General features: G+C 33.8%; 9 protein-coding genes, 1 non-coding gene and 3 pseudogenes across 11 annotated transcripts; 8 read left to right on the forward strand and 5 right to left on the reverse strand.

Annotated features, from left to right (window-relative positions):
* Nucleotides 1-3,930: 3,930 nt before the first annotated feature.
* On the forward strand, nt 3,931-4,125 carry LOC120131904. The gene has a single exon (XR_005516957.1). It is a non-coding gene; the product is annotated as a U2 spliceosomal RNA (small nuclear RNA).
* A 2,871-nt stretch (nt 4,126-6,996) lies between these two features.
* Nucleotides 6,997-9,801, forward strand: LOC120131354 (probable serine/threonine-protein kinase PBL9). Its single transcript, XM_039148360.1, has 7 exons — nt 6,997-7,229; nt 7,414-7,473; nt 8,199-8,515; nt 8,643-8,778; nt 8,864-9,006; nt 9,120-9,243; nt 9,323-9,801. The coding sequence occupies exons 2-7, from the start codon at nt 7,425-7,427 to the stop codon at nt 9,757-9,759; spliced, it is 1,206 nt and encodes a 401-aa protein (XP_039004291.1). The 5' UTR covers nt 6,997-7,229; nt 7,414-7,424; the 3' UTR covers nt 9,760-9,801.
* A 2,814-nt stretch (nt 9,802-12,615) lies between these two features.
* On the forward strand, nt 12,616-14,983 carry LOC120131552 (factor of DNA methylation 4-like). Its single transcript, XM_039148519.1, has 6 exons — nt 12,616-13,264; nt 13,345-13,526; nt 13,726-13,794; nt 13,885-14,166; nt 14,321-14,539; nt 14,753-14,983. Exons 1-6 carry the CDS (start codon nt 12,616-12,618, stop codon nt 14,981-14,983), a joined length of 1,632 nt encoding a protein of 543 aa, XP_039004450.1.
* Nucleotides 14,984-16,805: 1,822 nt separating this feature from the next.
* LOC120131482 (expansin-A4-like) lies at nt 16,806-18,333 on the reverse strand. Its single transcript, XM_039148469.1, has 3 exons — nt 18,183-18,333; nt 17,733-18,051; nt 16,806-17,146 (listed from the first exon to the last, which is right to left on the reverse strand). Exons 1-3 carry the CDS (start codon nt 18,331-18,333, stop codon nt 16,837-16,839), a joined length of 780 nt encoding a protein of 259 aa, XP_039004400.1. The 3' UTR covers nt 16,806-16,836.
* Nucleotides 18,334-22,433: 4,100 nt separating this feature from the next.
* LOC120131553 (RHOMBOID-like protein 1) lies at nt 22,434-27,426 on the reverse strand. Its single transcript, XM_039148520.1, has 7 exons — nt 27,244-27,426; nt 25,095-25,537; nt 24,439-24,602; nt 23,601-23,764; nt 23,261-23,520; nt 23,055-23,184; nt 22,434-22,607 (listed from the first exon to the last, which is right to left on the reverse strand). Exons 1-7 carry the CDS (start codon nt 27,424-27,426, stop codon nt 22,485-22,487), a joined length of 1,467 nt encoding a protein of 488 aa, XP_039004451.1. The 3' UTR covers nt 22,434-22,484.
* Nucleotides 27,427-29,660: 2,234 nt separating this feature from the next.
* Nucleotides 29,661-31,275, forward strand: LOC120131554 (annotated as a pseudogene).
* Nucleotides 31,276-32,558: 1,283 nt separating this feature from the next.
* LOC120131324 (pumilio homolog 2-like) lies at nt 32,559-38,096 on the forward strand. Its single transcript, XM_039148335.1, has 9 exons — nt 32,559-33,636; nt 34,072-35,543; nt 35,622-35,763; nt 35,841-35,948; nt 36,341-36,553; nt 36,660-36,770; nt 37,011-37,205; nt 37,503-37,677; nt 37,849-38,096. The coding sequence occupies exons 1-9, from the start codon at nt 32,974-32,976 to the stop codon at nt 37,884-37,886; spliced, it is 3,117 nt and encodes a 1,038-aa protein (XP_039004266.1). The 5' UTR covers nt 32,559-32,973; the 3' UTR covers nt 37,887-38,096.
* A 2,638-nt stretch (nt 38,097-40,734) lies between these two features.
* LOC120131319 (transcription initiation factor IIA large subunit-like) lies at nt 40,735-44,689 on the reverse strand. Of its 2 annotated transcripts, none has more exons than XM_039148330.1 (11): nt 44,316-44,689; nt 43,935-44,108; nt 43,677-43,841; nt 43,490-43,547; nt 43,357-43,415; nt 43,087-43,215; nt 41,784-42,034; nt 41,639-41,730; nt 41,356-41,513; nt 41,138-41,221; nt 40,735-41,042 (listed from the first exon to the last, which is right to left on the reverse strand). In XM_039148330.1, exons 1-11 carry the CDS (start codon nt 44,436-44,438, stop codon nt 41,019-41,021), a joined length of 1,317 nt encoding a protein of 438 aa, XP_039004261.1. In that variant the 5' UTR covers nt 44,439-44,689; the 3' UTR covers nt 40,735-41,018. The 2 variants fall into 2 exon arrangements, with proteins under 2 accessions (XP_039004261.1, XP_039004262.1); XM_039148331.1 differs by having other exon boundaries at nt 41,019-41,042; nt 41,639-41,702; nt 41,882-42,034; nt 44,316-44,438.
* Nucleotides 44,690-46,447: 1,758 nt separating this feature from the next.
* Nucleotides 46,448-48,321, forward strand: LOC120131555 (annotated as a pseudogene).
* Nucleotides 48,322-48,590: 269 nt separating this feature from the next.
* On the forward strand, nt 48,591-49,027 carry LOC120131323 (probable protein phosphatase 2C 78). The gene is made up of 2 exons (XM_039148334.1): nt 48,591-48,637; nt 48,720-49,027. The coding sequence occupies exons 1-2, from the start codon at nt 48,622-48,624 to the stop codon at nt 49,013-49,015; spliced, it is 312 nt and encodes a 103-aa protein (XP_039004265.1). The 5' UTR covers nt 48,591-48,621; the 3' UTR covers nt 49,016-49,027.
* A 3,295-nt stretch (nt 49,028-52,322) lies between these two features.
* Nucleotides 52,323-55,478, reverse strand: LOC120131320 (serine/threonine-protein phosphatase PP1-like). The gene is made up of 4 exons (XM_039148332.1): nt 55,057-55,478; nt 53,278-53,837; nt 52,982-53,197; nt 52,323-52,697 (listed from the first exon to the last, which is right to left on the reverse strand). Exons 1-3 carry the CDS (start codon nt 55,244-55,246, stop codon nt 53,024-53,026), a joined length of 924 nt encoding a protein of 307 aa, XP_039004263.1. The 5' UTR covers nt 55,247-55,478; the 3' UTR covers nt 52,323-52,697; nt 52,982-53,023.
* Nucleotides 55,479-59,583: 4,105 nt separating this feature from the next.
* LOC120131321 (17.3 kDa class I heat shock protein-like) lies at nt 59,584-60,200 on the forward strand. Its single transcript, XM_039148333.1, has one exon. It carries the CDS (start codon nt 59,691-59,693, stop codon nt 60,159-60,161), a length of 471 nt encoding a protein of 156 aa, XP_039004264.1. The 5' UTR covers nt 59,584-59,690; the 3' UTR covers nt 60,162-60,200.
* Nucleotides 60,201-64,264: 4,064 nt separating this feature from the next.
* Nucleotides 64,265-65,085, reverse strand: LOC120131469 (annotated as a pseudogene).
* Nucleotides 65,086-69,772: the final 4,687 nt, after the last annotated feature.

The raw sequence follows: 69,772 nt of genomic DNA on the forward strand, positions 1-69,772 counted from the left end.
TGAAAGAAAGCGGAGAAGAAAAAATCACACTTCTTTTGTTCCATTTTTTACTTTATATTTTTTAGGTGAGTGGTGGCGCGAGCGTTGACTAAGAAGCTTCACATAGTTCATATTGGCGGTGTTTTAGTTTATATTTTTAAAGGAGGTCAATACAGTCTACATCGCTTCGAAATGTCAAAGTGCTACTACTTTCACCGTGCCACATTAAAAACACTCGTTAAATAGTCATCGAAAACCGTGCCACCTTCACCGTTGGATCAAGCATAGAGGATTGGTAGAAGCAACTGTCTACCGAAATCTGGCAACTCATTATTGACAGTCGTAACCCCTTCTTGACAACGCCCATCCCCGAGTACAATGCGCGTCTCAGCTTTTGACTTTTTTTTCCGCATTTATTTATAAACAAATTTATTTCACGTTTAAAATCAATACATAAACCATCAATCAGTTAATACAAATGGTAAATAATTTGATATCATTTAAGTAAAATTTTAAGTTTGAGTTCGTGTGTATAAAAAAAATTCGCTAAGAGACTCACTTATAAAAAATGTGTGCGACTCAAGTCAGTACATATTAATTAAGTCGATGTATTTAAATAGGAGGGGAAAAATCAATACATAAACTGAACTACCTACTATACTATGAATTGCCGATTACATATAATTATATGTATCTTTGAAATCTAAAATTCATTAATCTATTAACATTAAATTATTTTATTCGTATCCTATTGACATTTTTATAATGATAATAAATTAAAATATTTTCATCTTACTTGTAGTTTTATTTTATATAAATTGTACTATTTAGAGGGCATAAAATAGATGAATGGAATAAATCTATTAATTTGACTGTAATTATCCTTATAATATTTAGCTAGTATATATATATATATATTATGTTGGATCATTGTCAATTGTCAATGAATTAATTAAATATATTAAAGATAAACAATGGAAGAAACTTGATTTCCACCTCCATCACCATTAATATTATAACATTCAACACCCAAACAATTCAAAGTCACCACTCATTATTATTCAATATTTGAAAGTGGGACAAAACTTGCTGAATACGCAACCATCTTGCTTGACCCACCACACCTATTCTTTGTATCTTATTTTACTACAATACAAATATATTATTCACACGTATCAAAGATATTTTAACCTTGTGCTCGAAATCGATTACTTCTGACGAGTAAAATTTATACAGCAAATTATATTCAAATTCAATAAATAATAAGTGCCAATAAATTAAAGGTCGATGTTAATGGGCCAACAAAAAGGTCCATTACTCCCAAATTTGAATGTTGACATTGGCCCATTGTGTACCATTTATCCTATCAGTATACATGCAGGGATGACTTAGGCAGGACAGATGGAGTCGTTCCCCCAAAAATATTTAAATTATCATATATTTTATATTTATCTATGTATTTTTTTTACTAAATTTTTTTTTCTTAAAACTTTATAAGTTCAAGTTCGTCCCCTAAAATTTTTTAAATTCAAATTCACCCCCAACATAAAATCCTACATCCATCCCTTTATACACGTGTTATCAAATATATGTATTCAATCTTAGTAATAAAAAGAATATGATTTTCATTAGAAGTTTTAGTTTAAACAATTGTATGATATAAATTTATTATTGATAATTATAAAAAAAATTAAATATATATATTTTATAATCACATCATACCATTAAAAACATATGCATTCAATTTATATTATTTAATGGTGTGACCAGCCAGTGGTTGTTTAGTCGATGAAAACGTCTTGTGTGGATCATGAGAAGTTCTACAGTGTGGCACTCTTAATATACGGCTAAAGAAAAACGTTAACGGTTTTGTTATTATTATTTTTAAATAAAACCAGTAAAAAATTACCTAAAACATTATTATTTCTACCTAAAACATTAATAATTTTTAACAATTCCGTTAAAGTGTTTAATAATAACAAAATCGGTATAAAAATAACAAAACCAGTAGTGTTTTATCGGATTTATTAATAAAACCGATAAAACACCCAATAATAACAAAACAAGTAAAAATAATAATGTTTTCAGTAATTTTTTACTAATTTTATTAAAAAATAATAACAAAACTTAATCACCTATTAAGGCCGCCGCACGCTTCCCAAATAACATGCTTCAAGGTTCCAAATAATAAAGATGGTCACATGGATGTCCAAATAGGAAAAGGCGCAAAGTTTGTTGAGTTAATTGCACCAAAAGTCTCCAAAATATATTATTTATTTTAAATTGATCCTCAAAATTTTGAATATCTTAATTTCATCCTAAAATTATGACTTACATTTTAAATTAGTCCTTAAACTTTTTAACATTCTAATATTATCCCTAAACTATGAACCTCTTTATAAATTAGTTCCCAAACTTTTGAATATTCCAATTTCATCCCTAAATTCATCTAAATATATAATTAGCTTCAACCATAATTTAACTTTAATTTTGTCTTTTCAAACATATAATAATATAATTTGTCCTAAATATTTTATTAACAAGGGGTGTGATTACATATAGTTTGGGATGCAATTGGAATGTTCAAAAAGTTTGGGACCAATTTAGAATGAAGGTAACAGTTTGGGATGAAATTGTACTATTAGAAAGTTTGAGTACTAATTTAGAATGATAGTCATAACTTAGGGATAAATTTAGAACAATTAAAAGTTTAGGGACCAATTAAAATGAACATCATAGTTTAGGGACATATGATACACTTAAGTTTGTTTAATTTTTATTTTTGAGACAGTAAAGTTTGTTTAATGGGTAAACATTTCGGTAAAGAAAAATATTTTTAATTTAACTGATGTTAATATTTAATCACTCAAACTTAATTTATTTACAGATATTCATTTAAGGCTCAGCTATATATTTTTTTTCAATTAATTTACTAAAAATGTTCATAACCTATTTAAATAAGTCTTTGTAGTTTCTTTTATACCTAAATAGATGTCTTTGATTTTAATTTCTAATTAGTTGACAAATTTAAAAGAATATTTTGAAACACATTACAAATTTATTGGTTATAAACAAATTATATAAATATCTATTCATGCAATCGAGTGTTTAAACAAAAACAAAGGTACTCTTAATTTGTCTATTTTCATGTGTTTATAATTAAACACAATAAGAAAGATTTATCTCCAATGATTGGTATGTAAAATCAAAGTGTTCATCCTCTCTGGGGATGGGCATTGGACCCGAATCTAATGGGTTTCGACCCGATCCGACTTAATCGAGTCATATTTTTTTTAAATTCGGGTCCATGTCGGGTCGGATCAGGTTTTTTTAATGTGATGTTTGGGTCAGGTCGGGTTCCGTTTTAGGGTGAAAAATACTCGACCCGACCCGACTAAAAAAAATATAATTTTACTTTATATATTTAGGAATAATTACAATAATACCCCTCTATATTGTTTTCCAATTAAGTCATTGTTTTTACTGAATAATAATAATTTTATTATTATTTCGGGTCGGGTTTCGGGTGGAGTACTCCTTGTTCTCGGGTCGGGTCGGGTGGACCAAAAACCCGACCCATACCCATCCCTAATCCTCTCTGAATACGTTGTCTAATCCCACACAGTGACGGAGCCACGTATTAGTTAGAACTCTGAAATTCAAATATTTTCGATTAATTACTTTTTTTACTAATGATATTCACCTTGAAAATTTTCGTGTTTATCCTGAAATTTGAGTTTTTTTCCGATTAGTTACTTATTTTATAGACGGTGTCCACCCTGAAATTTCATTTGTACTCATCACATTTAAAAATTTTATGTTATTAACATATGTGTACTCATTCTAAAAATTATTTCTAGATCCGCTGCTACTGATCTTATACCAAATGGTTATAAAACAACGAGGCTGGGAAGGAGCCTTTAAAAGAAGCCGAATTGGAGTGGACAACTCGTACTTTTCTCGGCCTTTTGGCTAAGATCAGTGTAGTATTTATTCTTATCAATTTAATATATTATATGTGGGTCAATGGCCTATACGATATTAAATTTATTTTTTGAGGGTAGGACTTATCACAGCAGGTTGCTTACTGGGGTTCTCGAGCGTCGCCTAAGCGTTACACTAAAGCTTGGGCCTGGCGCACCCCACCCCATTGAAGTGAAATTCTATGCGAGCTCTAGTTTTGATGATTCATTAAGCCGTCCTTGAAACAAATTGGTATAGCTTGTTAAATTTACGAATTGTTGTTTATATGATTCATTATAATGCACTTGCTAGTATGCCATTATGCTCACGAGTTGATTCATTCTCCAGTAAAGATTGATCAGTCTGACGCCACGCGATTTTCAATCGGATAGAGCAGCACATTGCTTCTTCATCTACCGAATAGACCTTAATTCACAAATTATACTGATTGACTAGGCATGCCCCACTTATATAAAAATTGAATCTTGGTACTTGTTACTTCCTAATTGCGTATTGACTGACCATGTTCTGTTTGATAATTAATTATTAGTTCATCTAATACAATGAGCAACACAATTATATTTTTCATACAAATAGAAGCCGTAGTTTTATTTAAAAAATTAAAAATTAAAATTGCAATGATAATTTATAATCATAAGTGTAAGCTATACATATAATTAGGTCATTTCCTACAATCATCAACACAAAACTAGTCACCTAAAATCATAAAAGGATCATACAAGTAAAATGTTAAAAACTCGTAAAAAGATTCCAACAAAATAAGAATACAAATAGATCGGATTGCATTGACAAACGGAACCACAGGAAATCATGCAACTGAAAAAACACCGATAATCACGAATCGAAGTCGAGTGTGTTGAAAAAACTGTCTTCGAAAATAAACATCATATCCAAATTTATTCGATGGTCCAAATCAGGACAATATAATAAATAAACATTATATTGATCAGTTGACGTGATGTCAAACCAACCTGAAAAAGTAACAAAAATAATTGTTAAACGATCGATACAGAATATCGAAAACGTACCAAAAGACATAGAAAAACGTGTCATAAAGACAAATAAAATCATGTTAGGAAGATAGAGTTATTAAAAATTTAAAAATAAAATAAAAATAAGGATGCAATATAAAAAAATAGAGAAAAACAAAAAATGTCGATAGTCGATAATCAACACTAAAATTAGTGTTGTCGAGTAAATAAAATCTAAAGGAAAACACCATAATCTAATTTTTTAAATATTGCTACCATAATCTAATTTTTGGGTAAACTTCATGTTTAGTAGTTTAATTATTATTTTTGTTCTATTTTGGTCACTTAACTATTTTTATCTTTAAACTATATCTAATGTTATTTTTTGGCCATCCACTATTAAAAAATTAACGAAGACACTGATGTATCACCATAAGATAATATCACATCATCATTGATTTTTCTTTTTAAAATTCCAATGTCGGTAGTTTTGTAAATTATTTAACAGTAAGTGACCAAAATAAAATCAAAACGTAATATTAAGTATAATTTTTAAAAAATAATTGAATGATTAAAATATAACAAATTAAAATACCAACGTATAATTTAGTCTTATTTTTTATATTATTATATCAACTAATATGACGAGATGTTTGATCCTTTAATTGATATTTATGTTTTAAATTTTGAAGCCGTGATTAAAACAAACAAAATCAAAAGAATCAATTTTATAATGAATCTTTATAATACTAAATTTAAATTGATAATTGAAAAACCAAGCATCGATAATTATACTAAAATACAAAAATTCAGACGAGTCCTAGGGTTCTTTAAGCTTGACCTTGGAAAATTTGGGTGCCCTTGGGATCTTATGACACTTCCAGAAGGCGTGACACACTCCCTTCCTAGAGTCAAAATTTGAAACCTCGATTGAACCACTCCAATTCTCAAAACTACCATACTTAAGCAGTTGGTTAATCAGCATATCTGCTGCTTTAAAATTTTTGTTATTTTTCGTAATACGACTTGTCGTCAAACATTGATCTAGAACTACCATATTTAAGCAATGCTAAGCTAGAACATGAATGATCCATTTGCACTTGATAATCTACTTTTGCTGACTGACTCTTCAAATTTAAATAATCCTCATATTGTATATTTCACCCCTTGAAGTTTGAACCAGACATGCACTGATAATATCACCTTATTTTTTCTTGGCATCTTCAAAGATAAATTCATGGAATATCGATAAAAACATTTCAAAGTTAAAACAAAATACTGCCGTAATAGTTTATGGAAAGTTGGAAACCAGCTCTATATATATATATATAATTCATTTTTCTCAAGATATTATGTTTTAAATTACGATTAACCTCAATACCCTAACCTATAATCTCAGTCCAAGGATGGATGTACTAAGTTCCCTTAGGTCAAGTGCATCTCTGTTATTTAAGGAAAAATATAAAATTTAAATTAATATGTTAAGAAAAATAACAAAAATAATTTTTTTGCATATCCATTAAATGAAGGTTTGGAATTCAACTTTAACATCCTTCTCAAAGCTCTCATCACTGACTTGTATTTATATTTTTATTAAAATGAATAATTTCTTCTTCGAGTGCAATTATTTGAAAAATTCAAAAAATGACATAAAAGGAAAATAGAATACTAATGAGGCACATGATAATAATCTCTTTCTTCATCAGAAAGGAAAATACTGCTTTGTCCTTTCCATGAGGAGAAGGGGAGATATGAAGATTAGTAGCCAATAGAATCGATTAGGGTAATTACAGATTGACCCATCCAATGTCCAACCAAAGTAATATTATCCATTAAAAAAAGGGTTTTCATTTTTAAATAGTTTATGTTCATGGAATTTGAGTATTCTTTTTTTTATTATTAAGATTTTGAGTATTCAACACAATCAATACGTTGAAAGCTACAATGACGCCTTCTCTTTATGTGGCTTGACTGTAAATTCAAAGCTTTACTGATAGATAGAAAGTATAAAACGTCAACGCTTAGAAAAGAGGGACCGGGCCGCCATTAATACAATTCGTCTCCCCTTCCTCAAAAAGACAAAAACTCTCTTTTCGTTCGCGACCCATCATCATATTCATTGTTCACCTCCTACTTGGCCAGTTGCCATTATTCATCCAAGAAAAATTCAAGCTTTTGCTGCAACATTGACAATACCCTCTCTCGTTTGATCTCATTCTAAGTTGGGTTGGGTTGGGTTACACAGAAGAAGCTGTGCTACTTTTTTCTCGGGTGACTTGGCTTCTCGTTTTATAGGTATTTTTATCTTATGTTCGATGTTGTAATGAAAAGTGTCGTGCTTAGGGTGCTTTGTTTGGTAGGAGGGATAGAGTTATGGTTATTAAAACGTAGATCTGCTTCATTTCTTTGTTGAATTCTGGTTTCTATGTGTTTTAAGATATTCAGAAGGAGAGTCGAAAAGCGTGGTTTTTGTTTCCAGGACTTGATTTGATGGGGATTTGCTTCAGTGCCAGAATTAATGAGAGCCCAAGTAACACAGGTAGTTTTGAGTTTCTAAAAACAACCTTTTCCTTTCCCATTTTACGAGCATCATTATCATATTATGCTGATTTTGTTTTTAGTTGATTTGGACTATCGATTGGCCTAATTAAGTACGTTGATATTTTCCTTCCGGTTTTTTTTTGTCTTTCCTTTCATGTTGTTTCCTCTTTCGGGGTTCTGGTTGTTTGATGTTTGAACTTTTAAGCTGCAATTTCCGTCAGTTTTCTTGGCAACCAACCAAACAATTTCTTTCCATCTGGCTTGCTCTTGGACCCTGCGACTGAGAATGTCACCATTGTCACATTGCGGTTCGTTGCTAATATATAGTTAATGCGCCTTAGAACAATTTTCTCTGGTCTTCTAAACTGCTCATTGAAATTCTATCCCGCTTTACATTAATTTGGTTAACATTTTTGTTTGCTCTGAAATATTAGAAGATTGAGTTATGACAGGGCAGTCGGTGTTAGAATACTTAAGATGGTTGAGCAAACTGAATCTGTTTGTAATTAGTTGGTCAGCTGTTCATAGTCCGTTAGTTTGTTGAATTGGTTGTTAGTTTTCTCGTTTTCTCTAATCCTTGCTGCCGTCCATCACTCCTCTTACACCGTTTCCACCGTCTCTGATCACCATCCGGCCACTATGTCGCCCTTCTCACAGTAGGAACTCTACTTGTAAAATTGGATTGTCTCGATTAACTAATGCCTGCGTTAAATCTTTGAGCAGGATGGCTGAGTTCAAAGTATGGGAAAGATACGAGTGGTACAAGCAGCAAAGTCTCGTCATTTTCGACACCTCTGACACCCAGGAGTGAGGGTGAGATTTTACAGTCCCCCAATTTGAAGGGTTTCAGTTTTGCTGATCTGAAAATGGCCACTAGGGATTTTCGTCCCGATAGTGTGCTTGGAGAAGGTGGTTTTGGCTCGGTGTTTAAGGGGTGGATTGATGAGAATTCATTAACTGCTGCCAAGCCTGGAACCGGGACTGTCATTGCTGTGAAAAGGCTTAACCAGGCAGGATTCCAAGGTCATAGGGAGTGGTTGGTGAGTCCGCCTTCACCTCACCTTATCCTTCTTTTGGTGTATGGTGGTAGCCAATTTTGTGCACATTTTAACTGATGTTTCGAGATGGAGGTGCAGAGATTCACTGCCTTTTTTTTCAATCTTATAGGCAGAGGTGAATTATCTGGGACAGCTTCATCATCCTCATCTTGTGAAATTGATTGGATATTGCTTAGAGGATGAGCATCGTCTTTTGGTGTACGAATTCATGCCCCGTGGCAGCTTGGAGAATCATTTATTCAGAAGTAAGTTCTCTTTTTCTACCTTTTTCTCCTGATATTGTTTTGAACAATGTAGTTTTTGTCCTCAAATTGAAATTCTTTTTACCAGGAGGTTCTTACTTCCAACCTCTTTCATGGAGCCTTAGAATGAAGGCTGCTCTTGGTGCAGCAAAAGGGCTTTCCTTTCTTCACAATGCCGAAACAAAAGTGATATATCGAGACTTCAAGACTTCAAACATCTTGCTCGATTCAGTATGTGACTTGTTGAGCCAACGATATTGTTTCATTTGATAATTTTCTGGATTAAAAAACAAAACATCATTCATCGATGCCTCGGTGAACCTTTTATTCTGATGTCATCGCAGGATTATAATGCAAAGCTCTCTGATTTCGGGTTAGCAAAAGATGGACCCACAGGTGATAAGAGCCATGTTTCTACCAGAGTCATGGGGACCTACGGATATGCTGCTCCAGAGTATCTGGCCACAGGTACTTTGATATCATTTTGGAGTGCTTATATATCTAGGCAACACAATAGTGTAACTTTCCACATTTTCTCAATCCATAGGTCATTTGACAGCCAGGAGTGATGTATACAGTTTTGGAGTGGTGCTGCTAGAGATGTTATCTGGCCGAAGAGCAGTTGACAAGAATCGACCGTCCGGAGAACATAATCTTGTGGAATGGGCCAGACCTTACCTGGCCAACAAACGTAAAATATTCCGTGTCCTAGATAACCGCCTTGAAGGCCAGTATACATTGGAAGCTGCCTTCAAGGCTGCTACCCTTGCTTTACGATGCCTGTCTGCAGAAGCCAAATTCAGACCGCGCATGAATGAGGTTGTAACAGCATTAGAGCAGCTCCAGGGCTCGGTTGAATCTGGAAGTAATCAGAACGATGCTAGAAAGCCACCCCGTATTCACAGGCGGAGTACGGGTGATACTAACAATGGGAGGAGTGTTGCCGCATACCCTCGGCCTTCTGCTTCCCCTCTTCATGCCTGATAACTATGGGTGAGCGTTCGATCGAGTTGAGTCAAGTAAAAAAATTTCGAGTCATTCGAGTTGACAAATCCTATTTTACAACTCGTAGTTAACTTGAAATTTTTATGAGTCGAATCGATTTTTCGACTTTCTATTTAAATTTAGTTGTAAATATTTATAATATTATAATATTATTTAATTCCAATTTAAGTGACTTTCTATAACTATATATACAATACAAATATATTTATTCATATGTGATATACATATATCATACAAAGTCCAAGGACTCGGCTCAAATTTAAAAATAAACCCACTAATTACTAAAAATTTTGAGTTATTCGAGTTGCATTTCACAACTCGATTTGAACTTGAATTTTTTTCGAGTTGAGTTGAGTTTATAAAATTATAACTTGAAGTCAATTCAAGTCGAATCGAATCGAAAATTTTAATTTTCGAGTTGAGACGAGTCTTGTTCACCCCAACTAATAACACACACAATGAAATCGTGTTCCTTTGAGGCATATTTCAGGTGTTTCATGACAATCTTCCCACCTCATCTGTCTAAATTTTTTAAGCCTCTGGTGACTGTACAATTATCGTTTGAGCTGGGAAATCAACGACAATTGCAAAATTGCTTTTGTATTACCATAATCAGGTTTAGTGAGATATAGTTTTTTTTAATTTTTGAAATGAATATGCCAAATCTTGCTTTACATGCAGGTTATTGATTTAGAGACTGTTTGTTTACTTCATAATGATTTAATGTTGAATGATTCAAATGTTGAATGATTCAGAGGCTCTCTATGAATTAGCTCTGAATGTGATATGATTTTTGATAATGGCTCTGAATAATTCAGAATTTAATTCTGTGCTGAATCATTCAGCACTGTTTTACTGAATCAATCAGCACTAAATGATTCTATTAAGAGACAGACAAACAGTCACTTACACCATATAATCAAAGTTTTGATAACGTATAACCCTAAACCCAATCCCTATGCTATTTTGGTGCAGGCCCTCTCAAACATTAGACCACTAGACCCATTGACTTAGTTCATTGGATACATCTCTTGGGCTCTCATTATAGCAACAAATGCAATCTAATTTTATTTCTTAAATATAATTTTGATTTTTGAGTACATATTTTTTTATAAAATGAGACAACACAATTTTAAAGGTACGAATGTTTAAACGTTATATGAGTTCTTTAATTGTTTTATGCATAACTAACCTTCGAATTCTATTTTTTTTAATCTAATTTGAACATATAATTCTAAAATTATTTTAAAAAAAATGAAACCTTCAAAATCGTTTTTATAAAAGGGTGATTTAAAATGAAAGATGACAATTTTATCTTCTAAATAAATGCATTTTTATATTAAAAAACATTATTCCAATCTGAAAACTGTTAGGTATGGCTCATAAATATACCAGTAAAGAGGACAGGAGATGGAGCGGAGTGAGCGAAGCGAACATCAACTGTCATTACAAAGAAAGTCTCGTTGTGGGGTTACGAATTATGTGGGTTGGGGGTGCGGGGGCGCAACCCCCGCGGTACGGTACAGGGTTAATTTTGTAATTATGTACCAGGGTTTTCTATTATAAATAGAGATGTAACCTAGACCTAAAATATCATTGAATAAAAACTTCTAGCGCCGCCTAGGCACCGAGGACGTAAGCACATTGCCGAACCTCGTAAAATTCTCGTGTTCTTTTGTTTTCTTTACCCGTTTTCGTCAACAAAAACAGTTTCAGCAATGATTATTGACTATTTAATTTTTAAAAAATTAATATATTTATATTTTGTAAACTGAATTTAATTTGATTAATACTGTCAGTAGTACAATGTGCAAGAAAATATGAGACTAAACATATTTAATCCGTTAATATTTATGAGTAGGAAATAAACTACATATGATAGACATTATATTAAAAAATTTACGTTTAAATTTTTAAACAACGTGCAATTAATTACGAATTTTGAATAAATAAATAGATTTTAAAAGTGAAAATAAATTAAAACAAAATTTACACGTAGCATTATTTTGAGGATGGGGCACCTGTTGGGGAAATGATGTGGGCGCAGGGGATTGCTATCGGTGTTGGTACTCATTGAAAATGTGAAACGACAAAATATTCACGTCGAGAGACAAAGCAGAGCGCCTCATTTGCAGAATACGTAATAACATCAGAGCTCTCTCATACAAATTCAGTTGCGTTCTTTTCCTTTCCTAGAAACCCTATATTTCAAGCTTTCCTCTTACTCACGGTGTTGCTTCGACGCCGCCGCTGATCGGCCTCTTTACCGCCATATTCCGGCGCAAGTACTTTTCGTCTTTTACAAGGCAATGCCATTCTTTTTTGTTGCTTTTCACTTCGAGGTTTGTGTTTTTCATGTTTTGCTTTGACGATATAGTGAATGAAGAAGCAGACGATATTAAAAGATACATTTTTTCGTTTGTAAAAAAAAATTAAATTATTTAATGATTTTCCATTTTGTTAATGTCTTAGCTCTCTGTTGTCTCCGGTCTACACCGTTTCCTTCCTTTTCTATGTTTTTCGAAACCAAAAGAGAGAGTTTCTATTTTGTTTCTCTATTTGGTTTGTTCATGTTTGATTCATATAACTCTTAATACTCAGAAGTCATCTGGGATTTAAGTTTGTAGTACTGTTTTGAATATATTTTCATCTGTTGAGGCTTTACAGACGTCTAAAAATGTTTTGATTTAAAAACGAAGAAACTTTTCACCTCCTCCTGTTGCCTAGCTTCTTGAAATCCGTTAAGGTTTTCTATCATTAAACTAGCATTCTCTATTTCTACAGACTTTTTTTTATTGCTAAGAATTTAGTGACAATATCGTGTATAATATCAGCATGAGTCAACTAGGTTTTTGCAAACTTAAAAATGCCTATTTGTTGTTTGTTGATGATCAGATGTCTAACCTTCAAAAGAAAGATGACGACGTGTTTGTTTATCCATGGATGGGAATCATTGCCAATATACCAACGACAATACAAAATGGTAGGAAAGTGGGTGGAAGTGGAAGCAGGTTGCGTGACGATTTGACAGAAAAGGGATTTAATCCATCGAGGGTTCATCCTCTTTGGAACCGACACGGCCATTCTGGGTTTGCCATTGTGGAATTCAAGAAAGGGTGGGATGGATTTAATAATGCCTTCATGTTTGACAAGAGCTTTGAGCAAGAACAGTGTGGGAAGAAGGATTATTTTTCACCTAGGATGGAAAGAGATAAGTTGTATGGTTGGGTTGCTCGTGATGATGACTACTATTCAAAAGGATTAGTTGGCGAATATCTTAAAAACAATGGGGACCTGAAGACTGTTTCGGACAAAGAAGCCGAAGATCACAGGAAGGACTCAACATTGGTGACAACGTTAACCAACACCTTGGAGACCAAGAACCAACGGCTTAAGGAAATGGAGAAAAAGTATACTAAGGTAAAAATGTCCTTTTGGGCATTGATGGATGAGAAGGATGAGATGATCAAAGCTTACAATGAAGGTATGCTGTAATCTTAGCTTCTAAAATGATTTAAATTCATTATAGCTAGTTTCTCATGGATAATGGTATGTAATATGCAGAGTCAAGAAGGATGCAACAGAATGCTCATGACCATTTTAAGAAGATTTCCTTGGAGCATGAGAGGATGGCCCGGCAGTTTTCTGACCAGAAAACAGAACTAGAGCAGCGTGAGAAGGAGTTGTTCGATCGAGAGATTCAAAATGAGGCTGAGACAAGAAAACTTCAGCATGAAAAGATTATGGTGAAGAATACTGCTTTGGCCTTTGGGTTATTTTTTTCTTCCTAAAACAAATCTCATCACCATCTTTAGCTAACCTTTACTCGTTAAAATTGAGCTGACTTCATGTTTAACTACAAAAGTTCCACCTTTTGTTCCTTTTTATCATTTGCAATAGTAAAATATTTGTACAATATTTTGATTCACCCTCTTCCCTCTGTAGCATGAGAAGGCAACCTTGGAGCAAACGAAGGCCGATGAAAGAATCTTAAGATTGGCAGAAGAGCAGAAGGCATGTTTCCAGTCCTCATAGTGAATACTATTGAAAATATGGGTTAACTTTTCCAACTTTTCACCTACTTTTATTCACTTCCTATGTCAGAGTGAAAAGGAGAAACTTCATAGAAAAATCATTGAGCTTGAGAAGCAACTTGATGCTAAACAAGCTTTGGAGCTGGAGATACAGAGCATGAAAGGGCAAATAGAAGTGATGCAGCATATGGAAGGGGATGGGGAAATGAAGCAAAAGATGGAGGCAATTCAAGAGGAATTAAGAGAGAAGGAAGAAGAGTGGAGCAGTGTGGAGGAGCTTTATCAAGTTCTTGTTGTCAGCGAACGCCAGAAAAACGATGAATTACTGGATGCTCGAAAGGAATTAATCGCCGTAAGTATACCGTATACGTTACATCATGTATCACAATTTTTTATTTTATTGTCTTTCATGCCTGGTAAGTTGTGTATAATATATTACTTCTCTGTTGAGGTGTTGGGCTGGTATCTTGATTGCTTCTAATAAACTTGATATTTCTTTGTTTCAGGGTTTGAAAGATATATCCACCAATACTCGTGCTTCTGTTGGTGTCAAGAGAATGGGAGAGTTGGACATCAAACCCTTCCGGATTGCAGCCAAAAGAAAATACTCAGGGGTAGAAGCTAATCTGAAAGCAGCAGAGCGCTGTTCGCAGTTGCAGGACTACCTTCGAGATTCTAATTGGCACCCTTTTAAGATACTCACGGACAAGGATGGGAATTCCAAGGTATTTTACCTATACATATCAACCCAAATCTTCTGTTGGTAAACAATTCTGATACTTCAAATTTTCATTTCTCTTGTTCATTCAAGTTGTAACATAGGCTCTTTTGTGCCAGTTCCAGTTCTCTATTATTTAACTTATCAACTTCCTTTATGCTTCTTCTAGTTCAAATAAACATCAGGGTTTCTTTACTTTAAAAAAATGTGATATTTGCAGGAATTACTTGACGAGGAAGATGAGCAATTGAAAGCCATCAAGAGTGAGGATGGAGATGAAATATACAGTGCTGTTACAGCAGCCCTTGCAGAGATTAATGAGTACAACCCAAGTGGAAGGTACATAGTACCCCAACTGTGGAATTTCAAAGAAGGGAGGGAGGCAACATTGAAAGAGGGAGTGGAGCAGTTGCTGAATAAGTGGAAACAATTTAAACGTAAGAAACACTAAACAACTTGGCAATTTCTTCATCTACAGATTCTTATATGTTTATGCTGTAATTTTTCCTTAATTTGCATAGATGCAACTTTTAGTTAGAAACTTGATTCACTTATGTTGAACAATATAGATAGATTTCTACCAAAATCAAAATGAGATTGAGCTCTTAAGTTATTGGATAGTGGAGGTTTTGACAAATTTATGCTTTTTACATTCCTTGTGTTGGGCTTTGAAATTAGCAGACTAGTCTGATTTTTATATGAAAATTAATAACCCATGGCCCATCGAGTTAGTCATGTTATGATATCTTATAAAAGAAAGATAGGCAATCTTGAAATTGATAGAATTATAATACTATTTTTTTTACTAAATCAACGATTTTTATCTATTGATAACTATTTCAAATCAAATTTTGTAAAGGTCCATTATGAGGCAACGCTCTCAACCCACTTTATTTCATTCACAAATTTCAAGATTCAAACTTCTGATCTTACTTAAGGGGTCTAGACGTCTAGTGTTTCGTCCTAGTTGTTGGTTACTAAATCTTTTTCTGATTAATAATTTAGTCGTTCCAAACCCAACCAGCCGTTAGTTGATAAATGTCTTCATCTTTGGTTCAAGAACCATGCTACCACAAATAGTTAGAGGAAGGATGGTCACTGAAAATTTTAACCAAGGTAGCCCACATTCAAACCTAAAACAGGATCAAGGAATCCAAAGCCCCAGCCTTGTTAGTTTTTGTAGGTTAAAAAAAAAGACGAGAGTCCAAGGTATATTTTTCTCTCAAAAGCCATCAAACAGTGGAGAAAGAGAGCGGATTTTTTTATATTATAAAAATATATTTAGAATATTCATATTATTATTATTATCACATTAAACGTTATCAAAAGTTCAAAATAAATAAAAACCAACCCCATTAGGGGGAATATGTGAAATAGGCCCACACCCCATGATTCAAGTTTTGATACGACCAAATTCAGTAAATGCATTCGACCCTCGACTGATGTGACCTCTATGGAATTATTGGCAATATATCATCACTTGAAGAGATACATAAATTAATTTCTTGCAACTTTCCCTTACACCAGAAAGAAATAAAGGATCCCCCCATCCTTTTCTTCTTGTTTTAATAAGTCTAAAGATATATCTTTGTTTTCATTTCATTCATGGGTACACGACGAACTTTTAATGGAACGAATAATTGGTTGAAATTTCGATATCTATTCAGGCTAAGATTCCAATGAAATCGGATTTTAAATATTCAATCATAAAAAGGGATAGAAAGAGAAAAGGATTGCACCTATCTACCCTCTCTCTTTCTTTTCATTAAAACTTGATTGACCAAAAGTAATATTCCGCGATTTGCTTTTAGAAACTAACAGGAAATTTCATAATATACCGTACCATCGTACTCATAGTGAATCACTATATTTAATTTATTTACATTTTAAATTATAAATATTTAATAAAAAAATAAAAATGAATATTTATCTAAGTTATTAATTAATAACTATAAATAACTTTAACATTATATAAAAAAATCAAATAATAATCAACATGGGGAGCAAATCAAATATATATTTCAGCTCAACTATATAAAAAGTTATTATAGTATACTTGGCATTTGGCAATGTAGCCACGTCAATCTTTTTCCCTTACATATTTGCCCTTTTTCTCTTTACCACTAAAAGAGTGCCCATAATGGTTAAAAGTCGGAACCACAAAAGGGTAAAAATGAAAATGGATTACAGCTGGGAAGTCTCTTTTTTAAACCGCTAAACATTTTAACTTTCTTTATGGGGTTATTAACTTATTTTTCTTCTGCAGATTGGTCCTTCCTCCAGATCATAAAAAGAACAAATGAATCAAACTCTGAAATTCTTGCCGATGAATGTTTGACCAAACTGCCAATGGGCGGGAACGATGTTCCAGGATGTGGAAGTGCGCCTATCACTGCCTGTGACTGTGAACGAGAGTGGCTGACCAACCAGAACGGCGTTTGATTGCCAGTTCTGACCCCATTTTCGGCTCATGCTCATCCAACCGGTCCTTGATCCTTTTACGCTAACCTTCACGATATCTCCTGCACCCGCAACGTTGGAGATCAAAACCAAGTTGAAGTAACGGAAACCGTTAATCGTGAACCTGACTCCCCCTCTCTTCCGGCATGGCACCCTACGTAGTTTATTAGATAAAATTGAAAAGAACACTGTTAGCATAAAACGAAGAGTAATAAGTGTCAAACAGACATCGGTCAACAAGACGACCGTAATCCATTTATTTATTAATTTTATGGTTGGAAAAAAAGAACCTTAGAAATGTTTGTTTGTCTTTTAATAGAATTATTCAGCGTTAAATATTGAACAGTTTAATATTTAGTGTGTTTGTTTTACATCTCTGAATAATTCAGTGCTGATTGATTCAGCAAAACAGTGCTGATTGATTCAGCAAAACAGTGCTGAATGATTCAACACAGAAGTACATTCTGAATGATTTATAGTCATTATCAAACAACATGTTACATTCAAGCTAATTCATACAGGACCTTTGAATTATTCAACATTTGAATCATTCAGCACTTAATCATTCTGAATTAAAAAAACAGCTTTTTAGCCTAGTGTCATCTCTGATTTAATGGCAAAAAAATTAGTATAAATGTCTTTGAGCATTTAATAATCAATTTTTCCAACTTAATTAATCTATTTTTATTGTCTAGCCTTAACAGCAAGCATCAAGGGGGGAAAGGGAAGAGAGAAAATACCGGCGGTAAGAAACGGGGACAATTCCGGCACGGTACTCGGCAATCTTAAGGAACATAGGCATGGCGAGGTCAAAGTGAGGGCGAGGAGGGTTGCACCAGCCGCCATTGTCGTTTGGGAGAGCGTAATTTGGTGGGCAGAAGTTGGTAGCTGTGATGAAGATGGAAGGGCTTCCTGAATGGCACCACTTTGGATCAGTTGCACATTTTATCTCAAAGCAAGCACCGCAGCTTAATCCATTGTTGAACAATGCTGTGCTCAGCGCTGCCGTGTTCACTCCGTACCCTTGGCTGTACAAGTTTCCATACCCACAAGCTCCTCCTGCAAATCATTATTACAACCAAATAATTAGTTGGAAACGTGAAATGAGAGTTTTGGGTCTTATTCATTTCAGCCATAAATGCAAGCTCCGCCTTTTTTAAAAGACGGAAATTTTCAGCCAAAGAAGATACCCATGGTGCCAGAGGCATCAGAGCCGCCATAGAAGGTAGCATGAGCATTTTGCCATGCACCACCGGAGTAAACGCCTGGAATTCTTGCTTCACCCATCCACATTGAGGATATCAAACCCACAATAATGCATACCACGCTCACACTATTCATTTCTTTGCCTTTCTTCAACTCTTTTTTTTTCTGGTAAGAGTTAAGGGGAAAGGGCAGGGAGGGAGGGGTACTTAAATACATGGGTCTACCCCTTAAGGGGGGAGGGGGTAAGATAGAGAGGCCCATTATTTGGTAAAATTTATTCAACATTAATTTCGTTTTCATATGTTATTATAATACCAATAAATATTAATATCAAAGTCTTTAGATAGAATATATTTAAATATAATTTATTTTAATTTAAAAATAAGGGATTATAGATAGTTTAAGCTGGTAATTTGTTACTCTAGAAGATATATTTTCAGATGAATTAGTGAATTTTATTTTATTTTAACGATTTGATAGTGCGTTTTATTTAATGATAATATCCAAAAATTCCAAAAGGAAGTAGCGCGATCAACGGCTGTGATTTGAGAATAAAAAACACGACAAAAGGATTTGGATAACATGAGGTAGAGTGAAGTACGACCGAATTTCAACAATATTTTGTTCAATTTACATTTATTAATTAGGTGTGTTTACCCATGCGATAACCTATACTCAATCCGCCAATCACTTGTTGATTTTTTTATTAAGCTAAACTCTCACCGTTTGATGATGAGAATAATCATTCTATTACCATTGTTAATATTTGAAATTGTGACTTTTAAGAATAACAACAATAACAATAAAATCTTATTCTCAATATGTAATGGGGTAAGGGGAGGTAGGGAGGTAGGGTAGTAGGTTGTCCCCAACGTCAGGTTGAGAGCAACTTCCGTGGAAGACCTCCGACAGTCAGAAAATTAAAAATAAAGATAAAATACAATGCATGTATAAATAAATCAATAAATACATAGTTGAATAGTCTTCATATGCGCGCTGGAAAGTAATCTCTGCACGTAAATCATTGCATAAAAATCTCTGCATATAGACAGAAACGTAAGTCCTGACTAAATTTAAAAAGAGAGAACATGAAGAGAATGATATACGGAAGTCAGCGATAATAAACTACGAGAATGAATAAAATCTAAATTCTATTAAGAATAACTTAAAATTATTGAGATAAGTTGATTCTATTCTTATTAATTATTTTTTCTTTAAAACATTTCGATTAAGAGATCTTTCATTTTATAACTTAATTTTTTTAATAATGAATATTAAATTCTAAAAATGATTATATAGAAATTTTAATTGAATAATAATTTTTTATCGCTTCTAATATAAACTTTACTTATTAAATTCGATGAAAATCAGGGAGACTTAATAAAAAAATGATTATATATTCACTTTTTAGTGGAACTTGATCATTTATCATTGGACTTTAACACGTCTCTTATGAAAAGTGGTAATATCATGATACGGGCATGGGTCAGCTTAAAAAATGAAAGATCGAGTCTCATCAAGAGTGAGATAAAGTTTAATTGATACAAGCATGACTCTTCATATAAATCTATCGACGGGGATAGATCTAAGCGGGACGGATGTGGTATTCACTCACTTAAAAATATAAAATTATCATATATTTTAAATTTTTTTATGTATTTTTTTTATTAAAAATATATTTTTGTCTCTTTTAAAATTTTATAAGGTCAAGTTCACCTATTTAAAATTTTACGAGTTCAAATTAGTCATTCCTAATATAAAGTTATATGTTATTTCCTCTTTATTAGAGAAAAATACATTAATTATTATCGAAGCCTCTTAAGAAAAGAAAAGTAAAAATTTAAATTTAAAATTATTTACAAATACTCTCAAAATATAATATTTTTTATTATTAAAATTCCGATTAACCAAACTAAAAGATTTCTCAATAATTTTAAATCATTAGTGTGATTTAAAAACTTAAGTAGTTTTGTGACTACATAAAATCTAAAATTTGATTAAATAATAATAAAAATGTTAAAAAGCTCCCCTTAAGCCGCTCTCTCCTTTGTTTTCTTTTTTTTTTCTTCTTCTTTGAATTTGTATCGTTTTTTATAGATTATGTCAACTTTTTTCCTTTGTTTTTCTTTAGCTGACGGGGACATTAATTTTAATGTTTGTTACCGACCGTCGATTCTCTTTTCTCTTTATTTTTTTTATTTTTTTAATAAGATTAATTTTACATGTGTTGCACGTTTATGTCTGTCTATGTTGCACGTTTATGTCTGTATATGTTGCACGCTTATCTTTGTCTTTGTGACACGTTTATCTCTGTCTTTATGACATATTTTTTGATTTTTTTCTCGGTTATTTTTCCATTCTTTTATTTACCTTTTCTCAAGGTTGACTTTGACGACGCCACGACTGATCAAGATGACGCTTATTCGAAATCTTGTTGATCTTCCCTGTTATGGACCTTTGGATTGAATTTGGATGCTTGATTTTGCGTTTGTGGATAGTTTCTCACGACGTTCGGTTCTGATTTGCAGTTCTTGATGGTCTTTTAATAGCTTAATTCCCTTTTGTGGTTCGTTTGCCGATGCAATCAGATTTATTCGTATATATTTTTGTTCAAGTCTCTTGATTGAGTTTTTAACATTTTCTATGTAGGATCCTTATATAATCTAAAGTTGCTAGTTTCAATGTTATAAGAAAAGTTCAAATTATGTATTTAGTTTACGATGATAGTCGTAAACTTTTATTATAATTTCAAATAATTTCACTTTTTTAATATTAGATACTTCTATTCAAAAAAAAACTCCCCTTAAAATTTGATTGTTTAATTGCTTAGAATTCAAATAATAGGGTTAAAAGGCCCTCCAATTATTAAAAAATATTTACATTATGTAATTTTTGCTGACATCATTATTTTTTTATATTTATCATTTTTTATAGTTGTTTAATTAAATTTTTAGCTTCTCTTATATAATCGTATCTTATTTTTATTAATTAGTTTGTGCACGTTAACGATTTTACGTAAAATAATAGGTTAATATAATAAATTACTCTAATTCATGACTCTATTATTTACAGATTCATCTCGTAATTTTATAGTATTTATTTTTACTTAACAAATATATCTATCATTATTAGTTGTTTTTTGTTAGAACTATTGTTATTAGTTAAAAAATAATTAGGGTGAGAAGAAGAAGAGGAACAGAAGGGTGAGACGTTGGCTCTTGATATTGAGTGGGAAATCAACAAAATTGACCTGTAAAAATAAATATGAGATAGGGTGGAGGAAGAAATTTAGTTGAATGTGTTGATGTCATATGGGTCCAACCTAACCTATTAACCAACGCCATGAATTTATTTATTTATAGGTGGGAGTCCAGGATACATATTATATGCTGCCGCTTTACCTGACTTTGCTTTCCAATTTCCACATTGAAACCTTTGATTTTTCCTACGTATATTCAACATTCATTTGACAGGTACATGGCTGAGGAAGCGTTCTTGTTGTGTGGATACGGTTTGGGTTAGAGATTAGGAAGATTCATGCTTATCTTTACCAATAGTATTCTTTGTAAATAGTGTATGTAGGACCACACGGAGTATTTATTTGAAAAGGGCATTGGAAGAAGGGGGGCTATACAATATATTTCACATCATCACATGCATTTTGTCACGTAGGATGAAGGAACTGGGAAGCCGTTGGTGTTGGGTGTTTGGTTTCGCCCACCCTTTTGATGCATCATCTCTTTTCTCTAATTTTCACCACCATTCCCCACCTTTAGTTTCTGATAATGTGCAAATTACTTATTGAACCCCATATTGGATCACACAGAAAAAAAGATAAAAGAAAAAGTCCAACATGCCATTACTTGGTTATGTTTCTTGTATTGCGAATTTGATTATTAAATCTTTATACACATTTATTATGTTTCCGACAACTTAAACACATGTTGTCTTTGATCTGGTTGTGTCCCAAAACAACTAATGATGTCATAAATACTCTGTCAAAACACACACTGTTGCTTGAAGAAGTAGAACCGAGCTGATAAGTGTTTCCTGAAGCTAGCATGCACGGGATCATCAGAGCTAGTGCCTTCCCTTTGTCAAACGTATCGATTAATGATGTGATTAACGAGTATTTGAAGAAAAATGAAGACACTTTTCATCGGACATATTTTCGACTAGTATATTAAAAATGAACATGTAATGTATTCAAGATCAACGACTAGGATAATTTTTTAAACAGTTCTCTACATATAAATCTTCTCCTATACATGCTTGTGCATCCATCATCAACTACAGAGCTTAGAACATAGCTGTTGAATCTGGGAAGTGCTTTCACCCGATAAAGAGTAGCTGCCGCTTTTCCCATTGCTTATACATGTTAAGTTCAGTTGATTCCCGTATTTGACTGACTGCAATAAAATCAGGAAATAGATCGATAAAACTGTGTTTTCCAACTGGTGATTTACAGTTCACAAACGATGAACATTGAACCGTGGAAGATATTACTTCTGTATTTTTATAGACATTTATAATGAACAAGAGAATATTAGTTAATCTTAGATGGCAAGCAACTACCGTTATGAAAAGAGAAATGTAGGTTAAACTACGAGCCAATGAGCTGCGTGATGCCTCGAAATTCGTCGTTTTAGAATTCATTGAGCCATCAGCCCCATCACATGCATGTTACTTATAAAGAAATTAATAGCGAGTACCTTAAGGCCTAAGGGCATTAATAATGTTTCGGAAACTATGAAACTAAGAAATATACCGATATTGGCGTTGCTGTAATCCGGTCGAGAATGAGCAGTAACTAAGAAACTAAAGACGTACGTAAACAAGGGAACAGCAAAACTCACCTCACAATACACTTGCTGTTGTGATCTGCAGCTCCACAATGCGGTCGGGACGCAACTCAGATAATGACACCAAGAACAGTGATCATTCACATTAACCCCTTGAAGGAGCAGGATGATGCCACCTGTGAATCTGCAAAAAGAAGTGATAATGAAACTTGTATTTTATGTACAAAGTTGAATTCAGGGAAAGGATTTCACTTACTTACCCGACAATCAATAGCATCAGAGAGACAAGCCAGAGGACATACTGGTACGGCTTGTGTTTAGGTTTACTAGAAGCTACAATGTATCCTGGAGGCACATGTTTCTTGCTAACATATCCAAACTGGGGACGGATTAGAAATACAAATCCGAGGAGAAAACCGGAAAGAAATCCCCCGATATGAGCGAAGTTATCCACGTGTGGGAGGACTCCCATTGCTAGATTTATTACAATGATGAAAATAAGAGTCAACAGCGCTGCTAACTGCATATAGAAGACCGAAACTGTGAGAAAATTGTCTCTCCAGTGTAACAGATTCAGAAGAATGAAATAACAGTGGGAACCTTGTTTGCATAGATTGTCCAGTTTGTGATGAGTTCCGAAAGCATGCTACCTAGTAAACCAAAAAGGGCACCCGATGCACCAACGGATATGCCGGTTTGAATGAAAAGAGATGACATCAAACTCCCACCAAAACCAGCAATTAGATAAAGCAGTCCGATTCTCACTGCAGAAAAATACCAAAGAGAAATTAGGATTAAATATCATTCAACTAGAAAAGTAACTATTCGGTAGTTAAATTGGAAGCATTTCCGAAAGCAAGTTCGGAGCTTCCCCATCATTCTCTGCCAATTATCCTAGAACAATGTTGATTTCGGGGAGAAAAAAAGGAAAGGACACTTGGAAAGAAGGTATCACATATTCCTTCCAAAGGTAAAAAAGCATTGAGAAAGGGCTATCTCTAAACTCTCAAGCATGTTTTTAGCTACTGGGCTTAAATCAAGCACCCCGAAACTGCGATCAATAGTTCTCGGCCGAGCATCTCAAAGACCAAACTCATGTGAAGCACATATTTAACCACTAGCTCGGGATGTGACATTCAACAACAAAGTGGAGAATGTTCTTTCAACCACTCAACAATTTTATACAATGTTACAATTTTAAAAACTAATTCTGGCATATGCAGATATAAGGAAAATGAATTGGAATATGACCAGTTTAGTGTGAGATCTAGGAAAGATGATAGTAATCGAAACATATGGAAGACACATCTCGATTTTGCAAATTACAAAGATTATTAGCATCGTTGAATTGAAATCATAACTGCTACATCATGTTAGGGAACGATTCAGAAAATGTCATCAACAAGACAAAGTTTACATTTGGGAATAAGATGCATACCGAAACCAAATTCCTGCTCGAGCCGAACTCCAATAAATACAAGACTCAACATATTGGCAAGTATGTGAAAAACGCCAGCATGCAACCATATACAAGAAACCATACGCCATGCCTGATGCTCATGAACAATTTTGATTACGTCCAGGGCACCCATTACCTCTAATCTGAACAAGGAAAACAGTGGGGGAAAAGCATAATATAGGACAAGTCAACAATGAACTTGTATTAGCAACCCTAAAATTACCATAGAAATATATGTTCCTAGTTATAGTAGCCTACATATAGATACTCAAATACTTCAAAGAGATCATCCTGAATTTTTTTTATCTATTATATAGTCTCTCAAGACCATATCTAAAGCAGAAAACTGTAAAAACTAATCATAAATTTCTTTCTAAAAGTAAAATTATAATGTATCATGACTGACCATAGATTTCATATATTAATCTATATAAGTCCAGCTCTACCTATTTTAGAATTGACAGACAGATTAAGACAGTTCCAATAATTCAAATTGTGTACTTATTATTGTCTTAAATTCCCCCAAAACCATTCTCTAGAGGCTAAATCAATGCTCATTTCAGCAGAGTAAATGAAAAAGAATTTACAAAGATTTCCTATCAAGCATATATTTTTGGTTTGAGAGAGAAACTTACGTAGCAGCAGAAGGGCCAAGGAGAGGGTTCTCTTTCATCGGCTGAAACGAGAACCTTCCCAAGAACCCAGCTACACAAGATGTCGAATTCTTGGGGCAATTGTTGATAAACATGGAGATTAGAAAAATGACTACGTTGGCCAAAACAAAGGCCGGAATAAGCCAAGACACCCAATTTTTAAACGGCGTGACATTCACCAACCGTCGTCCTTGCTGTCCTCGCCGGTTGTTTTGACTCCGCTCCTCCTCCAGTTGCGGCCCCTTCCCCCGCCCATCACGCGACGGAGATGACACGGATGACTGTGGTGACGACGATGCTGCTGCGGGATGCACCACATTGTCTACTTTCTTTGGATTTGTCACCTTGATTTCTATACTAGAATCCATCACAATCAAGAACACACCCCGAGAACAAAAGAAAACTTTTTTTCTCTCGTTTGCCCACTTCAAAACATAAACACATACGGGGGATTTTGTTTTTCACTATTTTGGGATACTTGTGTTTGGTTTTTAGTTAAAGACAAAGACAAAGCGAAAGCAAACAAACATAACGGGACTTCCCAATGTGTAGATACATTAATGTTGTTTTTTCTTTTGGAATTTGAATGAATCGCCTCTCTTTTTCTTCCTTAGAATTCTAAAACTACACGGACTCTATCTCTTCCCTTCTGATCTCAATATAATTTAAGGTTAATATATGAATTTAATTTAAATATAAATTTAGTTTTAGAATTTGATTTGTTACTTAGTTTTTTTAATTAATTAAATATTTAAATCTACTTTTTAAAAAATTACTATATAATTTTGATTTACATGATACAAATATATAAAATGTCTTTGATGACTGTGATGAAACGGGATGTTTTATGAACTGTCTTTGTTTGTGGTTATGAAATCATCCCATGCATGTTCGACACGTGTCGGGACCAAGATTTTTTAGGATTTAATTCCATGGAAGTTGACAACATATTTAAAACAAAAACACTCCACAGAAACAAATCAAACGTAATAAACAAGTGTATGGTGTTTGACTCCAATCCTTGCTTGGTTTCGCATTAATTGTTAAGTCCGTATAACTTATTTACGAGATAATGTCTCATTTGGTATTAATAGTTTGATTAGATATTTATTAGTTAATTGTACCATATGTCTCCAAACTATAACAATCATTTTAAATCAGTCCTTCAACTTTAAAATATTCCAATTTGATCCCCAAACTATTGACTCTCATTCTAAATTAGTCCTTAAACTTTTGAACATTCTAATTCCATCCCTAAACTATGATCCTCTTTCTAAATTGGTGCCCAAACTTTTGAATAATCCAATTTTATCCTCAAATTCATCCAAACATGTAATTAGTTTCAATCATAGTTTAACCTTTTTTTTTGAAAGGAACAAGATTATTTTATTATCATCCTCAACCCTCACAATGACCACAGCCGTGAGCGGGACCTCGTTAAAAAAACTTCCTAAATTTAAATGGAGGAAAAATAATGTCCTGACATAAGCCACAATGAATCAAATAAGATTAAGAGTTGTGCCCAGCTGGAAGTTATAAGCGCGAACTCTAACAACATATAAGATTTTGCAGTAAGGCTAGTTCACAAACACAAGCACAAAAATTCCATATCAGTGAGCCCCTCAATGAGATTAAATTACTAAGAGCCAATGGTCAATCACTCAACCCGTTCTAGAGATCTTCCTTCGACATTCACTATCAATTATGTATCCCCAAATTTTCACAACACCTTAAACTGCACATCTTTCTATAAAACTACTCAATGCACTAGCTCTCATAGCTCGATGCAAGGGTACTAGCACATTTCGAGCATCTGAATTTACTGCAACTCCAAGGTCAAACAACAATTTGGGAAGAAAAATCTTTGCCATCCATCCAAAGCTTCTAAAGCCTCATGTAGGACAGTAGGAGCAAGCCATTGACACTGATCATTATTAGCTAATCAACCGGACCTTTCCTTCAATTATTGATTAATCACTAATACGAGGCAGTATACATTAAATAGACAAACTCTCAAAATTCTTATGCAACACCCGGCTTTGCAATACCTGTTTATAGCTAGGTCACGTGCTTCTATATTTCTCTCTCTATGGGCAAAAGAAACCTTCCAGGAATGACTTAAACAACTCACCCTACATTTACCAACTAAACCTTCAAAAGGCTTTGGTGCGCTACTGGGGTTCTTGATCCAATTTACCGCTTTAAGGTAGTCTGATTCAATTACTAAGATGCCATTCTCATTCCACATGGAAGAGGAGAATAATTGGCATGCTTCAAGTATGGCAATCGTCTCAGTACTTAAGGAATCTGACATTACGATGTTTCTATACAAATCAAATGAGTATCTCCCCCTAGTCGTAGAGAATTCCTCTTATTCCAGCTTCGCCAAAGTTGCCATAAACTGTCGCATCCACATTAAATTCAATTTACCTAATGAAGGCGCAATTCAATAACCATAGTTTAACCTAAATTTTGTTTTTTTAAACATATAATAATATAACTTGGTCTAACAATTTTATTAACAAGGGATGTGATTAGTATATGCGTATAGTTCGTGATGAAATTGGGATGTTCAAAAAGTTTGAGGACCAATTTAGAATGAAGGTCATAATTTCCGGATGAAATTAAAATGTTCAAAAATTTAAGGACTAGTTTAGAATGATAGTCATAGTTTAGGGATAAATTTGAAATATTGAAAAGTTTAGGGATCAATTTAAAATGAGAGTTATACTTTGAGGATATGTATACAATTAACTCTATGTAATATGATATTTATTTTTAAAATATTTTATATTTAAAATATTTATTATAATAATTTTATGTTTAAAATATTAATGTGATTTGTATCTAATAAACAACACTTAAACATATTGTCTAAGTAACCCTCTTAAGTATGTATGATCCTCCAAACAATATAATCTCAAAAGTATTAATTCGGTCAATAATTTAGGAGAGATGATTTTAGTTGACATATCGTTTTTCCTTTAAATTATAAGTTCAATATTTATTAAGAAGTAAAATTCCTCTACACCTGAAATAATTAACTTGAAATTTTCACTATGAGTCCCAACGGTTGTTTTAGAAATTTAGTATCAATAGATATGAATAATAATTAAAAAGGTTAAGTATATTTTTTTATTTTGATCATTGAAGGGTCAAAACTTACATTTTGGTCCTTAAAGTTTCAAAAGTTATATTTTGGTCATTAAAATTATCGATAAATCACAAGTTGATCATTCAATTACTAACTCCCGTTAGATTGATAATGTGTTATATTAACAACAATGATTAATGCCTAGTTAACCCCCAAACTATAGCTAAAATAACACATTCTATGGTTGGTATTAGTATTGTGCATAAGTTATAGATTTAGTCTTTGTACTTTAATTTAGTCATCTTTAGTCCTTGTGCTTTCCAAAATTTAAAATTTCAGTTATGAGTTAGACAATAACTATGAAATCTATGAAATTATTTTTTATCATTAGTCTTATATTATATGTTATTTGCATAATTTATTTTTGATGCTCAAGTTTGATAAATTTAAATCATGCAACATTATCTCTGTACCATTTGAGTCAACATTAAAATTTTAATTTCTGAAAAATACATAAACCAAAATTGATCAAATTAGAATACGTACACTAAATCCATAACTTCTGCATAATAGAGGCACTAACCATAAAAGTTGACCTTATATTTATGTTGATCAGCACAGTAGAAGTTGACCACTTGAACTTATATTTAAATTGATCACCACAAGAAGTAGCTAATGATTATGGAAATCTCATTATTCATATTCGACGCCATAAGATTTGATCAATGATCCAATAAGATAAATGGTCTCGATCGGAAATCTTTTGATCCAACGGTATAAAATCAGCCATCAAATTTTCTTTCCATGAAGTTGATCTCCTTTAGTTCACACTGACTGAGAATAAAACTAACTAATTTTCATATTTCCTGGCAAAAGCATATATATATATATATATAGAAATAGAAATCTTGAATGATTCAAACCTTTTCCATTTTCTCTCATTTCCCCAAAGCATCAAAATTCCTTCATTGATGACTTTCCAGATTCTTTCACCCTTTTCTGCCCCTTTTTACATTCTGTTAATCCGATCTCCTCATTAATTTCTATATATATATATATATATATGTACTTTCATTTATGAGTAAAATAAATTTTGCATTAATCATATTATTAGTACGAGCAGTGAAACGTTAATGGAGAAACCGACGAGTGGAAAATGTAGATGCAGAACCCAACCGGTACATTGTTTTCATCCCTTTCCCTTTATGGTTCACGCTCTACTTGATTTATTTGTATTCTTCGTCCTTAACATTTAGCAAGTTGGAATTTAGTTTAACACTCAACAACGATACGGCTATTCTAGATTCATCCGAGTCTTTTCTTGATGTTGTTAGAGATGACAAAACTGAAGATTCTTCTCGTGTTGGAGATATTAATACTGTAGATGACGTTAAGATGAAGAACCCGTTGAAAAGTTGTCCGAGGATGAGGAAATTTATCAAGTGGTTCAGTCGATGGTTGAAGATCGAAATGAAACTGAACCTGTCGAGACCGAGACAAATTCCGGCGATGAAAACGGGGACGTTGCAAGCAATAAAGGGGTGAAAAACATGGATGAAGAAAATAGAACTGTGAAAGGCAATGGAAAGGAAAATCATGCGACCGAACAAAAGAAAGGGACGGAAAATGTTGCGGAACGAAAAAGGGAAGACAATGCCGAGGATCAAGAGAAAAGAAAGGGAGATCGTGCAGCCATACGTAAAGAGACTGCCAATCATTTTGAACGACAGAGGGAAGAGTATGTTGAACATCGACCTGCTAAAGGACAAGGTACAAGAAATGTTTCCAAATGACAAAAAGAAGACAATGCTGAGGGTCAAGGGAAAAGAAACGAGGTAAAACAAAAGGAGACTGAAACTGTTTCAGAACGACAAAAAGAAGACAATGATGAGGATCAAGGGAAAAGAAACGAGGCAAAACAAAAGGAGACTGCAAATGTTTCAGAACGACAAAAAGAAGACAATGCTGAGGATCAAGGGAAAAGAAACGAGGCAAAACAAAAGGAGACTGCAAATGTTTCAGAACGACAAAAAGAAGACAATGCTGAGGATCAAGGGAAAAGAAGCGAGGCAAAACAAAAGGAGACAGTAAATGTTTCGGAACGACAAAAGGAAGACAATGCTGAAGTACAACCTGTTGAAACATTACCGACTTTTTAGAGTCAAACTGAGAGGGCAAGGCATTCAAGAAGAGAAACCAGGAATAAACCTGTGGATTCATCTGATCCTGTCAAGGAGAAAGGGATTGAGAAGTACGTTGTGGAACCGAAAAGAGCATGAGCTATATCAGATCCATGTTCATGACGATATATATATATATATATATTCATAATCTTCCCAAGAAATTTAACCAAGAGTAAATCCATGTTCAGGACGGTATATATATAATCTTCCCAAGAAATTTAACCAAGACTTACTCGAAACCTGCCGGTCGCTTAGTTTCTGTTCGGATATGTGCGAATGTGCATCAAGTCTAGGCCTAGGTGCCCCTCTTCGTCCTGATGACAAGTTTTATTCCATAACAGACTGGTTTAATACAAGCCAGTTTCTGCTAGAAGTCATTTTCTACAACAGGATGAAGCAGTACAGGTAGTTAACTTAAGATCCATTAATTGCTTCAGCTATCTATGTTCCGTATTATGCCCTCCTCGATGTAGGTCGTTACCTTTGGGATCCTGACGGGTTTATGAGAGACTATGATGCAGTTAATATTGTCAAGTGGCTTGCATTTAGACCTGAATGGAAAAGAATGTGGGGGTAGAGATCATTTCCTGGTTGCAGGAAGGATTTTAATTGGGATTTCAGGAGAAACCCCAAAAAAGAATCAAACTCGGGCAATGAGCTTCTGAATTTAGACGAAGCGAGGAACATGAAAACGTTGGTACTCAAGTCAAGTCCGTGGAACTACAATGACTTTGCGATGCCATATCCGACGAATTTCCATCCTTCAACAGACAATGAAGCGTTTCAATGGCAGAACAGGATGAGAGTAATCATTGTTGTTCCTAGAAGTCATGGATTCGAACACCAGCAACTGCAACAGGATGATTTAGCGTTTATTATCAAATGATTGAGAGCATTTACAACATGTACTACCTTATAAACATCTTAGTTTAATAAAAAAACTCCTTTCTCATAATAATTTTATATATTTTATTAGATACATCTTTCATAAAGATTATAATTTCAAGATAAATATTATTAAAGTAATTCCTTAATTTTTTTTAATTTCTTGTTACCTCAAGTGAAGTATACTAGTCTGACAATAAGAATGAATGAACTATGGATGTGAACACCTAAAGAGAAATTCACCAGATTGAATAATGAAAAATATCACGTCTTATACTTTAAAGAGAAAAATAATAAATTATCTATAAAGAAGACGAATTATTTATGAGAGTGATGGACTATCCAATAAGTCTCATATCAAAAAATATAAAATTCAAAATGATTACTTTATACAAAAAGAACGCCTTTTTTGGAAGAATGAGACTTTTTTAATTAGAGGATGGAAATTTAATCTGCAAAATGTTTTTTTTTTTTGAAAATGTTAAGTATGCCTCATATTAACAGATGTAAAATGATTGTTGGGCTAGTTTTTTTGTACAATATGAATATTCAGCCATAATAATTTAATCTATCAATAAAAATAATAATTTAATTTATTATTGACAAAAATAATTTAATTAAAATTTATAATTTAATGATAATTATTATTTTTATTAATAAGTTGTTTTCAATTGAACGGAAGTCTGAAGTGCAAAAAGTTTGCATAATTGAAGAAGTCTACTCTATTTGCCCATAACCAGAAAAGAACAAGCAAATATTGCTAGAAAAGTTCAGGGCAAAGATCTTAAGAGTAAGATATTTAACCAAAGTAAAAAATAAAAGTAATTAAAAGGGGTAAAGTTCAGATATTTAACCAAGAGTAAGATTTCATACGTAGTGCATATAAATTGTAATCCGAAAATGAAATAATTTACAGATATTAAAGAAAATAAGAATTTACAGACATGAATCATAAATGTCAAAATTTTAAGACAAAAACTTAAAGCGGCATCGAATCTAAAGTGTTGAGGTGTCAGTTGCAGATTGCTGTTTCTGGAACACAAGATGAACACAAAATAAAAGGTTTTCACCTACATCAGTCGGTTATCACTTGGTCAAATATCCCCGATTTTAGGAAATATATACAGTAGTATCATTAATCTCCAAAAATACTACAAGCCCAAAGCAAAGTAAAACCCTAAAAGGGTTCTTGTAAGAACCAATAGACGCCGCCGGATTTGATCTCAACCGTTAACTCTCTCTCTCTCTCTCTATATATATATATATATATTTCAAGCTTCTCTTCACTCTCTTCGTTGATTTCTGCTTCGAAAACAAAGCTTCCTCCTTCCCTAGCTATTTTACTTTATTTTTAACTCCTGTTGTTTTTTTTACTTGAAAAACATGGTGCTATTATCTGTTTCTTGTTGATTCAAAAATTGAAGAAAATCTAAATTTGGGTGCTTTTAATTTTGTTTTCTTAGCTCTGATAGTTTTGGGGGAATGAGTTTTTGCTGTTTGTTAGGGGTGATCAAAGTTTTGACCTTTGTCCCGTTTGGTAGCTTAAAGTTTGCATCCTCGGAGTTGGTAAATATGGGGCTTTGGTGTATTAGTGTAGAATATATTTAGTATTTCGGGTTCGGAATCCGGTCGTTAATTTTGGGTTGTGATCATTTTTGAGAGTTTCGATAAAGCTTAACGATCATTTAGGATTTTAAGAATGTTATCTGAATTGGGTAGGAGACCGATGATAGGAACTGGTGAAGGAACATTTGCCGATGATATGGAGTCGGAGATGGGACTATTGCTCCGCGAACAGCGGAGTAAGCAAGAAGCCGATGATCTCGAACGAAAGCTGAACTTGTACAGAAGTGGCTCTGCACCTCCTACCGTGGAGGGTTCACTGAGTGCAGTTGGCGGATTGTTTGGGGGTGGAGCCACTATTGCTGCTGGTACTGGAGTTGACAGTGGGACTACTGCTTTTTCTGCTCTTGTAGGAGCTAAAAATGGACATGGTTTTGCATCCGAGGAAGGGCTAAGGTCTGATCCAGCTTATCATTCATACTATTACTCAAATGTGAATCTCAACCCGAGGCTCCCACCTCCTTTGCTTTCCAAAGAGGATTGGAAATTTGCACAGAGGTTGAAAGGAGGGAGTTCAGTGGTTGGTGGGATCGGAGATAGGAGGAAAGTGAATAGGACCGATAATGGTAGCAGTAGGTCGTTGTTTTCAATGCCACCGGGGTTTGATACCAGGAAACAAGAGAATGAAGTAGATGTAGAGAAAGTGCATAGCTCAGCAAACTGGGGTGGTGATGGACTGATTGGTTTGTCCGGCGTAGGACTTGGAAGCAAACAGAAAAGCCTCGCAGAAATTTTTCAGGTATCATGTTTAGAGCATGCATTCTTTAGCCATCTAAGTTTCATCAGTCAATGTGGTTGATCTTATTTCCATGGGTCAATTATTTAAGTATGTTGTTATGTTAGAGTGAGTGGTCTCGAGATTTGTATTTTCATGTAGTCGCAAAATGATCATATGTATCGCATACAATTATTTTCCATTCTACTGATTCCTAAGGTAGTTATATTACTATGCGTTAAACTGAGTTGGCATGTTATTTTATCAACATTTCGTGTTTACAAATTGATAGCATGTTATTTTATCATAGACTTCAGAACGCTACTCAAAATCTATTTCATTTGGAGTTTTTAATCTTCCCTTGATTTAATATCATAGACTACAATTCGCAACTCAAAATTTCTGGAACTTATTTTCATTTTGGCTGCTGCAGTGATTTAATATTTATCATCTTTGCAGTCTGATTTGGACTCTGCTCCTGTGTCAAGGATTCCATCTCGTCCTGCTAGTCGAAATGCTTTTGATGAGAACTTTGAGAATTTAGGTTCTGCTGAATCTGATCTGGCTCATTTGCGGCATGAGTTGGCTTCTGCAGATGCTTTAAGGTCAAGTCTGAGTGTCGAAGGTTCTTCTGCTGTCCACCCTGTTGCTGCACCTTCATACACTTATGCTGCTGCAGTAGATGCTTCCTTGTCTAGAAGTACAACGCCTGATCCCCAAGTTGTTGCTAGGGCACCTAGTCCTTGTTTGACACCAATTGGAGGAGGCAGAGTTGGTAACTTGGATAAAAGAAACATGAATAGTCCAAGCACGTTTGGTGGTGTTACATCTGGTGTGAATGAGCCTGCAGATCTGGCAGTTGCTTTGTCAGGCATGACCCTGTCATCAACTGGTGCACCGGATGAAGATAATCAGTTACCATCCCAGACTGAACAAGATGCTGAAACTTACCAAAATTATTTGTTTGGTTTGCAAGATGGTCAGAATTATATCAAACAGCAGGCGTACTTGAAGAAGGCGGAATCTGGTCATTTAGATATGCCTTCTGCCAAGAGTAGCAGGCAAGGTGAGTTGCAAAAATCTTCTTTTTCTTCGAACAATTTATTGAAAGGATCTCCTACTTCCATTCTCAATGGGGGAGGCAACTTAACTACTCAGTTTCACCATGGTGGTAGTGCAAATTCATCATTTCCAAACTATGGATTAAGTGGTTATTCTTTAAATCCTGGTTTGGCCTCTATGATGCCTAGCCAACTTGGAACAGGCAATCTACCAGGTGCATCAGCTATACCAGCCCCTGGAATGGACTCCAGAGTGTTTGGGGGAGGTTTGGGTTCTGGACAGAACATTTCAATTGCTGCATCTGAGTCGCTTAATCTTGGTAGAGTTGGAGGCCAAATGGCTGGGAATGTTCTTCAGGCACCTTATGTTGATCCTATGTATCTGCAGTATTTGAGGACATCTGATTATGCTTCAGCGCAGCTTGCAGGGTTTAATGATCCCTCTATGGATAGGAATTTTCTTGGTGATTCCTATATGAGCTTGCTTGAGCTGCAAAAGGCATATTTCGGGGCTCTGCTATCACCTCAGAAATCTCAATATGGTGTTCCATTGGGTGCTAAATCTGGTGCTTCTAATCTTCATGGTTTTCACGCAAATTCCACCTTTGGAGCTGGCATGTCGTATCCTGGAAGCCCCTTAGCAAATTCTGCTATTCCAAACTCTCCTGTTGGACTTGGCAGTCCTATCAGACACACTGACCTGAATATGCGGTTTCCTTATGGGGCGAGGAATACTGCTGGGAGCGTCACAGGATATTCAGGATATAACTCGGCTGAGAGCTTTGCCTCCTCCATGCTTGAACAGTTTAAGAGCAATAAAACAAAGTGTTTTGAACTTTTAGAAATTGCTGGTCATGTTGTTGAGTTCAGGTATGATATTATCCTACATCATGTTTTATGTTGCATATTGTCGCCCCGACACTGACATTTTTATTATCTTATGAATAGTGCGGACCAGTATGGCAGTCGTTTTATTCAGCAAAAACTTGAAACAGCTACAACTGAAGAGAAAAATATGGTTTACGAGGAAATCATGCCTCAAACTCTTGTTTTGACGACTGATGTGTTTGGTAATTATGTCATTCAAAAGGTATCCACTTTTTAATCCGTTACACTCCTTAGTTGTATATTTATTGGGTTACATAGTAAATCTGTATCTACCTACAGTTTTTTGAACTTGGACTTCCAGCTCAGAGAAGAGAACTTGCTTGCAAGCTTTTAGGTCATGTTTTAACACTCAGTCTTCAAATGTACGGTTGTCGAGTGATTCAGAAGGTATATGGTTTCTAATATTCTACACTTTATTTCATAATCATTGAGTTGCATTTGAACTTCTCTTGTTGATTCTTTTTACTGATCAAGCTTCCTCAATTGTTTCACGGTTTCATTCTAAATAAGAACAGCCCAATTTTATACTTGATTAAATGAAAAAGTTCACATCGGTGCTTTCCATTTTATATAAAAATTCTATAAATCCTTTTTAATTTTATTTTTGTAACATATGTGCTAACAATGCTTCACTTATGGTAATTGTGTTTAACTTTGGTATCACTTTATCTTGGTTTTTATATAGATTTGCTAAAAGCACACATGCTATTTGAATAGTTACACGAAGAATACCGCCCAGCATTCTGACAAATATGTATATGCTTTGTTTAAAATTCAAGGCCATAGAGGTTGTCGATCTGGATCAGAAGATCAACATGGTTCATGAGCTTGATGGTAGTGTTATGCGTTGTGTACGAGACCAGAATGGAAACCATGTGATCCAGAAATGTATTGAATGTGTTCCCGAGGAAAACATCCAATTTGTAGTCACAACATTTTTTGATCAAGTTGTGACGCTTTCCACTCATCCATATGGGTGCCGAGTTATACAGGTTCAGGGTCCTTATATATATATATATAGACGACTAGAACTGTTCCATGTAAATGCGTAATCCGTGTTCTGTATTATTATCATGACTATTACTACATCTCATGCAGAGAATATTGGAGCACTGCATGGACCCAAAAACTCAAAGTAAGGTTATGGATGAGATTTTAGGATCTGTTAGTCTTCTGGCCCAAGACCAGTATGGCAATTATGTCATTCAGGTTTGTCATTTTTTTTGAACTTATAGTTCATATTTATAGAACGTGTTGGGGGCAAAAGTAACTTACCGAATCTGCTCGGGGGTCTTCACTCTTTTGCATTCATGTCTATTAAAATACTGCCCACAATTGTTGTTGTATTTGTTTATTTTTCACAAGTATATACCTCGATTTTTTATTTTTATTATTAAGCATATCTATGGTATTTGCCATACTGATTGATGCATTAACCGACCTCTACAGCATGTACTGGAGCATGGAAAACCTCATGAGCGCTCAATCATAATTAAGGAGCTAGCTGGGAAGATTGTCCAGATGAGTCAGCAGAAGTTTGCATCTAATGTTGTCGAGAAATGCTTAACTTTTGGTGGTTCTGCTGAACGTCAGCTATTGGTGAATGAAATGCTTGGTTCTACTGATGAGAATGAGCCTCTTCAGGTTTGTGTTTTCCTTGGATATATTTTTTGAATAGAAATACTCTGGTTTTAAGTCCATGCACTCGAAAAAAAAATGCCCTAAATAACTTCACCTAGGTTTGTAAATCATTGGAGAAAAGCCACGAACCACAATGCCTTTATTTGGAATTTTGATTTTACTGATTATGGCCGTGCGTACATATTCATAATCTTTGTGTGTATTCTGCTAGTGGGATTACCTTTCATGTAAGGTTTATGAGAACGCTTTAAATTTTACATAATTTATGTGTGGACTGATAGCTGTTTTTGTCCATCCCAGGCAATGATGAAAGACCAGTTTGCAAACTACGTTGTACAGAAAGTGCTAGAGACCTGTGATGATCAGCAACGAGAGCTGATCCTTTCTCGAATTAAGGTCCATTTAAACGCATTGAAGAAGTACACTTATGGGAAGCATATTGTTGCACGGGTAGAGAAACTTGTTGCCGCTGGAGGTACTGATTCTTGTCTTTCATGGTTACTTATCAGTTTATATTTCATCAGTCTATTCATAAAGGAGCTTCTTAGAATATCAGCTTCAGTACAAAAATGATCAACACTCTTTGTTCCAAAGTTGGCTTGCATACGCCGAAGTCCATTAACTCGTAATTTTGCATTACTTTCAGAGCGGAGAATTGCTGCTCAGTCTCTGCACCCGTCTTAAGTCGGTGTAGGGAAAGAGACATGTTTGTGCAGCTAACAGGATCTGTGTGAAGCTCTTACCTCGTCCTTTCTTCTTGCTCAAAGGGCCATGGTTCTTGTACCTTTCTTCTTAGAACGTTAAGAACTGTAGGAAAATAATGTTGTTGCTTAGCTTGTATCGAAAAACCTGTACATTGTGTAGCTCTTAAGGCTTATTATACATATAAATCGAGAGTTTCAGCTATTGGAATACAACTGACAATGCCCCTGCCAGAGGAGATGAATGATTTTATACAAGTTTCTTCAAGGTGGAAAAAATTTCTAAAATGATAATGCAGTTTATTATGCGACTGTACAAACAAATGGGGTCGTGAATAGTAGAATATGAACCGATGAGTTTCATATCCTTTTTATTTGCTTTTATTTCGAAATAAATTGATTAGACGATACAAAGGGAACTTTACTTTTATTAGCTAAATAATGAGAGGACACGTACGAACTCGACAGAGACTAATTTACGATTAAAGCATCATACTCGGCCATAACAGTTGCTTTCCACATGGGAGACGCTAATGCTTGGTAAATGGAAACGGGTTCATCGCCATTGATTAGATGATTTATAAGTAATTAACGACTTGTATTTCTTCATAGAGATCCCATGTTTGAGCACCGGTAGAGATATCAGCTATGATCCCCTCAAACTATGACAACTCCATTTCATATTGGTTTATAAATTTTAAAATATTTTATATTAATTCTTAAATTATGATCTCATTTTAAATTGATTCTTAAATTTTAGAATATTTTATATTAATCCTTAAATCAGTATCATTCCATGTTAATCTTTTGTTAACATGACATTGACTCTATTAGTTATAAAAAAAGTATTACTTTTTTAAGTTCCCATGAGTTGAGCCTGTAACTTTTTAAAAAAATTCTAAATATTTCCAAAAAAAAAAAATTCTATAGGCCATATGTTCAATTTTAATGACCTTCAAATACCAATATAGTCAACAAAATGATCAAAATAGAATGATAATGGTAGTTTGAGAATTGATATAAAATATTTTAAAATTTATGAGCAAATTTAGAATGAGAATCATAGTTTGAGGATTAATATATAATTTTTAAAAATTTAAGGCTCAATTTAACTTGTACAATAAACTTAATGATAAATACCCATCTATAAATCAACATAAAGTAAATTTTTCTGTGTTCGTCAAAAATTAAGGCACAAAATTTATGCAAATGAGTAGCATGAGTTGATTTTGTTAATTGAGAATTCATTGGCATGAGAATAAGATTTAAATCTCATCGATGACCCATTTCGCTTATAAAAGATAAATTTAAACAAATAATTAACATAAATTGATTTAGTTGGTTGAGTATTCATTTAGTAACTTAATGAGAATCCAGGTTTGAATCTCACTAATTATCTGAATTGACCTATAAAAAAACAAACGAACAACGAGTTTTCTATTCTCCGGATCTTCTATAAAACAATTTAGCTTTGGAATGAAACGACTTTTGACTGTAAATTAGCTAACATTTCCACAGCAAATTTGTTAATTTGATTCATCTTTGTTTAATACCAATACATAAATTGAAAAAGTTGTTTACCTTTAGTTGTGTCCTATTTTCATTTTAACTGTGCAGCTAACTTGTTTGTTTGCTGCGGTCAGAAAGGGAAGCAAGTATTTTTCACCTTTCCTACGAGGACAACGATCTTGTGTCTGTTTTGACCAGGACTAATCCTTTTTTATGGGGGGGGGGGAATATTAGCCACTAAAATAATCGGCTGAATTTCTCAAATAATTATGAGTAAGTGACCGTTGCCCATCAGTTCGTAACTGCATGTTCCTGAGATTACCCTATTAAAACGAGCCCATGTTTCCCGGTTCCCAAGTTAAGAGGCCTTTGATTCACTCACCCAATCCCATATCTTCTCCTTTTTCATTGTTCCTCTCCAGTTTGCCATTTTCATCAAATTCTGTGGAAAGTATCAACAATGGAGGAGCGTAAGAAACACGTTATAGGAATGGGAAAGAGCAAAGAAGGGAAGCCACCCACCAGGCCACAGATGCATGCGCCTGCATCACTCCAGCTTGATCAGGTTGAAGCTAATTTTGGGACTGCTAAAGCCGCCGCCGCCGCTGCGACTCCAATTCCCTTGCTGACGCCGCTCGCTTCACCCAATCTATTCCCGCCGACCGATGAATTCATGTTTCCGATCGATGATAGCCACAGGAAAGCTGCTGCAATACCAGTCCCAACGGTATTTGCCTGGAAAGAACCAGCTGGGGCGGCACATGTGGAGGTTTCCACTTTGCTCGCTTTGTTTCAAAACAGATGTGTTATTGTCAATGATGCACAGTGATGTTTTTATACATCATATATATTTGTGTTTTTTCCCCAAACTTTAAAGGTTGTTTTTGTTAGCTTTGATCTCAAATGATAATCCCTTGATGGATGAGGATCTTTCTTCATAGTCGAATACTGTGATAAGTTGTTGAGTGAATTGCTGTTGCCTTTGTTTTTTTTGTAAGAAATATTATCATCATCAGATTTGTGTTCCATCACAGTGAAATCATTATTGAATTTCCACTTGTTTGAAGTTTTAACCATCTCCATTTTCCTATGTTGTTGCTTTACTGTAACATGCCAGCAGATTATGCCCTGCATTACTATGGCTTTTTGATAAATGCCACCACCCCAAACAAATAAACAATCCGTGATTGTTTCAATGTAATGCTATCCCAAGTCAAGATTAGAGAAGTTTCAATCAATGTAATCTCCATGCCTTACCAGTTACCACCACTACAAGCATCATCTGTATTTTTTCCTGCCATAAGCAAGAATCATTATATTAATTTGCGAAATTTGGGGTTTCATTGCAGAATTTTTTTTTTAAACTTGATGATGCATCTCAGATACTAGCATTCTTAGGCTGAAAAGGCTCTACGTTGTATGTACAATACGACAAACATCCAACCAAAGTCTCAAGGAAGGCATTAAAAATAAAGAACCACATGTCCTTCCACCATTAACCTCTCACTTAGATATTAATTAAAGAAAAATTTACGAAACACCCCTTGACTTGCTCTTTAAAAGTATCTGCTACGATATAACGGTGAAAGGCATTTCGCTAACGAAATCAGAAGTCAAATTCCCCTGTTGCCTGCAAAAAGAGAGGGAAAAAAAGAATTGGATTTAGGAACAGTGACCAAAAGCCAAAAAGCATCAGTGTAATAACGTCACATATACGAAGCACACCTTGTTAAAGAGGATGTCCTTATTGTTTATATGCATGATGCCATCCTTCAGTGTGCATTTCCATCGGCTCTTGGTACGAGTCACCTAAAAATAAAAATATATAACATCTTTGTTTATTTATCATCTGCATAGAAGACAAATGAGACTGCCATAACTTGTATAAATACAAATTACTAAGATGATGGGATGATGGATGCAGCAAAAACAGCTAAATGCACCTTGTCGAACTGAGCCAAAACTAGATGCTGTGTATTCAGCTCCTCCTGGTCCACATCATCCAAATCATCGTCATCGTCATCTTCATTCAATGGTTCATCATCATCATCATCGACTGTATCATTTTGGGCAACAGGAGCAGGAGTGGCAGCCTGAAGGTCTGTCAAGGAAACAAGGAAAGCTGGTCATCCAATACACAAGGTGTCTAGATGAGAGATAGAGGAGGGGGGAAGGGGGGAGGAACAGCTAAAAGAAGCACAAGCAACCCATCCATTCTCAGTTTACCATTTGGAGCCGGTGTGTTCGCTACGTTGTAATCTTCATTGACAACTCCTTGATAATTGTAAATCTTCAAGGTGAGAGAAGAAAATAGAAAGGCAAGAGCTGTAAGTTTGTGAATTCTCCAATGATATATATAAGAAACGAAGAGAAAATGTCCAATCCAAACCATACACATATAGGTAACACTAAGTTGCAGAATTGCATGACAAGATTAGGAATTGACCTAAGAAAGCATATGATACTTACATTGGGAGTAGAGAGCATATCATCAAATGGATCAGGAATTGGTCCATCTAGTTGTGGAATCTTTGATGATGAAGTAGCTAAGTGTGCTAAGATCTTGCTTTTTGCATTGGTTGCTGAGACATGTCTACCCAAGAAATTACAAGCCTTATTTCCCTGAAAGCTTAGAAGTACATTATTAAGAAAGGTTTACAACAAATCCAAACGCATTCCAACAACGGTTTGGTATAAAAGTACCCTTCTGGAATAACAAAGTCTCATCATAAATATTTACTAAATTATTGCTCAGAACTTGAACTACATTTTCTTTTGCATTTTTTATGGAGAGAGAACGTCAGGAAAAAAAGAAAAGAATGTGGGGACGAAAAAGAAAAGAAAAGAGGACAGCATGTCTCAACCAGATCTAACAATAATGGATAAAAGAATTTAGGCTAACAAGCGGCAGGATCATTATAAGCAGAGGAAATCAACCTCACCTTATCATAATGAGCTCTATTAGAATGATAAAATTTCCTTATAAATATTCATTTTATAGCTCGGAGCCAGAACTAAGTTGGCTTTTCCATTTTTAACAAGATAAAGGTAATCAAAAGAGAAAAGAACGTGGAGACAAAAACAAATGTAATAAATTGTCTGAAGCATATCTAGCAATAATGGATAAGAGAATTTAGGCTAAACGGTGAGGAAATCATTACAAGTGGAGAAATGCTACCGTATCTTATTACACTATCTCAGAGACCCATCCCATACCCACGTTTGAGAGCGTTCTGGGTCAACCAAAAGACACTAAAGAACTCATCCATTCAATCTTTGAGACTGTTCTTTAATGTTCAGAAAACATTTAATGACTGCTAAATGATAATGGAAAACATGTACCCAAACAGAACAGTCATAATCCCAATACCATCCAGAAACAGAACTTCCAGGAAGATCTTGATCTGTGTCAAGCACTGGTTATCAAATTATCACTCTGTCATTCTCCATTTACATAAAAGATACCAGTCAAATACCAAAGAACCAGTATTAGACCAAAAGATCATAAAGCCATCGGCCCACGGCACAGAAGAACAATGAGGAGTACAAAAATGAATCAGATTAATCTTACAATTCTCATTTCAATATTACTATTTTCACCAGATATAACATACAAATATAACAAACGAAAATGAACACAGAATTGTAAATAAACTACACAAAGGACAACTAACCTCCGTCTTTGCAAATTCAGATGTAGCATCTCCAGCTCCATCTTGTTGTGGTATATATCCACCACCATTATTATACCGTGTAGAAAAATCCTCACGTTTCCTCTTTCCAGGAGGCATCATAAAGAAGTCCTGATATTTCCTCCAGTATTAAAATTATCACCAACAGTAACAAAAGTTCGTTTCAACATGGGAACAAGGATTTTCGAAGGTCGTAGTTTCCAGAACATTCAGACTTCATTTATGCAGTTGTAACATTAAAACAGGAGTTACCTGTGTCAGGGGTTGATTTGAGGTTCCTCTTTCCGCCTCATCCCGTCCTTCCACGTAAGCTACAAGAAAATAGAATTTGTTGTTAACAAACCATGCGCATTCAAACTGATTGCTCGTTAAACGTCATACTAACCAACATTAACATCAACACTTAGTGGGGTCCTTCGATTTGACCAAGGAGAAGGAGATTGCTGTGGAAAGAAAAACAAAAAGAAAATATTAGTTATAAATCTACAACAAGCCAAACAACTACTTTTTTCTTTAGTGACAAGTAGAAAATTACAATAGCACAATGTTGGCGGTTAAAGAGCATTTCATACCATATAAGGGCTTGGCCTCCCACCTTTTACATCAACATTAGTGCCACTATCATTCACAGGTGTAGGATAATCACTACCTCCGGTAGGTATGTTATACATAGAGCCATCTGCACTTCCCGGAAGTGGAGTAGGCAGCGGTGTAGGTAGAGGTGTTTGCAAAGGAGTCTACGTAATTAAAAAATCCTTATAAAAAAATCACAACATAAAATTATCACCGTAACTAAAACTCATAAAAGCAGTCAAGATAGAGCCCGTTACCGGAGGAAAAAGCATATCAGCTGTAGGAGTTTCGTACTCCTCAGTCCCCTCGTAAGGAACATTGAGATCGTGCACCGGAGTAATTGGGCCGCCGGGAGCAGGTTGCTTCTGACCTGAAGATCTCTCTATCGGACCAACGATTGCTCCCGCTTGCATCATCTTCATCTCCCAAAGCTAAAACCCAAATATCCCGCACAATCAATTCAACTAGATCAGTTTCCTTCAGATAATATTATTAACAAACCCGAACGCTTTCACCCAGATCAAAATCTATACACATAACGAGTCCAGAGACCTACTAATTTCTAAAACAACGAATCTAACCCTAAATTCTAAAAAATAAATAAATCAAATAAATCAGAAATGGAGAAGGCTTTTTACTCCTTGGAGTTCATTGAGGACACTTTCGCCTGGTCCACCGTTGTTGATAAACTCATCGCGAACCTTGTTCATGACATCTTCGATGACGTTGATGTAAACCGAGCTCGTTGTTGACGACGTCATTTTTGCCGAATCGTCTATCTAGCTCCTCGGATTCTTCTTCTTTTTTTTCTAACAAAGAAATAAATTATTGGATTCTCTCTCTCTTATTTCTGGTAAAATCTTTCAGGAGAAATAGAAAAGAACCATGAGAAGTGAGGGGTTGAAAAAGTGATCGACGGGGTGAAATTAAAAAAAGAGAAGCTAGGGTTTGGAGTTTGGAGAATCGGAGATTAACAGAAAGGGGGAATGGATGAAAGTTTAGGGGCGGACAAGAAAAGGGATTAAAAGAGTGCAATATAAATAGGTTTGCATCCGTTTATAAGGAGTGTGCACACGTGGCGCAACTCAATGGGCATGCGCTTTGTCAAAATAATATAAACATTTTCACAGTAATTAATAAAAGTCTTACATCACATATAAGTATCTAATGTATATTTTCTTTTTCATTTAAGTTTTTAAAGTATATTTTGTCAAAATAAGTATTTAAAGTATTTTATAACAAAATAGGTACCTAAAATTAATTTTTTGATCAAAATAAATACCTAAAATTATTTTTGGTCAAAATAGGTATCTTAGTAGGATTATAAAATAAAAAGTAAAATTATTAAACCATAATCTCAAACTTCATTCTAATTCTAACACTCGAACTTGTTCAAAATAAAAACCACCAGCCACAATTGTAGGCCAGAGCGCAGGTTTGAATGTCAAATTCTTCATCAATATAGCTCCAAGCACATATCAACCTGCCATCCTTTTGAGAATCGAACAATCATAGTAGTCCATGAAATTACATTATTTACATGCATTTCTTCAAACACCTTATAAGCATTCTTCAATTCCCCAGATTTTTTTATAGAAAGTAACAAAATAACTTCTCACATAAACGATTCTGAAAACACGGTTTTATTGCTTATACCATTTATATAACAATTAGATTAAAAGTTGAATACTCTTTATTTGTGACATGGGCATCTAGAATTTCATTGAAGAAAATCGAGAGATTTTCCATCATCGACCGTTCAAAATGAACAATGGATTCGCGTTTAGAAAGGTCGAACGATTTTAGTGAATTTTTTTTACTCATCAACATCCAATGATAGTGATCGACAATGGCCAAACAAAAACTAATACGATGGTCGGATTCTAGATTAGTTTAGATAGAAATAGAGAGAAAAGAGAGAAGGAAGAAGAAGAATAAAGAAAAAATGAGATTTTTGTTTGTTTGTAGAGAACCAAAACGACGTAGTTTTGAACTAAGTTTAGTTTTATGTAGGAATCCAAAATGGTGTCGATTTGGTATAGGCAGCCATGTCATAATAATATTAGAAAGTTAACGGTTGAGTAATAAAAAAATCAATCTATAAAATTTAATGAGTAGTAAAAAAATTAAAAGTTTAGGGTAAATTATGTGTTTAGTACCTAAACTTTCATTTTCTAAACTATATCTAAAGTTTAATTTTTATTTTATTTTAGTACCTGTTAAAAACTTAACGTTAAATTTATAAAAAAAATGAAAAATTAAATACTAAAACGGACCAAAATGCAGTGAAATTGTCTTATAGACCAGCATAATTTTTTTTTATTAGATAGAATGAACATATAAAGTTTTAAAAAGAAAAAAGAACTTTTAAAATTTAAAAAGAATAAAAACAAAATTAAAATTAAAAATATTAGAATATATAAAAATTCAAAAAATTTAAAAGAATTAATATCCCTCCCTCTCCGTTTACTTGTGCTTTATCTGTTTAGCGAAATCTTAAATCAAAATAAGCTGTTGATGGACATGCCAACTTCGGGTGGCTGATTTCAACCGATAATACCTCAAGTGCGACTCCACAACTGGTGTCCAATTTTTTTCATCAGATAAAATTGTGACTACGTGGCTCAATCTTTTTTGCCAGTTTTTCTCTTAGATAGAGCGCTACTCGATTGCCACAAAGACCTGCATCAATTACCATGAAATTAAAAAAAATGACTTTCAATGAAAACTATAATTGAAGGAAATAATCGCCTTTTAACGTATTTTTCAAACATATCATGGCTCGAACTTTCACTTCCGATTCATTTCTCTTAACCACCACGCCCCAGCCATGGCTAACCCTTAACAGGTTCACAGTGTTTGCCAAAAGGTCTCCATTTAAAAGGTCTCCATTTCAGGCAATTCTAGTCCTTTTCGTTTCAATTTCGGTAAGGTCTCTGATGTGGAAACTTTGGTTCCAATTGTGAGCAAACCTTCCACGGGTTTATCATTTGGGAAACTGAGAAGAAAAGATCTCGGCACCGTATTCGTTGCGGGAGCAACCGGACAGGCTGGTATTCGGATTGCACAATCGTTGTTGCGCCAGGGTTTTACTGTCCTGGATGGGGTGCCACAGCTTGGTGATGCTCAAGAACTGGCTCGTCTTGCAGTCGAATACAAGGTTCGCAACAATAACCATGCAAAGACTTGAACTTTAATACGCAGTACACTTCCTCTTTAATTTGTCACTACAGATCATATCCAACCAAGATTCAAAGCGGCTCAATGGTGTAGAATTCAGCTTCCAAGATGCATAATCAATAACCAAAGCAATTGGCAACGCCAGCAAAGTTGTTGTCACCATTGGTCCAGCTGAAAATGGTCCCTCTTCCGAGGTCTCCACATCAGATGCCTTACAAGTGACCCCAAGCTGCTCAACTAGCCGGTGTAGACCATGTGGCAATAGTCTACGATGGAAACCGAGCCGCTGCTTCGACTTATAATGTGATTGATGGCCTCACATTGTTCAACAACCTCTTCTCTCAGTCTCAACCGCCGAGCCTGCTCGAGTTATTGCAAAAAGTAATCAAAACCGGCGTTAGCTACACGTTCTTAAAGACAACCCTGACAGAAGATTACACAGCAGAGAGCTCTTACAATGTTGCTATGTCAGCTGAAGGAAGCATTGGTGCAAACGACTATAAAGTAATGTGATAAAATGTAATGTATACAGTTTCATTGCAAAAATCTCTTTCTTTGGTCACCCTTTTTGTATCGTCTTACTGCTCAATATCTTGGAAATATTATGGTCAGGTCGCGAAATCTCAGATAGCATCCCCTGGTGGCGGATGTTTTCTCCAACACATCCTTGGCAGAAAACAAGGTATATGAGATGTAAATTTAAATGTGATTTATACGAAACACTTGTATTCTACACATATGTATCTTAGTGGTTTGCTAAATAAGATAGGTTGTTGAGGTTTTCACGAGCCCATCAGCGCCATTGAAGGGAGGAGATGAGCTTTTTAGGTAAATATATAGCTAGGGTACTGTTAGTCAATCAATTATAGTATATATAGTCATTGACGATCGATTTGAGCTTGCATGGGAAAGAAACATATCCTGATTTCCATTATTTATATTTTCTTGTTTTTAAGTGCTATTCCGGAGGATGAAAGAAGGAAGACCTATGCAAAAGCTAAAGCTGAAAAAGAGGCAAAAGAATATGCTGAGAAATCTCGCGATGCGGAAAAGAGGCTGAAAGAAGAAGCGAAAAAGCTTTCGGAGAAACAAAGCAAGGCTGCTAGTAGAGCCGAAGAAGTAGAGGAGAAAGCAGAGGGTGCAGGGACATCCATGGAAGGCATCTTGAGTAAAGCAAAAGACATTAGCGCTGGGTTTTCTTGGGAAAATTTCAGTTCCCAGATATCAACTGCATTTCAAAAGCCTTCTGATGAAGGGCAGGTTGCCACAGTCAGGGGACGAGCTAAGGCTGAAACGTTGCCGTCCAACAAAGCTGTTGTCAAGCAAGCTCCATTATCATTTTTCCCCAAGCAAAAAGAGTCAGATCAGAAGACAGAAGTGAGGAAGGCTTTCGGTGGCCTCTTTCAGCAAGAAATCATATATATCGATGCTGACTGTAAGCATCAATGGAACAATAAAATTTAAATTCCTGTATAATTTAGATAATTTCTATATATTTTTTATTATTAATATAATTTCGTATCTCAGAAAATTTTTAATTCACAAAGAACTTGGGTAGTAAGTGGACAAAAGGAGTAATACTGTTGCACAGGTGGAACCGGATCGTCCGATTCTTTTATTATACCATGAGAAATAATTAGATAAAGCTCATTTTTTTCTCTTGCATGTAAACAGCCAGATCGACCGGATGAGCAGAACCGGATCGAAGAAGCGGGAGGTCGGTTTAATTTCTGGGATGGTCCTCGAGTTCTGGGAGTCCTCGCTATGTCCATAGCCATAGGTAAAATTTAGAACACTAAAGAAAACTTTCGTTCTCTTTTAAAATCCTACCCTGCTCACTTCAAACATTGTCAACGCCACAGGTGACAACTACTTGAAACCCTACGTGGTTTGTGAGCCGGAGGTTACGGTTACTGAGCGGACGGCGGCGGACGAATTTTTAATTCTGGCGAGTGACGATTTATGGGACGTTGTGTCGAATGATACTGCATGCAGGGTGGCGCGCACGTGTTTGAGGGGCGGAAACTGTGATTTAAACGCCCTGCTGTTGTCGGCGGGAAGAGTGGAAAGGGAGGCGGTTAAAGGGTCAGTGATGGGAGGAGAGATCTCGGATAAGGCCTGCGCTGATGCGTCCATGCTGTTGACAAAGCTGGCGTAGGCTAGGCATAGTACGGACAGCGTAGTCGTGGTGGATCTAAGGAGAGCCACGTAATTTAATGGTCGTTTGAAATTTCACTTGTTTCTTATTTGAAAAAAGAAAAAGATAATTCACTGGTTTTCTCCCCCGATTCTCGTCATTTTGGTTCATCGGGAGTGAAACTGGAAGGAAAGGCTGGGTTATTTTCTCTACATTTAGTTAGCTCTTTCCAAGTCTGATTGGGCAAGAGATTAGGGTGCAGCGAGTGAATAGAAGATGATTGCAAAATGTCTTTAAAGATGTTGGAGAACAAAATTTTCAAAATAATGTGGTTTGATGTTTAGGGTCATGTGAGAGGGTTCCAATACCAAATCTGAACTAATGTTGACATATGTATATGATTAACCCACGTGCTTATATAAAAAGTAACATTGCTAGCTTATCCAAACAAAATTGAAAAGAAATAAACGAACATCTCTACGTACCGACATGCTTGTGAAAATGGGAGAGACTCGAAAAAAAATATTGAACTCACAACTTTAAAAAAATAAATATTTTAACTTTATACTGTAGAAATTATTGGCATTTATATAAATTTTTAAATATTTTAAATATGTTTTATATTCCATTATTTTATGTATTATAGTTTACTTCTCACTTTATTTACGGGTTAACTATGTTCTGTTGTATTTTTATTATCATTATTATTATTATTATTTTGGTTAAAAAAGTGCACCTTACCCATCTCTTTGCATTCAATATGAAAGAGAGATTATGATGGAATCAGTATGACAATCCCTCGCATGGATGGAGCCACTAAAAACTTGGGAAGGGCTGTGGGCCCTCTCATCCAGTCAAAATTTTATTTTTTTTTACCTTTAATTTTTATATAAAATTTAGATATTTATAGGATAATTATGAAATTTCCCCCCACTTTTAAAAAAAATTATATATTTTGTTCCCCTCAAGTTGAAATCTTGGTTTCGTCCTTGACCCCTTGCTCAGTATCATCGACATCTCCTTCCTTTTTCCCTCTTTTCATGGGATATTTTTTTTTGTTGGAAGACGTATCTGAATCTTCTCACTTAGCTTCTTCGTTTTTTGATTTTGGGATGCAAAAGCAAAAGCTTCTGAATTTCATGACCGTAAGAAATGGAGGACCCAATCATTTGTTTATTTAACTTTTAATTATTTGACATTAAATATTTATACCCTTAACCAATGACAGAACACTTAGAAGGGCAGTAGAAGGCCATGGCCCCCTAAAAATATTTTAAAAATAATATATATAATTCTTAAGTTTACCCCTTCAAAATATGTATAATAAGTTACTAAATTTGATTCTACTAGATTATGTATATTATTTTAAAATTTAAAAATCAATTAAATATCATTTAATAAAAAATTTAACATTCATTTTTTATATTATTGTTTTAATTTTTAAATGAATGATTTTTTATTTATTTTGGTTGATTAGGATGAGGCAAGTATAAGTAATATATGTTCAATGATAATTCTTAACCATTTAATATTGAACGCTTACACCCTTCGTATTTTTGACACATGAACCTGGGACCTCAAAGAATAACAATAATTCCTCGAGGAAAATTTATTTTTATTTGTTATATTTGATTTAAAGATACAAAAACATTATTTGTAGTTGACTTGTTTAGTTGTATTTTTTTTTAGTTGAGTATTTCAATCAAACTATCAAGAATTAAACTTTTAATTTAGATTCAGTTGAAGGTGATTTTTTAAAAATATTTTTCAATTCAATTTAAATTTATAGCTTTATTTTAAATATCTAAACTTATTACGTAGGTTGATGAATTTTCATCCCTAAAAATAAAAATTTAGACACATATATTGATAATAATATTATTGATTCATTTTATCTCTTTAAATTTTTATATGAACGAATGAACTTTAAGGATTTATAAAATTTTCTTTTATTAGTATGATATTTTGATATATAATTTACATTGATAAAAATATTAAAATATTTTAATTAATGTATACAAAATCTCCCCTCACAAAATAATATTGAGTTTCGCTATTGTCTTTGACATTTGTGATGATGCTCGAGTCTGAAACCTCAAAGAAGAAGAACAATTTTTTTACCACGAACATCATTTGATTCTTGCTCGATTTCTATTCCCTCTTCTGATCCAGGCTCTTGTTCTAGTTTATCCATCCATGGGTTACAGTATGTCAGTCGACTGGGGCTTTTGCCCCGAAATTTATCCAACATCTTAAGTTTTGTATCCTTTACGTTTCTAATGAAGCAAAATAAGTTAACCCTTGTGGGATTGGAGTGTGCTTTCTTTTATAAATGACAAGTTGAAACAACAATATTAGGACAAGAGAGTTGCGCTTGTTTTACTTGATTGGCTTCACTCATTATCATAAGAGCATTGCCATTAAAAGACTACTTGTTTCAAGTGTATCTTAATCTCTTGTCTGTTTATGTTCTTTCAAGTATTTCCTCCCCTCTTTTTTTATTGTGCGGTTCCACTGTAAACAAAAGATTCATGCCGTTGAAATTGTATTAGAGGAACGTAAATATTACTAAAAAACATGTCGAAAGTCTGTTATAGCAGCATATATTTATATATATATCATGGTTACCGCTTACAAATATAAGTAGTAACATGATTACATTTGTTCATTATTTATATATGTATATAGTTCGAACTCCCATACTTTAGGGGTTGTTTAGAGCACATTGTCCTACAGAATTAGGACGTCTCTTTGAGGATGATACTTTATAGGAGTACAAAGGAGGTGACCGACCATACAGTCTAATCCACCTTTGAAGAATACATGTGATGGATGGGCAGTGTGTGGGATGGCGAGTTTTTTTCTCCCATTAGTGCTTAATTTTTCTCATTTCGTATGGATCTTTTATTTTTTATTTTTGGATACTATAAGTGATGTTTAAAAATCATTTAGATTTAAATTAAGGTATTTAAATCTATTTTTCACAAAAATTTATTCAACTTTTTGTATCCGTTTGTATTTATTTTAAGTTAATGGTTGAATTGAGATTGTTAATGTCATATTTATAGCTACCAATTCAATTTGAAAAACATAAACACTGAAAATATATTCTGAAATAATAATAAATATTGTTATGATAACATATTTGTATTTTTATATAATTTTTAAATAAAGCAACTAAAATCAGACCCTTAATTTACATCAAAATATACCCTTTGACATAAAATAGCATTTCAATGAAAATAATGAGGCCCATCTTTCAAAGAAAATAAAGAATTTCAATGAAAATAAAGACTTATTTGAATAAAAATTGAAGTGTGGAGTTTTATTTAGGTACAATCAAAGACATTAAATAGTTGAAAAACATTTTCAACATTTTAGCTTCAGCCTACCCCCCCTTCCTAATTCCTAAATCAGCATCACTTCAACTTTGCACCCTTTCCAATGGAAATATATTGAAAATATCTTGAGTGCTAAAAAAGAACGAAAAAAATCAAAGGATTTTACTGTTTGAATTCATTCTCGACCATGTATTATCTTTTTGATTTCAAATGGTTATAAAATAGCTTTAAACAGATAGCCTGTACCCCTTTAATATAGGGGAGAAATGCTCATATTTCATTATGACATTATCTTCAAGGAGCTGCAATATCATCACCAGCATCCTAAACTTTGAACATTTCTTCCTCAAATCACACCAAAACTGCAACAGATGTGTCAGAATCAACAAACAAAACACGGATTAGGTTATCAAATGAGAAAGACACAAGGTCAAAAAAATTGAAAAATCTGAGAAACGATGTGAAATGCATAAAAGAAGCCGGGGGGGGGGGGATCATATGAACACAGGAACTGGTGGCTAAAGTTAACAAATCAAAGCACACAGTTTGCAAACATGTATATGTCATCTAGACGATCAATGTGAAAAATATTTGTGGGTACAATTACACGATACAGTGGTTTAATAAAAGTCAGATGAAAACTTACACCAGTTGTTCAATGCAGGAACAGAGACAGCAGTAGTGTCCCTCAAACGAGACTGGACTTTTTATCTGCAGGCTTAAGAATTTGAAAAGAGCACATTAGGCTTTCATCAACGCTCATCATTGCACCAGCATTATCAAATTCGCCACAATAATTGGGAGCAGAAAATATTGTCACAAGCTGTCTGTCAGAAAAGAACTCGTATCCATCTTCAACAACCTGAAAGAGAAGCATTATGGTTCGTTGCTTTGCTTACACAATCCACACACATAAAGAAGAACGAAGCAAATTTCCCTAACCTGATGGGCACGGCAAACAAGGTCCATATCATTTTTCGTTAAGAACTCAGAGACTCTATCTGGGCCAAAAGTAAATGACACCCCTCGATCACTCATACCCCAGCCTTCTATGCCACTACCGGGATCTGACCAAAGTAAATCGCAAAGCAGACCAGAATCAGGAACATCTGTTGGACGGGTTAAACTCCTTACTTGATCCAAATTTGTTAAATCAGGGGAGAGGCCGCCATGCATGCACAATATTTTGTCATCTATTACAGCAGCCACTGGAAGACAATTAAAACACTCAGTAAAGAATTTCCAAAGTCTCACATTGAACCTTCGTTTGCATTCATCATAAAAGCCATAAATCCGGTTAATAGAAGCACATTCATGATTCCCTCTCAAAAGGAAAAAGTTCTCAGGATATTTGATCTTATAGGCGAGCAAAAGGCATATTGTTTCTAGACTCTGCTTGCCACGATCAACGTAGTCCCCCAGGAATAAATAATTAGCATTAGGGGGGAAACCCCCGTATTCAAAAAGCCTCAGAAGATCAGAGTACTGCCCATGAATGTCACCTGGAAAAAGAAAACAAAAGATCACAGACTACTCAAATTTCTTCTAAATAAGTTTAGGCCAATTGTCAAACTTATAAAGTCAGATTTCCAGAATTAATATTCAAAATAGCATGTGAATTCTCCACTATACTATTTTTATATAGTTGTGACTTCCGTAGGAATTGAATGTGAATTCCAACATTTCTTTTGAGTTTCTTTATCTATGCATAATTGGAACAACCTAGTAAGTATTAAGTAGTACCAAACAAATATTACTTCATCAGTTTTCGATACTTAAAGGACTTTACATTTTAAATGAATTCAAAGAGAATAACAAATACTAAGACCTCAGAACTTAAAATGGATATTTAAAGTGAAAGGAGGCTTCAATAATGATAGGTTTCCTTTCTTCTTTATATGGTTCTGTCGTTTTCATGATCCTCTATTCGTTCATCATGTAAAAATATACTAATAAATAGTTTCCACTTTCAACAATCAATAATATTTAGAGCATTCATTGATGATTAACATAAATAATATGGTTTCCCATCCATCCCATGCAGAAACAACCCACAGCCTTCTCAAGTAACCAAGATATAAGGAAGCAGCTCAGCCAGTCTAAAACATTCTTGTATTTCAACTGTAGCTAACGGCAAACCCCACCCCACCTGTAGCATTAAAATACTACGAAAATCTAAACGATTCAATACATAAAAAGCGGTTACAATTCACACCTTCAATCCGTCATCAAATTCAGATCATATGCAATTATGTGTCGCAGAGTTGATCAATATTCAATAGCTAAGAAACGACGTACTCAACCTCAATTTCAACCTTATTCTAAGCTAAAATTGAGCCCATACTTCCATCTTACCTCACATTAAGATAAAATAAAATCTGGTTAAGAACAAATCATACCAAGAACAGCACCCAAAACATCAATTCTGGATTAATAAAATTCAAGCAAAGATACCAAGTATATATCCTCAATGCAGCCCGATGGACAAACATAATCGTTCAAAAAGCTAAGAAAACATTTCCTCCGAAATCTTTTCAACTTTCCCCTAATCTCAAATTTCCATATAAAAAGAGGAACATTTCTTATAAGTTTTTAACTTTTGCCTCATACATTAAAGATTCAGAACACCCCAACCCTAACATTAAACATACATATACCCAAAACGTCAATTTCCACCATTTTTCAACTGGAAAAAAGAACAATAATTAAATAAAAGCGTACCACAGATCTTGATGGGAGCCTCAAGTTCAAGAAGATTAGGCTGAAGAAAGATTTCTCTTGCAACAGTGCAAAGCTGACGGATCTCACCTTCCAACAGCTGCACCTGCTTCCCTGGCCTCGTTTGTTTTAAATCCAATAAGCGATGTATTACATCATCCAAAACCGCAGGTTCCATTGAAACATATCCCATAATTTGGGGAAAATAATAATGATAAAAAAGAATCTCCAATAACAACAAATTTCCAAATTCCTTACTCTTCTCTCCTGAATTTTGATTTTGTTTAGGAATTCTTTGAAAAGGAAAGAGGCGAACGCCTGTCTTTTCTTTCTTAATATAATAGCGGTGAGTGGCTGGCTAAAACTCCGATGTGGCGGAGAAGCCTAAAATTTTATATGTTCGAAAATGTTTTCGTCAGAGTCCATAAATCCGCACTTTGTTAGGCCTTTAGTAAAACTAAAAGCAGTTTTTATTTATGATAACATTTTGAAGGGAAAAAAAGTCCTCTCTTCTTTTATTATCATTAGTTTGTTGAAATTCTTTTAGTAACTTTATATTTGGCCGATACATTGATTATAAATGCCAACTAAGTATAGAATAAAATCATATAAATGAACTAATTTTGCTATATAATTATAGATAAATTCAATATAATAATATCAAATTTGTTCTGAAAAATGTTGGCTGGTAAACAAATAACTAATTAAACCACACATGCTGAGAATTTATCAGTTCCAAAAAAACAGAAACGGGACAATCCCTTAACCATTTGATTTCAGGCTTTCAGTGTAAAAGTACAAAAACTACATTTGATGATCATCGCTAGCCAGTAATCTTTTCTCTCAACTTAGTATAAATCATTCAAAATGAACTTCCAAGGTACAAGTCAAAATCACCTTCGACAATCACCACTATCCAGTAACCATTTCTCTCACCTTAATACAAATCAATTCATTTTTAGAGGAATAAAAGAAAAGAAAAGAAAAAACATATAAAACAGGAGTAGAATGAATAGATGAAAAACCTGGAGGGTTCTAGTAGCGAACTCGACGCCAATAGTGGATTTAGATTCCAAACAAAACTCGTTTTCTAGTGAACCTAGAGAGAATATTTGATTTTCCAACCTCGTATTTCACTCATCGTATTTTTTAACTTTTTCAATTTATTCGTTAAACTTTATAGATTAATTTTTTATTTAATCTATAAAGTTCATCTTCCAAACGTGCAATTTATACATTTTCTATTTAATTTTTTTAAAAGTAAAGTACACAATTGATCTTTTGATTATAGGATGTTGATTTGTTGAGACCCGATTAAAATAATTCTCTATTCATAGAGTGTTACTTTGTTGAGTCTCTTAACTATTAAAAGTTAAAAAATGATCATTCAACTAGTCATATATTTCAAATTTGTCTTTTTTTTTTGTTAAAAATTGATGATAGTTTAAGCTGAACGTTAACTCATTAACTGTGATATGATAGTCGTTTGAGATTTTGGGATCATATTTTTATCATATCACAATCTACATTCTAATATTCAGCTTGAAATGTCGTTAATTTTTAATAGTAAAAGATAAGTTTAGACTATATGAATAGTTACATAGTCATTTTGTAACTTTTAATTGTTATGAGACTCAACATAATAATATCATTTAGTTAAGAAACTATTTTATAATTTTTGATAGACGAAGAACTGATTAAAATAATAACTTACAATTGAGATATCTTTTGTTTACTTTACCCTTAAAAAAATATGGTTGCCAATTTATTATCTAGTTTTTGTCAGTAAAACGTAAACATTTATTTTCATTACTGTGTCTTTGGATTCAGTTTCGTCTTCCAAATAATGGAAGAACTACTCATGTTTTCCGTACAAAAATATCTCTTTAATTCTCAGATTTTAAATTATTTTCAAAGAAGAAACTTCGAAGATCAAATTCGATTACAGACACCTTCACAATCAGCAAACTGCATCGATTGTTCCCATTCCCATATAACTAATGATGCAGCCACTTGATGAATGACGAGCAGAACGAGGTCCAGATTGTTGTCGTGAATTACGCTGATTAAGACCAAAAAATTTGAATGAGAAATTTTGTCTATATTTATAGATTGATTTTTGTATGTGTGAATGCTTTAGTATTTTTAAATGAAGTTATGTGAGTATTTTGATCATTTATTTTTCTACATTAATTATAATGATTAATTTAATAGTTAATTGATTGATTGATTGGAATTTAATTTGAAAATATCCATTAATAAAAATTTATGAGATATTTTTTTATCGTTTCAACCACTTTTCTTAATTTACAGACACAGAGTGCTTGTACTCAGTTCAATACATCAGAGTACAGTTTATCTCTATAACCTGTTTCTAGTGTACAAAGTTACAAGGACAACTTCCATTTTAAAAATTACATTAATCATAATGATTTTACTTCTAACACACTGGTTTATTCATAGTAAAAGCAAGTTCGATTTTATCATTCAATTATATTATTTTCTACTATATATATATAGAGAGAGTTAGAATTCAGTAAAAAAAATATTTCTATATCTTTTTAGGATCATTAAATTGAGGGAAACTAAATGTTGAGATTAAGTGTTTGATTCTTTGTTTAGTGAATATATTTTTATTTTTTATTGTTAATCTCAATCTTTAATTTCGCTCATTTAATAGTCTTAAAAAAGATGTAAAGTTAAAAGAATTTTATACAACGCAATTGGATCTGCACCATAATCGAGTCAAATTTAATTTGGAGAACCTAGTATAAAAAAACTTATTTCAATGTAATTTAAACTAAATTTATATTTTTTATATAGAACGAGAGTTAGGATCTAGTTATATAATATATTTTTTAAATTTTATTGTGACTTAGAATTTTTTTTGATGACTGAAAACACACATTTGAAATTTTCTTCTTCTTTTTAATGAATATATTCGTATTTTTATTATTAATGACAATTATATGTTTTTAATTATTTAATGATGGACTTTAACTAAAACCTTTTAAATTAAAATAAAAATTTTATTGAATTTTTTTTATAGAAAGACGTTAGTTTTATTAAAATTCGAAAAATATCCATAATTACAATGAAGATTTACAAACATAACCGTAAACGTAAACCAAATTATAATTTGGACATTTTTCCTACAACCTGACGCAAAAACTAGTCACATATATCACACAATGACTAAAGAAGTAAAATGTTGAAAAACATAACCAAAATGCTTGAACAAAATAAAGATATAAATAAATCTGACTGCATCAGCAAACGAAGTACAAAAGGGGATGAGACTATTGAAAGACCACCGAAAAATCGTAAATCAGATTCAAGTGACATGAGAAAACTATCCTCAAATGCAAAAAGCGTGTCCAAATCAATCTGATGGTCCAAAGCAGTGAATATCAGCATAATAACAAATAAGCGTCACCTTAATCAGTCGTGACGATGTCAAATCCAACCTAAAAAAAAAGATAGACGAAAATAACAGTCAAACAATCGAAAATTACCAAAAGACAGAGATAAACGTGTTACAAAGACAAACTTATTCTTATTAAAAAAAATAAAAAAATGAGAGAAGACAATCAACAATCGATAACCAATATCAAAATCGGTATCATCGCCAACTAAACAAAATAAAAAAAAATTAATTTGATCTATAAAGGATAGAAAATTTTGTAAAGAAAAAAAAAAGTAGAGGAAGGAAGGAGAAAGCGACAAATTTTATTGAAAATTAGTTATACAAAATATTAAAATTAATATAAATATATGTGGGCCAAATCCGATGTTTCGATTTAAGTAAAAAAAAAAGATAAACTACACAAATGATCTACTGATTATAGGGTATCATTTTATTGAGTCATATGATTATTTAAAGTTATAAAATAGCCATCTGACTATAAGACATTGCTTTGTTGAAGTGACAAAATGGTCACACAACTATTCATGTGTTTTAAACTTGTCATTTTGTAAAAAAAAAAATTAACAGCCATCTGAGTTGAACGTAAACATGTTGAGTGAGATATAATAGTCGTTTGAGATTTCAAGATCAGATTTTATTATATCTCAATCAGTAGGTTAACATTTGGCTTAGAATGTCATCAACTTTTTAATAAAAAATGATGAGTTTAGAACATACAATAGTTAGGTGACCATTTTATAATTTTTCATAGTCAAATGATTCAACAAAATAACACCTTGTAGTCATAGGATAATTTTATAACTTTCAATAGAGACTCATTAAAATAACTTATGGGGACTACTTGTATAGTTTACCCTAAAAAATCCAAGTCTAGACAATCTATGAAATATCTCTAATTTTATCTAATCTAGGAAATTAGACTGGGCCCCAATTTGAACAACATTAGAATCCAGACCATTCAAGCCCATTCTGTAATGTTCATGAACTTACTAGATTTACGATCCGAAAGGGGGAAAAACCAAAGAAAAGGTGGAGAAATTACTAGATTCATCTCCAGCTGGTTATAAATACCCACCCAACATGTCGTAGCTACTCAGCCGCAACCGCAAGAAGATATATTCGCATTCAAAGAAATAATAAGCGTTGAAAACTTTAGATTTTCCATTTGTTCAGCTTTTGTGTCGATCCTTTTTTCGATATTGCAAGAGAAATGGCGATGATCCCAAGTTTCTTTGGCAACAGGAGGAGCAGCGTCTTCGATCCTTTTTCTCTTGATGTATGGGATCCATTCAAGGACTTCCCTTTCCCTTCATCACTCGCGACACGCTCACCTGAAACCTCTGCTTTTGTGAACACCCGCATCGACTGGAAGGAGACCCCGGAAGCTCACGTCTTTAAGGCTGATCTCCCGGGGCTTAAGAAAGAGGAAGTGAAAGTTGAGGTTGAAGATGACACGGTGCTTCAAATCAGTGGAGAGAGGAAAATAGAGAAGGAAGACAAGAATGACACTTGGCACCGTGTGGAGAGGCGCAGTGGGAAGTTCTCGAGGAGGTTTAGGCTGCCGGAGAATGTGAAGATGGATCAAGTTAAGGCCTCCATGGAGAATGGGGTTCTCACAGTCACTGTTCCTAAGATGGAAGTGAAGAAACCTGATGTCAAATCTATTGACATTTCTTGTTAATAACTGGAAGAGTTTGAAGGGCTTTTATAAAAACTACATGTTCTGTCTTGACGTTTTTCTTGTGCTTTGTTTGAGATGAACAAACAAGAACTTCATTTTCTTGTTGGTGAACGATGTCAGAATCAGGGTCTGGCTTGTAAAACTACCAAGGTTGAATCAATAAAAGCAAATGTTTCTTTCATTTTCATTAATTTGCTCTTTCAGGAGTATTCTTTCCCATCTGAAGTCCACCACTTATAACCAAGGGAGATTGTTGTTCCTACAAGGTCAAATTCTTTTGGAATTATTTTTTATAAACAATGTGATTTAATTCTTTAACTTTATTTTAATAGTTTTAAATATAATTTTAAAAATATAATTTCAAAAATAAATTTTGAAAATCCATATATTTAGAAAAACATTTTTCTATTTTTTTGGAATTATTACTTAAAATATTTGAAAAATATCAAAAACAAAATTTTAGTCACAATTGATGGAGGAAATGAGATTTTTTTAATTAATTTAATATGTCACATTAGCCCTTAGTAATAGTAAAAAAAATTATTTCTTTTTGACGAAATCTAAAATTTAATATTCATTTTATAATTTTTTAAAAGATGAATGATCAAAAAGATCATTTTGTCGTAGTTTAATGACTATTTATAAATTTATACGAATATATATCAGTGTGTGACATGCGTAATAGACTCATCCTTATAATATTATATATATATATATATATATATATATAGTTGAATATAAATGAGCCAACAGGGAAGACTCATACCATATTTATGTTTTTATTTATCTTTTTTACACCTATAAAAAATAAATCTATAAATCACTTTTTAAAAATAATTTTAGCATTCTTTTATTTTTTAAAACTATGTACATAGTTTAACTAAGACACAATTTATAGAATGGATGATGGAATATTTAAAATTTTTAGAGGTTTAATATAAAAATAAATGTTTAAAATATACTTAAAATTAACTTTTAGAATAATTAAAAAATTTACTTATTTCTTTCTTTCAACCTAGTTTTCTTTTAATATTTTTGTGTTGTCTTTTTCTTTTATTTTTTTTTAGTTGGTGACGGCATCAATCTTAATGTTGGTTGTTGACCACTGGTGACTATTAGTCCTTTTTTTTATATTATGTATATTATCTTTTTTGATTGAGTATTTTTAATTTTGAATAAGATTCTCTGTCCTTGTGACATGATTTTTATTTTCTCTTATGACGCGTTTTATCTGCTCTTGTGCCACGATTCTTATAGTTTTTAGTACGTTTTTCGCACACCTTTGTTGTCGTTTTGGATCTTGCACAAAATGCATCAGGACATTTATTTTCTGATTGGTTAGTCAATAGTCACGTATAGTCAAATCCCCTTTTTTGGTAAAAGATTGTTGTCGATGTAATCAAATTGTGTAACGGAGCAACCTGTCAGATTATTTGGTTTGCTCTCCACCCCTTTATCGCTTAGTCAAACGTCTCATTCGACAGAGACAATGAGTTTACGAAGGTTATTGAATTTTAATATTGGTAGTCATTCTCATCGTAATGTTTTAATTTTCTTTTTATCTTTAATTTTAATTTTTTTGTATATATTTTGGTGACTATTGTCTTTAAATTTCTCTCTATATTTTGATGTATTGTAATATTGATTCTTTTGATTATTAATATAATTCATTTGTCATTGTTAAAAAAAATTAACTTTAAACAGAAACTCAAAACTTCGACTCGAGTCAAAAAAATTTCAAGTCAAATTCAAGTTATAAAATAGGACTAGTCAACTCGAATAACTCGAAATTTTTTGACTCGACTCGTCTTATTCGAACGCTCACCCCTATTTTAATGTCTAAAGAATTTCTTGTTAAAGTTAGATATTTAATGTTTTTACTTTATACCTTTAGGTGTTCATCATTAAAAATTCGTTAACTGAAACGTGTCACCTTTATATTTTTTATTTTTTTAAATAAAATATTTTCTTAAATATATTTTTTTAAATCTGAACATAACATGTGTTACTTAACGGATTTTTTAACAGTAGACACATAAAAGTATAAATTAAAAAACATTAGATATCTAACTTTAACAAGAAATTCTTTAGACATCAAAATAGGGGTGAGCGTTCGATCGAGACGAGTCGAGTCGAGTAAAAAAAATCGAGTTATTCGAGTTGTCGAGTCCAACTTTATAATTTGAATTTGACTTGAAAGTTTTTTTAGTCGAATCGAATTTTCGAGTTTCTGTTTAAACTTAATTATAAATTTTTATAATATTATGATATTATTTGATTCCAATTTAAATGGTTTTTATAACCATATAAAGAATATGTATATTTTTTCATATTTTTTTCCATATGTGATATACATATATCATACAAATTCAAGACACTCGACTCCAACTTAAAATTTAATCTACTAATTACTAAAAATTTTGAGTTATTCGAGTTGTATTTTACAATTCGGTTTAAACTTGAAATTTTTCGAGTCAAGCTGAGTTTATGAAATTACAACTCATTGTCAATTTGAGTCGAGTCGAAAAAAATCAATTTTTCGAGTCGAATCGAGTTTTACTCACTCCTACATCAAAAGTCATTTTGAGTATTATTTAAGTACTTATTTTTATATTAAGATTTTTTTTATAATAATGACTGTCCTCACTTCATATCTAGCATTAGGGGTGTTCAAATAGCCAAACTAATTCGGTTAACTAATCGAATCGAATTAGTTCGGTTAATTCGATCAGTCATCGAATTAGTTTGGTCGGTTAAAGGTTAAGAAAATTTTTAGAATTCGGTTAACGGTTAATTCGGTTCAAAATCGGTTAATTAACCGAATTAACCGAAATTAAATTTTAAATATATTATATATAACATATGAGTTCAGCCCAAACCATTTAAAACTCAATTAATAATTTAAGATCCAATAACTTTTAAACTTAAATCAATATTAATTAATTAAAAATTTAATATAAATTTTTTATTTTATAATTATATATTATTTAAATTAATTGTAAACTTTTTTTAATTAAAAAATATTTAATTTTTACATAAATTATAAAATTTTAAAAAATTTTGGTTAATTCGAAAATTAACCGAAATTTATTCGGTTCGATTAATATTTTTGGAAAAAAATTCGGTTCGGTTAACGGTTAAAGAAAAAAAATTCAATTAATTCAGTTCGGTTCGATTTTAACCGAATGAACAACCCTATATAGCATAAGTAAATGTAACCAACCACCAAATGCAAGTTCTCTCTTGGTTTCTTGCCTTAGTCCATATAATTTTAGTTATTATAAGTTGGCAAGTATCATCGAGATGCCTTGATGGCTATAAAAGATATCATATCGAGTCTTAACATCAGCTGCAACAGTTGCAGATTTACGTGTAAGAAAGAGTTGAGCATTTATATATACTAAAGTCTAAATTTTTTTATATTAATTATTAATTTTAATCATAATATTTATCCTAAAATTTTATCTGTGTTCAAACAATTTATTTTTATTATTAATAATGTATATGTGTCCACTTTAAAAAGAATTTCTACATCCGTACTAAGCTGCAAAGCCCCTCTGTAACAAGCTCCCGTGCTGAATGATGGGTCATGGATTATGTGCTTGCCGTAGCAAAAGCTGTGGCACGACCTGGATCCTTTCCAAGCATCATGTTGATAACCATCACCGCTGCCACAAACTACTCAAATGATCACAGTGGATACTCGATTTCATTTGTGAGCCTAGTAGGTATATAGCATCCATGAATCAGTCGTGGCAAATGGCTAAAGGGCTGAGTAGCAGTAAACAGCCTTTCTTGTGGAGGTTCAGGGCAGGTTCATCGTTACCTGAAGATTTCAAGAGATTATTGAAGAAATGGCCAACCCAAAAGAAAGTGTTAGCTCATATGGCATTAACAGATTTGCTGGAGCCATTGCCGCTGGAACTCGACCCAGGTAAGTATTTGTGCTTCAATCGGATTTATTTATCTGCAATGTTTCGATGATCAAAGGGGAAGAAGGCTCGAGGAAAGCCTATATAAAAAATAACGGATAGAACTTTGCACGTTGAGAAAACGTAACTAAGTAGAGCTTTTTCTAGTTAAAATTGCTAAATTTACTCCGATTACTCTTTACATACACACACTCATAATATATATATATCGATCACACACGGGGGTAACTAAACTCTGATCCGACGGAGTTAAAGACGCTCACTTATGAAAGTAACTATCTAGAGTACTGTGTCGTGGAGAAGACATTTTTTTAGCCAGAAATGTCGATAGCTTTAACACCGGGCTTCGTCACTTGCAGTTTTGGAACAGTGACAGTAAGCACACCGTTCTCCATGGAAGCCTTGATCTGATCCATCTTAGCATCCTCGGGCAACCTGAACCTCCTCATGAACGTGCCGCTGCTACGTTCCACGCGATGGCATGTGTCGTTCTTGTCTTCCCTCTCCAGGCTCCTCTCTCCGCTAATCTGAAGCACCCTATCATCTTCACCTCCACTTTCACTTCTTCTTTCTTGAGCCCAGGGACGTCGGCCTTGAACACGTGCGCTTCCGGTCTCCAGTCGATTCGGGTGTTCACAAAGGCCGAGGTCTCGGGGGTTTGTGTGGTAAGCGAGGAGGACATAGGGAAGTCCCTGAAGGGATCCCATATGTCCAGAGAGAAAGGATCAAAGACGTTGCTGCGTCGGTTGCCAAAGAAGCTTGGAACCAGAGACATTTTCAGTAGAGAAAACTGAGATTAGTAGGAAACTATGCTGGGGAAAATTGAGTCTGTCTTGATATCTCTCGCTTAAGCAGCTGAAATGAGGATTTTATAGGGCTCGAAGAGAATTCTATTCTTCAGAAGTTCATCTATTCACCTTTTTGTGGTTGCTTTCTTAAACATTCTAGTGTTGAGAAGATTAATCTGGTTTTAGGGCGCCTGCCACATCACTTTATTTCTAGGACATTCCTAAATATTCGTTATTCATATGGGCTTTATACATAGCACGCCCAAGACCTGAAAAAATATAAAATTGAACCCATAATTATGTTTTTCCACAAGTATGTCTTTCAAGTGGTTGGGCTTGGCCCATCCACTCTGATATCCTTGAATCCCTAAACTCCAATTCTGCAATAATTTTCAGGTGAAGTGTTTGCTATTTAAATGCAGAGATCCATTGATGCAGCAATTAAAGCCCAGAAAGAACACCAGTAGGATCTTCAATTCATTACATACTCGCAGGAAGAAGGAACATATATCTATTGATCTGCTGTCAGCAAAACCTAAAACTCTCCGACATCATGCCACTTGTCCACTCCAGGATTATTTTGTCAACAATCCTTTCTCACTGGGAAGTCAGACCTAACACATGGGCTTAATGCAATGTGTCAGAATTTTCTCGGGAAAATATTTGAAACCGAATAGAAAAGGTATTGATTTTCTTAATGATAAGTCAACGGTATGAAACTTAGGTCTCCACCTGAAATGAAACGGCTTCGTTGATAAAAAAGACAGAGACAAAGAACATAATCAAAGTGCAGAGCAAAGCTGCTCTTTGAACTTCGAAATGTTTATACCCACACATATTCGCGTGTTTCTTCATATCCAAGTTTGTACAGATTCACGTGTTTTTTTAGAAATCAAATTTTCAATTACATTAAAAAGTAAAATTCAAAAGCATATTATAATTCCCACACACAACGATATTTAGAGAAGGTAACCCTTTGTTTTGGCAAAAATTAAAAGAGTTTTTCTTCCTTCTTGCTACACATTTTCCTCGTCTGTGTGTGTGTGTGTGTGTGTGATCAACAAAGAATCGTACAGCTATGTGAGGTTGAAAATGTTGACGATCCCAGATCTGCCTTTTTTATTCTTTTTCCACGCGGTTTTTCTGCAGGAAAAGAAAAGAAAATATATAATAGGAGTGGTGAAAGAAAGAAAGGATGGCGGTGCTTCGATATTCGGACAACACATGGGCAACTGTCGGTGATTTTTTTTCAGTGGTGGCCTCACTCACTCACTCGCCTATGTATATATATATATATATATATATATATATATTGTAATTTAGGGTTTCACGTGAAGATGATCACCATGGCATCTGCAATCAGAAAAAGCGCGTTCACCATGGCCTCATTACTCGTTAATCATTCTTTTCTCTTTACAGAAGCGATTAATCTTATTAAAAATAAAAAAATATTTAAATTATAATAAATTAAATACATAATAAGAATATTTCTCTAATCACAAAAAATAGTCACATGAGAACAAGAATCATACAAAAAAATGTTAAAAAAATTCACCAAATAAACTCGAACAAAATGTAGATAGAAACATATCTGATCATATAGATAAATGAACCATAGAAAGAGATAAAATTATTGAAAGACCACCAACAACAAATCACAAATTAGAATCGAACAATGTGAAAAATACTATACATGAATGTAAATAACGTATCAAAATTCAATTCGAAGGTCTAAAGTAAGAAAGATCAACATGGTAATATATAAGTAGGGGTGTGCAAAATTACCCGACCTGGTTGACCCGACCCGCCAACCCGCCGACCCGGATCTAAAAAAACCGGGTAATTCTCTAAAAAAAATTACCCTGCCGGGTCGGGTAACCGGCCCGACATTTCCCGGGTCGGGCCCGGGTCACAAAATCTAGTTTTTCCGGGTACTCGGTTGCCCGAGTATCCGGTTAGTTATATATATATATATAATTATATAAAATATAATGAATTATTTATATTATGGATTATTATATTTTGTATTTTGAACTTTTAAATTTTATGTTCGGATATTAAAGTATGTAATTCGAAATTTCGAACATTTAAATTTGTGTATATATTTTTTTAAATTAATTTGAAATAAAAATTAAAAATCGGGTATCGGGTACCCGATTACCGGGTACCCGCAAAATCCGGGTACCCGATTACCGGGTACCCGTAACATCCGGGTCGAGACACGGACCGAGAAATCGTCGACCCGGAAGTTCCGGGTACCCGGATTTGCACACCCCTATATATAAGTGCATTCTCAACCAGTCGTGAGAATGTTAAATCTAACTTTAAAATGATAAAAGAAAACAGGTTGTCGCAACTGACCCTTCGAGGGAAAGGGCGATGAGTTTTTAAAATGGTTTTGAAATGATTTCGTGAAATGTGAGGAGTCACCACCAACAATTTTAATGTGTGTTTGGAACACCATACAAATCGATAATTTTAATAAAAAAATATTTTGATAAAAATACCAAGTTTAGGGTCTACGAAAACCATAAAATAGGTTTCGAGAGTTGGTTATTCGTGGGGCAGGGTTAACACCCCACAGGACTCAAAAATTGGTAATTAGTTGATTACCCTATATTTAAGAGTTGAAAATTTTGAGTTTGAGATCTAATTTAATTTAAAAATCATCATGGACGAAAGGTTCTGAAGAGGATGCTTTTTTATTAAAGTCGATGATATTCACCCCTAGCATGAATGTGGGAGATCAATTATTGTGCCCAATAACTGAACATTGCATCGAAATTAAAAAAATGAAGGGTTTTAAAAAGGATGTTCATCTATTTCGGGAATTACCAACGGTCACCCCTGAGCATAATGCGGAGGATACGCCATTAACTCCTTGGTAAATCAACATTGCCTTGTTATTTTAAATCCAAATGCAAGAAAACAACTTTTTATTATACCTAATTAGGCTATGTAAGTTAATTAAGACTTTCCCTAATATAAAGTGTCAAATTATGTAATTTAAAAAACTTAAAGATCTAAACTTAGAAATGGAGGCTCTACTATTAATCCTATTTGATTTTAACCAGTTATTGAATCGAATAATCGAGATAGTCCCTTGGGCATTTAGGCGAGGGCCAACTCAGATTACACCCTAAATTAAATGACTAGATTGAAATTAAACTAATGTGAAGGCTCTAATTAATGACCTAATTAATTATGTTAAATGAATATCTAATTAAAAAGGTTCAAGGATTAAATGTGAAAAGTCTAAAATTTAGGGACTAAACCTATAAGTTAAGGTTCTAAACTATTAATCGGATTAATTATTTTAATCGAAAAATTAATTTGGATCCTTGAGCATAAAGGCAAAGACCAAATTGAAAAAGTCATATTTAAGGACTCATATGTAAAAAACCTAAACCTAAAGGACTAAAAATGAAATAAAGTATTAACATGCTAAGATTAAGAATAAATTAAATCTAAATTAATAAGAATTTACATTAATGAACATACCTGAAAAGAAAAAAAAAATAAGGAAATTGGAATGCTTATTAAATAATCTAATTAAATAAATAATTCAAAAGAATAAATAAATTAAGAAAACAAACTAAACAAAGATAAATAATTAAATGAGTAAAAACAATCTAAAGTAAATAACTATGATGTCGAAAATTTGATTCGAATGATCTGAAAATAAAATAAAATTAATATAATGACTAAATTGAAACAGATGCAAAATTAAACATGCAATTGAATGAATAAAACAGGGACCAAGATGTGCAAATATACGTAAAGTATAGGGGACTGAAAGAGAATAAACCAAAATGTCAGTATTAAAACATAAAAATGATAAATAACAAGAAATAGAACAAAAATCCAAATTAATCAAGAAATGAGTCATAAAACAAGTGACCAAATTGAGTACGAGATAAAATTAGGGGGATTGCGCACGTGATAAGCCTCGGTTTCTTCAAAACACGTGGATTGGGATGAAACGGCGTCTTTTCGATCAATTGGGCATGCTTTTAAACGGCGTCGTTCAGCTTTTAAACGGCGTCGTTCTAGCTTTTTTTTTTTTATGACGCCAGGAGTCAAAATTCGACCTCCGTTTCGCTAGATTCGGCCTCGAAGTCCACGAAAATGGCAAAGACTCTTTGAATCTTCAGAGTTACAATCCCTGTCGTCCACCGTCAGACTGATCTTGGAGTATGTTGCTCCAGGGGCACGACGAAGCTTTCCACCGTTCGGATTAGCCAAAAGGATCCTTTACAAATCGTTTGTTGGGTTTTTGAAAGGGAGGGATCCTTTTTTTTCATTTGGAATGAATTGTACAGGGTCTATTTTTTTCTTCTTTTTTCTGGAAATTCTGTGTAACAAAAGGATCTCTCGATCTCCATTCAGCAAGCAATATAAAAAACCATTCTTTCTAAGGTATCCCATCTTTCAATTTTTGTATCGTATGTGTGTGTTTGGTTTTAAAAAAAAATAGAAATAAGAAATAGAAAGGAAATGGTTCTGAGATTACCTCTTATTTTGGGTTCATCGCCCTGGGTTGTAACACTTCTGGAGTTAGGAGGAAATAAGAGGCTATTTGAAACAAAGCAAAAAAAGAGAAAAAGGTTCCCTTTAGACCGAAGCTTTGTTGGCGACCGGGGCCTCTTTTGGCTAATCCGAACGGTGAAAAGTTCTATCGTGCTTCCTAATACAACATACTCCAAGATCAGCTCGATACGATTGTAGACGGCAAAGATTAGAGTCCTAAAGATTCAAAGAGTCTCGACTATTTTTGTGGACTTCGAGGTCGAATCTAGCGAAATGAAGGTTGAATTTGAACTCCCACGTCAAGAAAAGTCAGTACGAAAATTTTAGGCTTGAATGATCACCGACGACCGTGCAGTGACCG

Source organism: Hibiscus syriacus, unplaced genomic scaffold (assembly GCF_006381635.1).
Source record: "Hibiscus syriacus cultivar Baekdansim isolate YM2019G1 unplaced genomic scaffold, ASM638163v2 tig00110556_pilon, whole genome shotgun sequence".
In the NCBI taxonomy this organism is placed as follows: Eukaryota; Viridiplantae; Streptophyta; class Magnoliopsida; order Malvales; family Malvaceae; genus Hibiscus; species Hibiscus syriacus.

What these genes read in the sequence shown, in the direction of transcription:
- LOC120131354 (XM_039148360.1), top strand. Translation starts at nt 7,425, where the DNA reads ATGGGGATTTGCTTCAGTGCCAGAATTAATGAGAGCCCAAGTAACACA. An exon ending in TGAGAGCCCAAGTAACACAG is followed by an intron (nt 7,474 to 8,198) that starts GTAGTTTTGAGT and finishes ATCTTTGAGCAG; the next exon opens with GATGGCTGAGTTCAAAGTAT. An exon ending in AAGGTCATAGGGAGTGGTTG is followed by an intron (nt 8,516 to 8,642) that starts GTGAGTCCGCCT and finishes TCAATCTTATAG; the next exon opens with GCAGAGGTGAATTATCTGGG.
- LOC120131552 (XM_039148519.1), top strand. Translation starts at nt 12,616, where the DNA reads ATGAGTCAACTAGGTTTTTGCAAACTTAAAAATGCCTATTTGTTGTTT. An exon ending in TTCAGCATGAAAAGATTATG is followed by an intron (nt 13,527 to 13,725) that starts GTGAAGAATACT and finishes TTCCCTCTGTAG; the next exon opens with CATGAGAAGGCAACCTTGGA. An exon ending in GATTGGCAGAAGAGCAGAAG is followed by an intron (nt 13,795 to 13,884) that starts GCATGTTTCCAG and finishes TTCCTATGTCAG; the next exon opens with AGTGAAAAGGAGAAACTTCA.
- LOC120131482 (XM_039148469.1), bottom strand. Translation starts at nt 18,333, where the DNA reads ATGAATAGTGTGAGCGTGGTATGCATTATTGTGGGTTTGATATCCTCA. An exon ending in TGATGCCTCTGGCACCATGG is followed by an intron (nt 18,052 to 18,182) that starts GTATCTTCTTTG and finishes AATGATTTGCAG; the next exon opens with GAGGAGCTTGTGGGTATGGA. An exon ending in GTCCCCGTTTCTTACCGCCG is followed by an intron (nt 17,147 to 17,732) that starts GTATTTTCTCTC and finishes TAAACTACGTAG; the next exon opens with GGTGCCATGCCGGAAGAGAG.
- LOC120131553 (XM_039148520.1), bottom strand. Translation starts at nt 27,426, where the DNA reads ATGTCAGATTCCTTAAGTACTGAGACGATTGCCATACTTGAAGCATGC. An exon ending in CGAGCAGGAATTTGGTTTCG is followed by an intron (nt 23,765 to 24,438) that starts GTATGCATCTTA and finishes ATTTTTCTGCAG; the next exon opens with TGAGAATCGGACTGCTTTAT. An exon ending in GGACAATCTATGCAAACAAG is followed by an intron (nt 23,521 to 23,600) that starts GTTCCCACTGTT and finishes TTCTATATGCAG; the next exon opens with TTAGCAGCGCTGTTGACTCT.
- LOC120131324 (XM_039148335.1), top strand. Translation starts at nt 32,974, where the DNA reads ATGTTATCTGAATTGGGTAGGAGACCGATGATAGGAACTGGTGAAGGA. An exon ending in GGTCATGTTGTTGAGTTCAG is followed by an intron (nt 35,544 to 35,621) that starts GTATGATATTAT and finishes TCTTATGAATAG; the next exon opens with TGCGGACCAGTATGGCAGTC. An exon ending in GTAATTATGTCATTCAAAAG is followed by an intron (nt 35,764 to 35,840) that starts GTATCCACTTTT and finishes ATCTACCTACAG; the next exon opens with TTTTTTGAACTTGGACTTCC.
- LOC120131319 (XM_039148330.1), bottom strand. Translation starts at nt 44,438, where the DNA reads ATGACGTCGTCAACAACGAGCTCGGTTTACATCAACGTCATCGAAGAT. An exon ending in TGGTTTGGATTGGACATTTT is followed by an intron (nt 41,731 to 41,783) that starts CTCTTCGTTTCT and finishes TACAGCTCTTGC; the next exon opens with CTTTCTATTTTCTTCTCTCA. An exon ending in GAACACACCGGCTCCAAATG is followed by an intron (nt 41,514 to 41,638) that starts GTAAACTGAGAA and finishes TTTCCTTGACAG; the next exon opens with ACCTTCAGGCTGCCACTCCT.
- LOC120131320 (XM_039148332.1), bottom strand. Translation starts at nt 55,246, where the DNA reads ATGGGATATGTTTCAATGGAACCTGCGGTTTTGGATGATGTAATACAT. An exon ending in GGCTCCCATCAAGATCTGTG is followed by an intron (nt 53,838 to 55,056) that starts GTACGCTTTTAT and finishes TTCTTTTTCCAG; the next exon opens with GTGACATTCATGGGCAGTAC. An exon ending in TTGTTTGCCGTGCCCATCAG is followed by an intron (nt 53,198 to 53,277) that starts GTTAGGGAAATT and finishes CTTCTCTTTCAG; the next exon opens with GTTGTTGAAGATGGATACGA.
- LOC120131321 (XM_039148333.1), top strand. Translation starts at nt 59,691, where the DNA reads ATGGCGATGATCCCAAGTTTCTTTGGCAACAGGAGGAGCAGCGTCTTC.